Source organism: Trifolium pratense, linkage group LG4 (genome assembly GCF_020283565.1).
Source record: "Trifolium pratense cultivar HEN17-A07 linkage group LG4, ARS_RC_1.1, whole genome shotgun sequence".
In the NCBI taxonomy this organism is placed as follows: Eukaryota; Viridiplantae; Streptophyta; class Magnoliopsida; order Fabales; family Fabaceae; genus Trifolium; species Trifolium pratense.
In genome coordinates, this window is record NC_060062.1 from 45,673,485 (window position 1) to 45,744,932 (window position 71,448).

General features: G+C 30.9%; 5 protein-coding genes and 2 pseudogenes across 7 annotated transcripts; 3 read left to right on the forward strand and 4 right to left on the reverse strand.

Moving 5' to 3' along the window:
- Positions 1–3,325: 3,325 nt before the first annotated feature.
- Positions 3,326–4,214, reverse strand: LOC123923092 (basic leucine zipper 4-like). Its single transcript, XM_045975733.1, has one exon. It carries the CDS (start codon positions 4,138–4,140, stop codon positions 3,616–3,618), a length of 525 nt encoding a protein of 174 aa, XP_045831689.1. The 5' UTR covers positions 4,141–4,214; the 3' UTR covers positions 3,326–3,615.
- A 17,478-nt stretch (positions 4,215–21,692) lies between these two features.
- Positions 21,693–25,977, forward strand: LOC123923731 (ACT domain-containing protein ACR1-like). Of its 3 annotated transcripts, none has more exons than XM_045976452.1 (8): positions 21,693–21,776; positions 23,241–23,391; positions 23,651–23,696; positions 23,804–23,918; positions 24,100–24,167; positions 24,379–25,026; positions 25,179–25,283; positions 25,476–25,977. In XM_045976452.1, exons 2-8 carry the CDS (start codon positions 23,321–23,323, stop codon positions 25,836–25,838), a joined length of 1,416 nt encoding a protein of 471 aa, XP_045832408.1. In that variant the 5' UTR covers positions 21,693–21,776; positions 23,241–23,320; the 3' UTR covers positions 25,839–25,977. The 3 variants fall into 3 exon arrangements, with proteins under 3 accessions (XP_045832408.1, XP_045832407.1, XP_045832409.1); XM_045976451.1 differs by lacking the exon at positions 21,693–21,776 and adding an exon at positions 22,869–23,049; XM_045976453.1 differs by lacking the exon at positions 21,693–21,776 and adding an exon at positions 22,869–23,049 and having other exon boundaries at positions 23,651–23,690.
- Positions 25,978–26,013: 36 nt separating this feature from the next.
- On the reverse strand, positions 26,014–27,050 carry LOC123923732 (annotated as a pseudogene).
- Positions 27,051–32,419: 5,369 nt separating this feature from the next.
- LOC123924158 lies at positions 32,420–33,038 on the reverse strand (annotated as a pseudogene).
- A 6,430-nt stretch (positions 33,039–39,468) lies between these two features.
- LOC123923350 (VQ motif-containing protein 29-like) lies at positions 39,469–40,453 on the reverse strand. The gene has a single exon (XM_045976038.1). It carries the CDS (start codon positions 40,309–40,311, stop codon positions 39,769–39,771), a length of 543 nt encoding a protein of 180 aa, XP_045831994.1. The 5' UTR covers positions 40,312–40,453; the 3' UTR covers positions 39,469–39,768.
- A 23,450-nt stretch (positions 40,454–63,903) lies between these two features.
- LOC123919736 lies at positions 63,904–64,550 on the forward strand. The gene has a single exon (XM_045971724.1). It carries the CDS (start codon positions 63,940–63,942, stop codon positions 64,384–64,386), a length of 447 nt encoding a protein of 148 aa, XP_045827680.1. The 5' UTR covers positions 63,904–63,939; the 3' UTR covers positions 64,387–64,550.
- A 4,562-nt stretch (positions 64,551–69,112) lies between these two features.
- On the forward strand, positions 69,113–69,571 carry LOC123922757. Its single transcript, XM_045975448.1, has one exon. It carries the CDS (start codon positions 69,113–69,115, stop codon positions 69,569–69,571), a length of 459 nt encoding a protein of 152 aa, XP_045831404.1.
- The last annotated feature ends 1,877 nt before the right edge of the window (positions 69,572–71,448 follow it).

The following is a 71,448-nucleotide window of genomic DNA, read 5'->3' on the forward strand; positions in this document are numbered from 1 at the left end:
AAAAACATATTTGAGTTATGATACTCCACTCACACAAAATGTAGACGGTAAAACAGTGGATGATGTTCATACTCTCGAATTTTTTAACACAATTTCTACGTCAAGACTTCCAAATCACAAGTTGAGACTTAACATTGGAGTTTGAGTTATGCTATTAAGGAATTTGAATAAAAAATTAGGATTATGCAATGGAACAAGACTTATTATTACGAGATTGAGAAAACGTGCTCTTGAAGGAAAAATTATTTCATGAAGTAATATTGGTGATCAGATTTTCATACCTAGATTTTCTCTGACACCATCTGACGTGAGAATTCCTTTTAAATTTAAACGGAGACAATTTCCTATAATGATTTCTTTTGCGATGACTATTAATAAGAGTCAGAGACAATCTTTAAAGCATGTTGGGATATATCTTCCGTCGCCAGTGTTTTCACATGGTCAGTTGTATGTTGTAGTTTCAAGAGTTACTTCTAGAAAATGATTAAAAATATTGATCATCGATGACGACAGTGAAGATACAATTAAGACTTCGAATGTGGTCCATAAGGAAGTCTTCCGTAATATAACATAATTTTCTTTGTATGAATATTTATCCAAAATTATTGTTGAACTATCGTTTAATATTACTCAACTTTTTTCATATACCTTTCATTATTGGAATTATCATATCTTATTTAATCATTATATATTTTACGGCTAATCAGACCCGTGCACCGCACAGGTCGATGTTCTAGTTGGTGAAAAAAATGTATTTATAGTTGACTTTTTGTATTCCAATGCAAAGTAGAGGTTATATTTGGAATAATAATAATAAATGTCTCTAGAAAATCGAAAAATGACTTATATTTAGAAACAAAATATATGTTTGAAAGATTACTTATAATTAGGGACAAATAGAGTACCAGTAATGGTTTATGACTTTTTTTTTCTTTTCAAATGAAGTAATCAAAGTGTTTAATAAGATACATGTTAAATAAATGGTTAACAATAACAACATATATTTTTATGATTAATAAAGTAAAATTGATCAACCACACAATCAAATTTTTGAATTTCACAATCTTGCATGGTCTTAAGTTACATATTACTTTATTTTTTTGAAGAAGGTAAATTAATTCATCCAAATTAACATCAGAGAGAATCAAACTTTATATATTCCTTTGCTTGAAATAATCTTATAAGAAACATGTTAATCACTAAATATATGAATATTTGTTTTTGTTGAAATCCAAATTTTAATTTGCTACCTAATCTTTTTCATTAGACTCCACATTTATTTGTCTTAATATATATAATATTTTTTGACAATGTCTTAATATATATAATAACTTGTGTCTTAATATATATATAATACTCCCTCTAACTTTAATTATAAACAAATTTCATTTTTTTAGATTCATTGAATAACTAATATATTAACTTTAATTATATATCAGATATATTAAATATCCAATTAATCTAAACCTGGAAATTTACTTACAATCTAGTAAATGTCACAATATAAAATAGCTCCTATAAAATAATTGAATTTGGAGTGACGAATGTCCTCTTTATAGTCCATTGATTAGGCTACGTCTTTGATTATAACTTGTGGCCCCTCATTTAACCAAAAATCTTGAACATATATAAAGTCATCAATCACTTTATATTATGATATACGTTAAAGTGTCCATCCTAATTGCACTTAATCCAAAACCAATCAGCTGGATTCTCTTAAAGTAGAGGGATTAAGTTCATATACTTTGTTTGATTAAAGAAAGTGACGTAGTATTTGTTCCTCTTGTTTACATTTATTGTACTTCAAAAGTCATTATTGATTTCCAATGCATAGACACACAGTAGTTACTGATTTACGTTGAGTCTCAAAGTTCGCTGCAACGTAATTCTAAGAGATATAGACTAATTTGTCTTTTTGTTTGGTATGTAAAGTATAATTACTTAAAAACTATTTAAATTAATAATTATTAATTTATCGATAAATTAATAACTCTCTAAATTAATAAATTTTTGTGGTTCTGACATTATTAATTTAAAGAGTTTCTACTGTACTATATTATGACAAAGGAATACTATATATCAAAATGTTAATGTGTCACCATTTCAGTGAATTTAACTTCCAGAATTCGAAAAATTTATGGGAGATTATGGATGAACCAACATTTTTTTTTGTTTATAATGAAACTGATGATCGAACTCATAACATCTAACATACTATCCAAATTCATCATCACTATACCAAATCTAATTACTTTGAATTAACCAACGTCCAACAATAAATAAAAATATTTGTGTTAAATTTGCTATGCATCATGTCGCTAAAGACATAACAATTGACATTTATCTATAAAAAAAATATGCTATAACTCGATCACTTCTTATAAAAGAAAAAATAGGAAACGTCTACCAAAAAAGAAAAAAATAGGAAACTCTTAATTTTTTTTTATTTGGACAGACTAGATGGTTATAATGTGGTTATATTTTAATGTTCTTCTTCTCTAGTTCTCTTGCTATTACTACTTTTTCATCGGTTATCACATATTCCTTCACAATTTCAACTTTAATTTCTCTCTTTGTTCTCTTTATATACAGTATTTCTATAGGTGGAAGGATTCTTTTTTCATTGGCAATTGCATTTTGCAATTTGCATATATTTTGTCATGTGTTATCATTGATTCTTCTTTTATTCCTACACTACTATTTCCCCGGACAAGCAAGATATCATTTACTAACTATATACTACAATATTTAGTCAAAAAAACTATATACTACAATATGGTAGCTGCAGAAACATTTATTTATAGAGTTTTGAGTTTAAATTTTCTTATGTTTTTATTTGTGTGACTATAACTACTTAACTATTTAACAAAAAAGTCATTACATATTATATCAAATTATTTGACGGTTTAATCATCAAATATATGACTTGTTTTGACTTTGAAGTCTACATACAACACGAGTCACAAGACATAGACGAATGATGATTAATTTATATAAATAGTTGTTACTTATATGGTATATTTTTTGGTTACAATATTTTTTTTTGGTTACAATTACTTATACGGTATATGAAAACCAACATCGTATTCTAATATTGTATATAAAAAGTGTGAACATCAAATCTAAGAAAGAGTAAAAGAGAGAAAAAAAAATCAAGGTGAAAGGAAAAAATAATATAAAAGTCAAAAATTGTGTAGGTTAATTTACAGTTTAATTTTGTGTAAGAAAATAAAAAAAATTCTCAATTTGATAAACAACCAACTAGATAATCAAAACAATCCTTTGACAAAAAAAAAATAATCAAAACAATCAATACATAGAATTTAAACCGAAAAATGGCATATATTTATTCCAAAAAAGGACAAATATTATACATAAATATATAATTTTAATCAATATATTACCCTTATGGCTTTGAAAAAATCAACAATATTTTCCAAAACCAGTCCTAGCTTTTTCCCCCAAAAATAGCACGGAAAATCCCCAGAGTTTTCTTTTTAATCATTTTTATCTAATTTTAATAATTTACACAGACAAATTACTACTTTGTCTTAGAATTTTAATCAAGATTATATCATCAGTATTTTACTTGATTAATTGATTAATCAAGATGAATTATTCCACCGTAGTAGTATTACATGTCCACGCAGGGGTGAAAGGTTGAAATTGTTGGCAAACCAAAATTTGAGTATAATTGTTGATTCTTTGGTTCAGCACGGTTCGCTCAGACCGGAGCCAATCATTTTCGGTTCTTATCCGGTTCAAGTGAAACAAAATGAATTGCAACCGGTTTTTCATTTCCCGGTTTTCGAGTCTACACTTGTTCAACTGATTCCTTAGATTCTCAACATGTCTCTGTTTACGCATCCGTGATCTTCGGGCCGATTCCCGGTTCGATATCATTCGTCTCCTCTTTCGCTCGTCGATGACCCGGTGGTTCGGTTCGTCTGAGTCCGGTTTACGTTTCTCATGGGGTTGGTTCGGTTCATCTGAACCGGAACTTGAAGTTATGAGTAAGGGAGTAGTGGGTTTGATGTCGTCGGAAAAAAGGTCATGGAAATCCCATGGTGGGAAACTGCCGGAGAAGGCGGAGAATGGGTTGTCGAGAAATGGGTCGGAGGGAGGGAGGGTGGAGAGCATGGTGGCGGCAGAGGGACAGGGTTTTTGGTAATTAGAGAGTGGTGAGAGAGAGGAGGGAGAAAGGGAAGAAAGGTAGAGGAGGGTACCCTTATTTATGGAGGATTTGTGGGGTAAAATTGTGTAATTAAGGTGATTTAGTAAGGGTGTTTTAGTCTGAAAATTATTTACAGTGCATGGCTTTTGAGTCATTTGGCACTATGGTTGTGACTTGTGCCTTGTGGGGGCAATGGAGCAATGCGTCACATGTCTTTTTTAAAATTGGGACTATTTAATGGGTCCTGTTATGAATAATATGTAATGAATGTCCATTATTGTGTAGGTTTTCTTGTCCCCTAATTGTGTCCTATAAATAGGACCCCTTTGTTACAATGTAATACACACCTTGAATAGAACAATACAATAGTCTATTCTCTCTTCTCTTTCTCTCCTTCATCTCTTCTTCTCTATTCTTGTTATTCTCTAGGAATAGTTCATAACACGTTATCAGCACGATAGTCTCTCCCCTTTCAAGAAAGGTATAGCAACAAAGGAAAGTGACAATTTTATTTTATGTATGATTTTTTTTATTCTATTCTTTCAGATAATTTTTTGTCTTCTTGTTTTTTTATATTGATTCACAAACCTTCGATCCAGAAGTATCGTGGTGAAATTTTTGAAATATGAATCCTGAAGATTCATAGTGTGATAAAATTTTAAAATATGAATCCTGAAGATTCATATTATGATGAAATTTTAAAATATGAATCCTGAAGATTCATGGTGTGATAAATTTTAAAATATGAATCCTGAAGATTCATAGTATGATGAAATTTTAAAATATGAATCCTGAAGATTCATAGATATAAGTAAAATGAACATCAATCCCTGAAGGATTGGATAAATAACTGATTGAATATATATTTGATCCGTTATACAGTTCTTAAACAATTTTAAAATCAATTTGTATTACCCACGAATTCCTGAAGAATTCATTACGGATACATCTTTGAAGGATTGTACAATTAGATATATTATAATATAACGAAGAATATGGATTATTCTTATGAGGATTGCATAAAGGATTATTCTTACATTATAACAATATTATATAGTTCCTGAAGAACTTAAAAGAAAAATCAAATTATTTCCTAAGAATTCGAGAAGAATTCAATATACATATCCATGGGATAGCTTTATCGATTTTTATAAAAATTTTGCAATCTACAAATTTCATTGGATTTATTTATTTATTGTTATATTGTACAAAACATAAAAAAATTAAAAAAAAAAATGCATATCATACGCAAATTTTGCATGTATCATATTGAAAAGTATAAACAAATTATTTTTCATACTTTACCTATTCTATGCATATGCCAATTTTTTTTTCAATAACTTACTAATTAATATACGTTACATTATAATTATTATTATAGGTTACATTATAATTATTATTAATTTCATTATATTACTATTTAATTTGCATTATAAAATTTTATGTTACATTATATTAATATTAATAAAGATAATTGGAATTTTTTATTTGACTGTGTTTATTATGTTTATCTAATTATTTGCTTAATTTTATTTGATGATAGTATCAATGAGAAATGAATGAAAAATCATTCCCAGAAGTGAATGAAGTCCGACCCACTGATGTTATTCCATTCACATAAGTGAATGTAGCAACACACGATTATCATGGACAAAATTGTGGTTATGGTCGTGGTAATAGTCATGGCCCCGGAAAAAAGTGGGAAAATTAGCAAAACTATTGAAAATATATGTGACATTAGCTAGTTCCCGAAGAACAAGAAAAGAAAAAGGGAAAACCTTAATATTGAAGCATCTTTGAATGATTGCTCAAAGAATAAAATTTTCTTGAAGAAATTATGAAGATTATTGTGATCATTATATGAAGATCACTTGTGATATAGTTCTTGAAAAGCTAAAGCTTTAATATTAGCGCATCTTTGATGGATTGCTCAAAGAATGTGCATTTTCTTAACCAATATTATGAATATTATTGGTATAATTTTTGAAGAACAAATAATTTAACCATTCATGAAAGATTGTAAAATTGTGAATTTCTCTAGCCATTATGAATAGAGATTTGTTGTTGAGTTCCTGAAGAACTAATTTTTTTTTACAACATGATTAAAGTCCACATGATCTATTTGATCTTAGTATAAATTGGACCAAAATTAAAAGAACGATTATGTATGTCTCTTGAATATGCTCCTGAAGTAGCAAACTTATGAAAATAATTTCAAAAATATTTGGTTAATCATATTTTAGATTGGTACAATTTCAATAATTATCAATTGAAATGTGAAAGTTTTTACATGATAATTCGACTTTATTTCTCGATGCACAACTTAGTAAGATCTCTATCTATCTATTTTATATTTTACTATGAGGTAGACGATTATTATTCCCTATGAAATATATGCCTAAGAAAATAAGTTACATTTAGCTTTTTATAAATTAAACTTTGAATTTATTTTATGGTGATTATGTTTTCTTAAGCTTTGAATACAGTTATTTTCTTAATTACTTATAATTATAATTCGGTTACAGTTTGTAAATATAAACTGGTTTTTAATTCTTCTGTTACTTATTTAAATCAATTTATTGATTTTAAATTATTAGATAAAAAAAAAAATTAACTGTTACTGTTTTATAATTCTGCTGAAATCCACATAAACATAATTGTTAGCATGAAAATATTCATTGATATTACTATTTATGAAAAATTAAATTTTATATATTTTTTTTTGGAAGGAATTAACTTTTATATTTAGTAGTACAAAAATTATTGAAGGTTCCAGAAGAGCCAATGCATTGTTATATCGAGAAATAAAATTACGCTTTGCCAATATATTGTATATTTTTAAGTCTTAAAGATTTTTTTTATGTTTGAAGGATATTCGCATAAATGAATATCCTATTGAAACAAGAAATTGATGAGATCTTGTATCTCTATACATTACGAGACATATTATCAATATTTGCCTCTAGTTTGGGGTATATTTATATATATTTGTGCAATTGAAGCACATGTTTTTGTAAACCAGAAGTTTACAAATCATAATAAGTTTGTAATTGGCAAGATCAGTTGGGTCATCTCTGATCTATTATGATGCGAAAAGTTTCTATGGATATGTATTGAATGGCCAGAAGTTCATTCAATCTAATATTTTTTTTTTTTTTGTGTATTACTAGCTCGCAAAGAAAATTGATAAATTAAGAAAACGAGCGTCTCTTATTTTTTAGAATATATATAAGGTGATATTTGTAAATCAATACACCGATCATGTGGACCGATTAGATTTCTAAAATTTGAATTGATGCATCAACCAAATGGTCACATGTATGTTTGTTATAAACTCACAACCAGAAGTTTGTGAGATTATTTTTAAGAGATCATTTTATATATATTATTCTAGAAAGTATTTGATAAATATCATATGTTAATTGAAATTTATACCAAACATCTTATGAAATATGTTCATACAAACAAAAAAATAATGGACCTGAAGATCCATTCTAAGTTATAGTTTGGAACATTCAAACATGTATGTTGAGATATTGAATAGCATCATGCCAACAAATTATTATATACATAAGATCTCCCCTAATTTATTTGAATTTTAGTTTATAAACATATTTTCCCATATAAACATTTTTGGATGTGTTGGGTACGTTTCAATTGCTCCAATATAATGCATTTAAATGGGTAGTAAAAGAATATTGGGAAAATAATTTTTATATGAATCTCCAAAGTGAGCCAATAATTGGAGATTTTTTTACAGCTTTATGGGCTGATTATCAATTGGTGAATTAGTTTTCCCAATATTAGGGGGAGATAATAAGCAGCTAAAAATATGAACTAGAAGTTCAATTGAAATGTTTTGAAATAAATTAATAATTGTTATTTTGATCCTCTTAGAAATCAATATGAACCAGAAGTTCAAAAGATAACTCATTTGCAAAGTTTATGAAATCAATCAACAGCTGCTAATGCTCCAATAAAAATGAATGTCCCTGTTGGACAATCTAATATTGCAAATGATTCCTAACCACGCGTGAAGCATGGTAAGCAAATCGGTTCCAAAGATAAAAATCCTCAAATAAGAAAAGGAGCTAAAAACAAAGATGACCCGAGTGAGGATATGAAAATAGTATTTGACATAATTAATTTTCCAGTTCCAGAAGAACTTATCAGGTACCTGTAATTTACGAAAATATAGAGATCTCGACAAACTATGTCATGAATAGGAATACGATGGAACCGAGATGAAGTCAACGTTGACAATATTTTTGCACATAATAAAGCGCTATATATGTGATAAATGACAATGAGGATCATAAATCAAAGTCTATTAAGGATTATAGACAATGAAATGATTGACTAAATAAGATAGACGCAATTGATACAAAATTAAACTAGCTTTGCAAAGCGAAATGTTTTTGGACCAGTAGTCCATTTCATCTGCAGATGGAGATAAATCGATATGAATAAGTTTTCAAGGGAAAAATAATAAAAACAAAATGTTTAGAGTTTGAATTGTTTATCAAGTATATTGATAAATGTCAATCATTGATTTTCAAGAAGCATATTCACCTGAAGTGAATTCAAAAAAATTAATTAAGTTGAGTAGCATCTGAAATACTCAATTCATGTGAAATATGTGTTTTAACGTATTTTACTGGCTCACTTGATAATGATGATCCCTGAAGGATTTAGTTATATTTGACAATAAATTATTTATATCCGAGGCTTATATTAATGATAAAATATCATCTAGACTCCCGAAGAGCTTATGAGATATTCTCATTTAAATTTATAATTTAAATAAGATTATATAGCAAAAGTATTAAAACAGTTTGACATTGACAAATCTAATTTGTTGTATACTAAAAATGGTTGCAATGTCATTTGATGTGTCATGCCTCAAGAAAATGATGAACAATTTGAATTGGTCCTGAAGTACCATATCTTAATTCAATTAAGCTCACTAATATATTTGCTATAATTTCGTAGTATTTTATTTTTGCCTATTCATCCAACCCAAATATTGAAGTAAAGCAAAACATAGAATTATTTATACTTTAAAGAAACAACAATATCATCCAATCATGTGAAGATTTTAGCACTACATCAAGCAAGCTGAGAAGATGTTTTTGTTGAGGATTGTAATTCAACACATACAAGAAATTCGTTGTTTTATTACAAAATGATGGTTCCTGCAACAACTCAACATGAAGATAATATCAGACGCAGTGCTAATTTAGAGAAGAGTATAATAAAGAAGATATGACAGAATTTTCTACAGAGTCAACTTTTAGTAAAACTTTGGAGCAGCTAGTACAGAAGATTATTTGATTTTTCATCTCATGTATAATAATTGTCTTTATGAGGGGGAGATATAAATATGTTCTGCACTCTTTTTCCCTTCACCGTGGTTTTGTCCCACTGGGTTTTCCTGGTAAGGTTTTTAATGAGGCAGTTCACACACAAATGATGATGTACTCTTTTTCCTTCACTAGAGTTTTTTTTTTTAGAGAAAGAATATCCTTCATGGACATTCAAGGGGGAGTGTTATGAATAATATGTAATGAATGTCCATTATTGTGTAGGTTTTCTTGTCCCCTAATTGTGTCCTATAAATAGGACCCCTTTGTTACAATGTAATACACACCTTGAATAGAACAATACAATAGTCTATTCTCTCTTCTCTTTCTCTCCTTCATCTCTTCTTCTCTATTCTTGTTATTCTCTAGGAATAGTTCATAACAGGTCCTCTAATGTTTGATTTTTATTGTTTACAAATAAAAAATAAATAAAGTTTGATTTTTAAGCTCAGTCACAAAAGTTGATATCAACAATGACAAATGCTAACAAGTGTTTCGGACGCTTTTTAAGATCTTAAATGATATAGAAATTTTATGGGTATGTGTAAAGTCAACGTATTAAAAATTATAGTATTTAATTTTTTGAATTTTTTTTTTAAATAAAATGCTTAAAATGTGTTCCGAGACACTCGTTAGCAAAACCCCAATAACAATGTATTAATAATATAAAATGTAAAAAAATTAAGATTTGTATACATTAAAAACGTCACATACTATCACGCCACTTATCCAATTAATACCTATTCAGCATGCTCATGTCCCTCAAAAAATGACACCTCAATTTTTTTTTTGTTGCAAAATTAACGGTTATTTTTAACATTAGGAATTAAAATGACAAAGAGATTGTAGAGTCGGGGATTATTTTATATTTTTTCATGAGTCAGAGATCAGAATAACAATGAATTGCACATTGTGCGTTTGATTCGTAAAACAGCAAGAACTGGACAGAACAAGATAATACAGGACAGGACAAAACTGTACCGGAGAGATATATGATGATAATATTTTTATATTCGAAAATAAAATAGGTATTTTCGTATTTTTTATAGTTGTACTAGGGACAAAAAGTTGTCCCGTGGTTCAGTGAGGGACAAAAAATCTTGTTTTTGTCCTGTCCCTTGCTACCTAATTTGTTTAGTCCCATAACCAATTTCAAATCACACAGGGTATAACAAAAGTTGCTTTGTCCATTCCCCTGATTTTTAGCAGATCAAACGCACCCTCAAGGACTAAGATGAGCGTTTCACAATTTTTTTTCACATTAAAAATTCACATTTTAATACTATTTTTTTTAAAAGAATTAAGCAGTATTGATATAATATAAAGAAAAAATGCTAAAAATCCTGGTTATACATTTAGCATAAATCTAATTGAGCTCTAGTCAAAATATTTCAAAGGTTGATACTATTTTCTGTTTATATAAAGGTAAAAGCATATGATTTTTTTTCATGTTCCATCTTTTCTAAAATGTGAAAATTGTGATTTCTGGATTTTACCATTTTTGAAATTTATTTATAAAAATAATTTTTATTCCGAATATTAACTGTTAAAATTGTAGAAACAAAAATGAGATTAGAGAAAATGTGAGAGTATATGAGTGAGAGGTAACTAGAGCTACCAAACTATATTTTTCTAATATCTTTAAGATACCATATGTAGTTGCTTATTTGAAATAACTTTGAGCATTTGAGCATGCAATAATCGTGAAAATAAAGTCTCCATAGTTGTATCTAGAGAATCTATAGGTTACTAGAATTGTCATAGGAGTTGGGGTCTTGGAGAAGGAAATTGAGAAAGAATAATAAAGGTTGTATTGCTAAGAAAAAAGAAGGAAAACATAAAGTTTGCTTACCCTACTTTTTATTTTTGAGAAAGGGAGAGACACTATTAAAAGATTTTAAATAATAATTTATAAAAATATGTAGAGCAAAGGTATTCAAAATTAAAATATTTATTTTTTAAAATAAATAACAACTTTAAATAAAATCTTAAAAAAAATGCTTCGAAAAACTCGTCAGCAACATCCCTAAAAAAATACTCTACTTTAGAAATAAGTTATGCAAAGATATATTGGTACAAAATCAAGTTGTTTTCGTTATCACAAAATTAGTTTTTTTTTTCCGCAATGCTGAAATTGTTAGCGGTAAATTTTTTATGGTTATTTCGGTTCAAACTCAAAACTTTTATTTATATGTATAAATTTTCGGGTGATACGGACAAAAATATACTATAGTTCTCTTCTTTTTCATATATGGTACACAATCGAGTTAATAAATTAATAAAAAATAAAAAAAAAAGTTTCAAAAAAAGAAGAAGATAGATTTGCACTGTATGCAGTTAAGAGAGATCCGATAATCCAATCAAGAATCAATGATTTAAATTTAAATATAAATTACTTTAAATCTGAATCATCTGATATCATAAGGTTTTACAATCTGGATAAAATAAAAAGAACACGAACAAAAGATTGATGGTTTATTTCCTTTCCTTATCCATAGCCATACATCATTTATCACACTTGGGATCTACCTCTATTTTATCTACCCTTTGTTGTGCACGAAAGGTCGAAGCAATTTGTTCTTCACTTTTGGTAAGCAAATAGAGAGCAAATAATCTTTTTCATCACTAACACACGCTCTTTGATACTCATCCGTTTCAAAATATAAGCAAAATTGAGTCAAACAAACTTAATGTATTTGGTTAATGATTTGGACCAAATACATTCACTTTTGTTAATTAATTTTTGCTTATATTTTAGTACGGAGGGAGTATATATAATATTCTTACATTAAAGAAACACTTTATCTCTTTCTATAGAAATTACTTTAAAGTTTTTCTTTTGTACAAATCAAAATGTAATTTTAATTACTAACAAATCATATAGTTTTATCTTCATTTTTTTGGGTTTTGTACTTTAATCTTTTATTGATCCACTCACTTATTTACTTTAATTTCTCTTCCTTTACTAAATATTAAAAAATCAATACCAAACATATTGATGGAGAAACATTTGTTGGTCACAATGCCAAATAAACACTTTTTTGGACACACAGAAATGAAAAAAATAAAAGAGAAAAAAAAATTAAAGATATGTATTTTTAAAACAAATATATGCACATGTATTTTTGTGTGTGAGTGTCTAAATAATTTTTATTTGGAATCATAACTATACAAGTGTCTCAACATATTTTGATGTTACAAATTTAATTTAATTTTAGTGTTGAAGTTTAAAATCAAATGTGAATTCCTTCCAAGTACGTACACCCTATAGAGATCTCCATATTAAGCTACTAAAAATTATCTTTACTAAAAATTATAAAAGCTTCAACACCAAAATAATCTTTCCCGGCCATTCTTGTACTTGTACCCTATGGTTGGAGGTGAAACCTATTTTATGATGGAATCAATATGTCGTGGACTTGAGGTGTTGAATTTGGAACTGTACTATAAATACTCATATTAAGATACTTCATCCGATCTTATATATAAAAAAAAGTTTATTTTTTAGATTCATTGCAAAATTGATGTATCTAGACAACATTATAGTCTAGATACATCAACTTTACAATGAATCTAAAAAGTAAACTTCTTCTTATATATAGAACCAGAGAGAGTACTAAAAGTCATCTCTACTAAAAATTATTAAGTTTTTATGTTGAAGTATTAGTATATTTTTGCTGTTAACACTTAAGTTTATAAAGGGTGTTGGTAATATGAAATTCGGCCGCAAGATCAATAATGTTTGTGCGTATTGTTCTTCTTTGAAAATTGAACTCAAATTAACACATCAATGAGAAATTTAAAATAGCATATTAATAAAAATAGTAAAAAGTTCCGTGGTTGATTTTATTAATAAATCATTTATACGTATTTAAATTTTTGGTAGAGATTTTTACCTACTTTTAATTGTTGTGAAAGGCTGTCTATAAAAACTATACCTCAAATACGACAAGGTTTTAGGACCACACAATATTAATTTTAAGGACCATACAATATTAATATATGTAGATTTTAAAATTGTTGATTGGTAAGGTGACATCTGACAAATATTAATCTTAATTCAATCCCCTAAATCTTGAGAGTTAGGCTCTTGACCTTGTGCATGTATAATAAAGAAAAACAGGTTTAATTAGCCTCTTGTAGTTTTATTTTCATTTTTAATGTATATATTAACTTTTTGATATTCAAGGGAATGAAACTTATAATTTAGAGTTCGATCGCGAGACAAATAAAATTTACTCAATGATTTAGAATTAAGTTTAAGTTCTCTTAAATCATGCGTCTTAAAAGAAACCCATTAACCACTTAAACCTAATATATTAGTTAAACCTCTTGTAGTCTTGTTAACTCTTTAAGAGTGGCTCGGTTTATTTACAATAATTGCTGAAAAATGATAAAAAGACAAACATGCAAACCATGTGCAGTTGATTAGATAAAAGAAAGTATGTGAAAGGGAGGGGTGACATAAAGTGAACAACTACTTAATATATTGTGGATGTTAATTTGTTATTTATTTAAGTGTATATATAGTTCTGTGATGATAAAAATAAATTTTAATTGAATTGATGAGGAAAGATGTTGAGATATATCAACTATGAGTTAAGTCTCACATTGGTTAAAAGAGTTGATGTTGATCAACATGTAAGTGAGAAGAACCATAAACCTAATGCCTTAAGATTTTGCGTTAAAGTGTGATGTCAAAATCACTTGTATGATTGGTCTTAACCCAATATGTTGATCCAAACCATCGAGTAGAATAGATCTCACTATGAGTATTTTGTTTTCCGAGAATTTGAACATTAATCTTCCATTTTTTTTTCTCTTTCATACTGTTTGAACATTGAACTTCCAATTTCTTTAACCCACCTCCACTTTAGTCGGCTATATTTACTTTTGGCAGTGATAGTGCCTACCCCTCCAAATGCGTTGGAAGAACGGCATTAGGGGTGCAATGCCCTTACATTCCCCTTACCTCATGGAAAAACGAACAAAGCCGCTAAAGGCATTGCATTTTCGTGTAGGAGACACATGAAGTGTCTACATAAAATGGAAATGCACTATTGTTGGGAAAGCTCTTTATCAGTTGCCTAGCATACATGTATGGAGGAGCTGTTAGATTTTCTATCACGGTTATTATAGGTAGGAATTTATCAGATAAATAACTAGTTTGATATCTGAATGTATTAAGCTCAATCATCATATAATTTTCAGTATTCAATCAACTGCAACGCCTAATATATAAATTAAAGTGAAATTATATATATATTTTCAAATGACATATATAAATATAGAAGGCTAGCAAAGCCTAAAGAGTATAAGAAGTACTCAATATACCAAAAGAAAACACAAAACAACACAACAATAGAAAAAAACAAAGAACAAAAGCTAAGCAACAAATTTCTCAAATCAAAACACACCATCCTATCTCGTATGAACCAGACGAACTCCAAAAGCATTAAGAAGCTCCGAGCACAAAAAAGATAGTTGCAAAGGGCTAAATCGGGAGGGGCGACCGAGAGCAAACGATCAAACCAACCAAAATTGAGACGCTTGATGCCATCATCCCCACAAAACAATGTTTTTTTTTGAAGAAACAATGTTGATTTCAGCACAAAACAAGTTCCACCTTCTACTTGTAGTAGATTTTATGAATGACCAAAGTTCGCACCCAATAATATTTTGTTATTTTATGTAACTCTTAATATAGGACGAATTGAAATGATTACTTTATATCTCCTATATCTAAAAAAGTTGCCTTAAATTAAAAATGAGTTATACACCATATTAATTAATATAATTATACAAATTTACAACAATTAATTAATTATAAATATAATAACATTTTCGTGCATACTACTAATATACACACCTTGATAAGAGAGGAGAACAAACCATACTTTTCTATATGCTATATATCATTTCAACATTGATTTTAGTTATAAAGTTGTTCTTCAACAATTCAATCATGCTTCAAGATATGACTACTATTATAGTCCTCCTTTTCTGCATAAGGAATAAGATTGAGTTGCACAAAGGAATCATCTTCGGGACCATCTCTTGTTTCAATATTCACACAACAACACAATTCTAAGGAAGCAAAAAAAGTAGCTGCGACACTTTGACATAGCCACGCTGCCACTCCAACACCATCGTGCTTTTTGCATGTGTACAATGAATTCTTAACCTTTTTACCTTTGTAAAAGCATGTCTTGGTGCAGCTCATGTTGCACTAGGAATTATAGTACTTCTTTAATTTGACTGATTTATTTAGCGAGGTTGATTGTTTGAACAAAGAGGTTATGAGATTATAATAATAATTATCTGATTAATTTTCAATTGTAGGAAGTTAGTAACTAATAAGCTCCCTAATCCTATCCCACAAGTTTACTAGAGAAAGGTATTGATGCTGCTAGTAATTTAAAGGGGTTTGAAAAATGAAATTCCTTGCTTTGTCTCTAGTTTTGGCACGGAAAAGATGCTCATTATTGGTTAAGTTTTTTTTTTTTTTTTTTTTTTTTAAAAAAAAAAAAATATACAAAAATTTAGATGAGTTGGGTGTCGAGAGCACACTGTGGCTTGGGTAGACATCAAAATTTAGAGTCTTTGAGACTATGACAAATTGTTCATCAAAGATGTCTTCATGCCAACAGTGAGAGTTGAATCCATGCAATATGAACATACTCCTTTATCAACTGAATCAACATTTATTGACATTATTGGTTAAACTTTGACAAAAAGAAATGTGTATATATTAATTTTAAGAGTTTGATCTAATGATAGAAAAATGAATTTTAAATTTGGGAGGTCTGGGATTTGAGCCCTGCTAGTACTTGGGAGGTAAATATAAATATATTTATAAGTGTTTTTTGAGTTATAAGAAAATGAGAAATATAATGTTCGAACTTTGATCACTGCATAAATCTTGCAACTACCAACTAAGTTGTATTTACAAGATAAACATTTTTTTTGGTACAACAAGACACACAATTCTGATTCTACAAAAATAAACTTAGCGTGTGTTTGGTTCTGCGGCGGAGAGAATTGATTTTGGTAGAATTGATTCTGTAAAATTGATTCTGGCCAAAATTGATTTTAAGCTGAAGTGGTTTATGTTTGGATATATTCATGAAAAAGTGAGTTGAACAAAAAATTTGAGTGTAAAAATCAATTCTAGAATCAGAAGCTACGATTTCTAGCTTCAAGTAGAATCAATTCTGGAGGCAGAATCAATTCTACTTTTGAGAAACCAAATAAGTCAGAATCAATTCTACACGTCCAGAATCAATTCTGGATGCTCCAGAATTGAAACCAAACATACACTTAATACATTTTATTAATGTATTGGAAACGTACTGCAGAGTTGATACTTGATAGCACCAACTATAATTAATTAAAGGTATAAGGTGGAGATTCTGTCTTTGCTCATGGTACCTAGCTAAAAATCAAACTACAATTCTCTATTACTTTCAAGGAATGATTATTGACGGATTTTTTAAGGATTCATATCATAGATATGCCTTCCCTCTTTGGCGCGGTTGTGTTTGGCTGATTTGGGTCCGATTGGAAGTCTTATATCGGTAAGTTTATTATTGAAAAAAGGTAGTATTGATACTATATTAACTAAATACTTTTACAACTTAAAAAATCAGTAATGTAATTTTTAAAAAATATATTAGTAAATGATTCATTTTATTTATGAATTTAAAATAATTTTATTCTATTGAAGTTTAAAAGATGTTCTTTTGTGAAAACCGCTAGATTGGATCAGATTTCAGATTGATTTTTCAAAACCGATTCGAACCGAACCAAACCGCATACATATATTTTAATACTTACTTATCTTTTTATTAGTATGAGTATATATTGAGTTAACCTATTTTTTGTTCATTTTATATTTTGTTAATACTATTTGTTTGTTTAATTTAATTTATTTTTTATTTTTTGATATGTTTTAAGTATAATTGATAATTGTATTCCAAAATACTAATTTCTTAATATATTATATTTTATATTTTCATCAAACTTAATATTTATTTCGTCAAAAAAGTCAAACTATTATTTTATAATATTAAAATTTAATAAAAAATTTATAATTTAGATATCCAAAAAACCGATCCAAATTAAATCGCATAAAACTGGATCGAATCAAATTTTTTTTATTTGTTATCCAAACCAAACAGCGAGCACCCCTAATTCTCACATCGAACGAGTTTATTTCATAAGGGTAAACAAATATTCACTTCCATTTTAAAGCAACTTTTTTTTCTTCTTTCTTTTCAATACCTAATTATTTAATGCCTTCAAAGTTCGGAAATATTTTCCGTAGTTTTTATGCATGGGCAAAAAAATCTTTTCGGGAAAAAAGAGTCTTGGGGGAAGATAATTTTTCTTTGGTACTAAAGTTTCTATGGGCTGGGCCTAAAAGAATAGTCACAAATTCTCTTCCCACCTCCCATGAATCTTTTATACCCCCAATATTCCAATTTTGTCCTTACAAAAAAATTCGGTTCGCAGAAACCGAATTTTTACTAGTGCAAATTCAGAGTAAATTTCGGTTTTTAGAAACCGAAATTTGTTTTCAAGGCAAAAAAATCCTTCGGTTTCTACGAACCGGAGTTTTTTCAAGGGCAAAATTGAAAATTCAAGGGGATAAAAGATTCACCGGAGGTGGGAAGAGAAAACATCTTAACGGGCTTTGGTGCTAAAGTTTCTATGGGCTTCTGTGTCCAACAATTGTTATGGGTGGGTTAGAGAGAGAGAGAGAAGTGGCCTAGCGTAGTAGTATCTGTTTGGTGAAACACAACACAACACACCGGCGGAATCTGAGTGAAGAAGTTTTGAGCAAAGAAATTAAAAGTCGAAAATGTTTGGGGGGTTCGGGCGAAGAAAGTTTCTTTCCTTCCCACTCGTCATCGGTGCAGTCATGTAAGTTTTGATCTTCTCCTTCCCTATATCTATCTATCTCCAATTACAATTTCCTACATCAATTTTTTTTGTTATTATTATTATTGTACAAATCATCGGTTAATATTTACATTTTTCAATTAGCTTGGTCAAGTCGTTTTATGTATGATCATCATTATGATATGATTTTGTATGTGCTATGTAGTATTGGTGTTGTTTCTGGTAAATCAATATTTGGACCTCCACTTGATGAGTATTGGAAAAAGAAGCGTCTAGAAGAACAAGCTGCCGCCACCACTGCCGCCGCCGCCGCTAGTGCTAAGCAAAATGACTCAATCTCAACTTAATTGAATTGCAACATTGATTGCTTATTGAAGATGATTCAGTACTTCTAGTTCTAGAGGTTACAGTTACACTTCACATTATGGATTTGTTTACTTCACATTCCTTTTCTCTAGGACTAGATTTATCAAAATTAACTGTATAATTCCTTTTCTCCAGTAATATTATTGTGCTTGGGATCATTGTAAATTTTTTGTTATAAATTTATAATACAATAAAATACTACTAGTAGTTAGTTAGTATCTTTGATTAAATTTCTCAGACATATGCAGTTTAGCAGATTTAAATGCATACTGATATCTGCCACAGGTTTCGAGCCATGTAAATAGCTGGACCTAGTGGCATTATCCTTCTCCAGGTTTGTTTACGGTTCTTCTAGTTCTAGTTGTTTCTTTCTTACTAAATGATGAAAGAATAATTGGGGAAACTCATGGAATGTAGAGAGTTAGATCAATCAAATTTTATGGAAATATCATATTAGTTGCATAGGCTGAGGAAGTTATAAGCTTAACTTGGTGGTTAGATTGTGAGAGGTAAGGCGTGGAGTGATAATAAGATTGCGAACTCAAACCCACCCCCAACAAAATACTACTAACACTACTTATTAAACTAAAAATTGTACAGCCCGAGTCCTCAACCACAGTTCAGTGGATTATGTTCAACCCGAGTCCTCAGACAGAATGTGTTCACACCAGTGTTATATAAACAAGATGGTAGATATAAATAGCCAGTGTTCTATAAATAGGGAATAGTGAGTTATGTTGCCTAGCCCAAAACCCGCCATAAGAACACGTTTGTCCTATAGCAAAAACATGGTAGATATAATATGGTTTGTGTTTGTGCCTTGTGGTGCCTGGCACAAAATCCATTGTGCCGTGTCACCACTATGGTAGAAATTTGTCAACATTGCTCCACACCAAGTTGCAATGCTACGAACCCCTATGCACACATACGAGATTTAGTTACATTGGGAGCTGAAAAGGGGAAATTGATGGGAATGGAATTTGTTGTCAGATTTGTTCCTTCCAAAGTGAGGAATGTGCTTTAGTTAGAGAATGAACTACAAACTTTTAACTGTTCGATTAAGATTTTATTTCAATAACTTCACACTCATAATTTGTTATATATCTGTATAACTTTTAAGATAGTTAGAATCAATTGACATGTGTTTGGAATCACTAGCTACTACTTGGAGTTTCATGTTGACAAACTATTAGCTGCATGTAAGTTACCAGTTATAATATCTGGTTTTATCTTCAACTAGCTTGATTCATGTATGATCATGGTTTACATTAGAGCTGTCAATTTTGATCTGTCTCGGTGGATCGGGTTAGTCTCGCCAGTTACAACTTACAAATACAAAAAAAAAAAATCATTTTGACCCCGCTTTGTTTAGCTAGTTGTGCCATATATTATTGGCCCATATTTTTTGCAATTTTTAAAATGGTAGTTTCTTGTGTATGCAATTGCAAAGGCAAATTGGCTTCTTTCTTGGTTACAAATGCTTTGGTATAGAATGCAATAGTCATCCATTTAGGTTACACCTTGCCCACTATTTTCCATGCACATTCACCACTCATAAATTCAATCAGCACATGCTCATTTTCATAGTTTTATAAGGTTGTTTTTCTCTTGATAGAAATAGAAATATTATCTAACAAAATGTTTTCTGGCAAATGGATATTTAATACTATATTTTGTTCTGGTAATGAAAAACCTTTATGCACTCAAGTTACGTGCTCTATTATAATATGATGATCATCAACCATGCACATTAAGAGAATCAATTATTAACAACTTTATTAATAACATGGAGTTATGAATGTTTAGGTAAGCTCATGAAAAATTTCAGTTCCCTTCAACTTCCCTCTTCAACTCTATCCCTAAGGGTACACCAGCATTGGTTCGGTTCTGCTTCTGCAACAAACAGAAACGTAGCCATTTCATTTTAGGTAACACAGGTTTTTGGCTTTTTGTTATGTATTTAAATCTTTCATGGATTTTTTGTCCAAGCCAGAAGGCCAACATGAAGACGCATCTCTATGTTGAGATTTTTTTTTTATCCCCGCGATTCTTAAAAATCAGTTTCGTCTGGATTTATCCATTTCGACAGATGTTTTTTCTCGCATCTAGATGACTAAATCTGGAGAGTAGGGATTCTCTCAAAAAAAATTTCCACTTGAGATAATCCTCTCTCGTGTAAAAGCTACCGCTATGTTTAGTTGTGAAGCCCATCCGATTAAGGGCCCGTTTGTTTGAAATTTAAAAAAGATGAATTTTTTTTTTAAAAAAAATCATTTTCAAGAAAATCATTTTTTTGTAGAGATTTTAAAAAAAATCTAAAGTTATTTGCCGTTTGTTTACAATCATTAAAATCTATTTTTTTAAGACGGTGAGGAATGATGAATGATAAAAAAAAAAGATTTTGATAAAAGCTATTGAAAATAGATTCTCATTTTGATGAAAAAAAATGAATTTTTTACTAAAATGATTTTTGAAAAAATCCGAAACAAACACAAGTAAGATAAAAAAATAGATTTTTTTTTTTGGGAAAAATAGATTTTTTTTTTTGTGAAAAATCTGAAACAAACATACCCTAAGTATGATTATGGGTCAAAAAGTGTAATAAGCCTTACATTAAGAGAGTTTATCTTGGCATCCTATGTACTTCTCGCGTGTCTTTCTCATTTCCATTTTTACCCGCAACTTGACCATTCTTGCTTAATCGAATTTAAATCATTAATAAATTATATTTCCATGCTTAATTAGTTTTTTTTTTTCCTTCACAATTACATATAAGGAATGCTGTCAATAAATCTTATTTCAACTGATCTAAATGTCAAAATTGTTAAATCAAATGTTATGATTAGAGTTTGAATTTCGGTCCCTTCACTTTGTGTGAGTGTCCAATAACTTTTCATTTCGTCCATCTATAAAAGAACATATCAGGACTGCCACGTTCGCATCAATTGACGTGGCACAATATTGGTAAGGTAAAGTCACAGTTCTCACCCTACTCGATTAAAACCATGAATGAATACTCAATTTCAATACATACAAGTTGTCACTATTTTCATCTGGAAATTCTTCGATATTGAATGCCAACAAAGAAAAGGTGAGTGAGGACGTGCAGTTTGGGTTGTTGTTATTGTAAAAATTTGAAGAATAGTATATTTTATATTTATTATTACGCACATACTGGAGTTCATATAAATTCAATAACGCCAGTTGCCAAAGCTATACAGCAGTGAAAGTATTGGTTTTCAACATTGGCACACTTTGTTTTATTATGTGCAGTAGAACAGCTTATGCATGATCGATTCACTGCATCTGTTTTGGCTCCATGCTGTACTAATTACTACTATGTATATGTACACAGCTAGTATTTTCTTAATATATACGTAACTAAACGTAGAATATCACAAGATTTGCCACTCTTGCTACACCTCTACACGACTCCACTAGCAAAAGGAGTATTAATTAAATTGCTTTCTAAAATTTGGCGTCTTTTGTTAATAGTCCTACATTGACACGGTCTAAAAACATATTTATAAGTGGAGACGGTAATTAACTTGTGTCGAGAGTTTAACTCAGTTAATAGGAACATCACATTATATATGTAAAGGCATTGATTCGAATCTCATACACTCATTTATTTATCTTAAGGGTGAAATTTTTAGTCATTAAGCTACTTGACCAAAAATAAATTTACAAATCGGTTTTGTAAGGGTTGAATTAAATCCAACCCAAATTTGTAAGATGATATTAAAGTCTATTCAAAATTAGTGGAACACCTTATATTGGATTACCGTTATCAAATTACTCGGGTCACACTCCTGATGTCTAGCCCTGGACATGTGGGGGCGTGTTAAAATTCCAACATTAAATGATATATGACTTGTAAATGCGTTAAAACGGAGATAATTTTCATCTTACAAGTCTGTTTTGTAAAAGATGAATTAAATCGAAACCCAAATTGTAAGATCTAATAGTACTTAGTTTTGTTTTTGAACGGCAAAAGAAACTAATATAAATGAAAGAAAAAAGTACAATGAGTAGTAAACCCATCAAACTGAGAAAAATACAAGGGGTACTCAACCTAAGGCAAACCAACTCAAAAGGACGAATTTAGAGGCGGATTTTGTATTTTGTGTCTCTAAATTTTTGTCGCTATTTCAACTTTTTATAGTATTTATGCTTATGAAACCTACTATATTTATTTATAATCAAGTTCATCCTTCTCTGTACCATATCCTTGCCATTAAGGTTCCAATCATTATTAATTAATGGTTACCTTATCAATCATTATTATTAATATTTTTTCCTTTCATTATGTGCAATCACTATATTTCACTTTTTTTTTTTGAATCAATCACTATATTTCACTTAATTATTTTATTTTATATGTAGCTATTTTCTTTCCTCGTGTGTTTTGAAAATGTTTCTGAACTATGCAGCTAAGGAATCTCTGTAGATACATGCATGCACCAGTCACCAGGCAACAAAACTCAAATTCAACCATTGTTTCATAGTGGATATGGAGATTATTTACCAGCCTCACATCAACAGAGAGATTGAATCACACATAGAAAGAATCCATCCACCTAGGTACAATACTTATGTCTGTTATTTTCTTTGTCTAATACTCCTCTGATCCTAAGTATAAGAAAAAGTTACATCAACAAAAGTTATCGACAAAAGTTGATGTATGTGGTCCAAATTTTGAACCAAATACATAAACTTTTGTTGACTCAACTTTTTCTTATATTTAAGACCAGATGTAGTATATCTCTCATTATTTAGTTATCAGTTGGAGTTCAATATATCGATTAACGAATTCATTGTGTTTCTTGTTCGATATGTGCAGGGTTTGCATAGACAATGATTCCTGCAGATACTGCACTGTGGTGAAGGTTTATTATACAAGCAAATAAGTTGAATTTGAGTACTTTACTTAATATTATCTTTTAATTTGACTCATATTAAATCATTAATTTCTACTGTCTATTTGTGTTTGCAGATTGATAGAGCAAACAAGCATGGGATACTATTGGAGATGATCCAGGCGTTGATAGATCTTGACCTTATAATTTCCAAATCATACATTTCTTCGGATGGCGGATGGTTAATGGATGGTCAGTATACCTCCCTGATTTATTTGTAAATATTATTACTGTAAACAATAATTAAGAACAAATTAACAACTTAATAATAAGGATAAGAGTAGCAAATTAACAATAATTACTTTTGTATTTGATCTGGATAAATCAATTGCCCTCCCATTTGTTGGTCTAAGATTATTTTTCGACATGGCAGTGTTCCATGTGAAGGATCAGATTGGGAACAAGCTCACTGACAAAAACCTCGTGCATCACATTCAGCAGGTATATTTTGTCTCTCCCATCTGCGTCGCTTTTGGATCCTCTACACTACTATAGTTGTAGACACAGTTAAATTTAGACATGGATCATCTACTTCAGCCGTAGATGATCCATGTGTCTCTGTGTCATGTCACACATGTATGCACAAACACAACGACGTAATTCATAATTTCATTTTCATATGATAAAATCTAAAAAAATCTGTGATTTTCAGACACTTTGTGACTGCAAAACAAGAAGCAACACAGAAATTTTAAGTGAAACAGTGCAACACTGTTGCGAGGGACCACAACATGCAAATGTTGCTATAGAGGTGATAGGAACTGATCGACCAGGCTTGTTCTCAGAGATATCAGCGGTACTAATGAACTTGAGCTTCAACATCACCTCAGCAACGGTTTGGGTCCACAATTGCAAAGTAGCCTGCATTATCTATGTGGAGGATGCATCAAAACCTGGGCCCATCAACGACACAGAGCGATTGGCCCAAGTTGAGGATGATATCCAGAGAGTGATAGAGGCCCATGACGGGGGACGAGAGAAAGAGTGGAGGAGTGTGAGGTTGACGAGCTCCACCGTCGGGCACTGCCATACTGAACGACGGCTTCACCAGATGATGTATGATGGTGGTGATTATGAGAGTTGTCATGCCTGCCATGGGGATAATGGCGGAGAGCACAAAAGGCGGTGTGACGGGACCCATGTTTCGGTGGATCGATACGAGGGGCGAGGTTACTGGGTGGTGAATGTAAAAAGCAGGGATCGTCCTAAGTTGCTGTTTGATATTGTTTGCGTGCTCACAGACATGCAATATGAGGTGTTTCATGCAGCTGTTACCTCAAACAGCCCCATGGCAGAACAGGTACTCTATATTGTGCAATTTTTATGTGGTGTTTTTTCTGTTCTGCGATTACGATTCGACATATATATAAACCATGTTTCAATTAATACCAAATATATTAGTTTCCCCTATCTTGAATTGGAGGTATTGATGTCAATGTATTGGTTACGCAGGAGTACTTTATCAGGAACAAGGGTAGTTCTAATCTTGACAATGAAACCGAAAAGCAAAGGCTCACCCTATGTTTAATCGCTGCCATAGAGCGCAGAGCTTCACATGTATGTCCCATCTGTTTTCGGGTTTTTATTATCTGCATTTACAATGGTTGATATATCTTAATAAATATTTCAATTTTATATGGCCAACCTTAATATAATAATCAACGCTGCGCGATGTGGCATGAGTATTTTAATTTTTCTAGTGACAATGAAAGTAGTAAAGTTGGATCTTATTCCATGGTATTGTTGCAGGGATTAAAGATAGATATTCGCACTCAAGACAAAACGGGCCTATTATCAAATGCAACACGCGTAATTCGTGAGAATGGACTATCAATAACAAGAGTTGAGTTTGGAGTACAGGGTGAGACAGCAATAGGATCATTGTACGTTTCAGATTGTTCAGGTCAAGACGCGAACGAAAATATAGCAGAGTTGATGAAAAGAGAAATTGGTGAGTCAATTGTTTTGGTTCGCAATTCTCCCTATAGTGTCTCTGAATCCTCATCATCCAGTAACAATAGTAGAGATGTTATACCAAGATTTTCTATTGGGAGCATGATTTGGTCTCACCTTGAGCGTCTCTCCAACAATTTCATCCCAATTAGAAATTGAGAAGCTCAAATTACAAGCATTGTAGTTAAACTTCAAGAAATATCTGAATTGTAAAGATGTAATCATATTTTTAGACTCTTTTCTTTTTTTGTGTCATTTCATGATAATCATAATACAATAACAACTCAATTTTAGTCTAAAATAATTGCATCAAGTCTTAAGATAAGCTAATCAATTAGTACCAAACTAACTAATCCATATTATTTACTATATTTTTCAAAATCAAAGACTTCAATAATAACTAACTAACTCACAAATATAAAGACTATATAAATTCTCCACTAGGAACAGAGTTAACAAGTCTCAACTCTTTAGTATTGGGTTTGACATACATATATATGCAACAAGATCACAATTAAACCAGTAGTATAGCTATTATCAAACTCTTGGGGTCATGATGGGAGGAACAAAACACCAGTTACCAAAAGAAGTTGGTGAGAACAAATTCATTTCCAACAAACCAGGAGTCGTCATCATTACCTCTTCATGCTGATCAGAATTCTTTCCAAAATATTCATTTTGAAAGTACTGATACCAGCTGTTAGTAGTATTCACTGGCACTAGTGGAGGTTGAGGGGTCGACACTTCTACAGTGTCGACCCTGTTTGATAAATTTTTCACCGGGAAAGATGGAACAGTACTGTCACCGGCAGTGTTCTGGTTCTGGTCTGCGGTTTGAAGAAGTTGTTGATGAGACTGTGGAGGAAAGAACTCAGGTGCACAAGTAAGGGACTGAACAAGTTCTTTGAAGTTTAAACGATCCACTTTGTATACTTTAGGAGGTATTGGTGCCATTGGTGCTATTGGTGCCTTCTTATTCCATGTTTTTGTTGGTGATTTTCTTACTGAATGAAGCCAAGAATATTTATTTGATTGAAAAGGGTATTCATGTTTCATTGATCCATTTGCTTTCTTGGTGTTTTGGGATATGTATGAAGATCTATTAGATGAAGAATAAGATTCCATTGTCTTGCTTTAAGTTTCTGTTTTCTTAATGAATAGGTGATTCAATAGAATAGTATAAGAGTCTTATGTTGTTAGTTAATATCTCAACTTAGCAATTTATAGATATTGTTGTGAGTGTATGAGATGAGTAATAAATATGAAGGAAACAATAATTGGTGTTGAATTGAGAATTTCAATAAAGGCTGACGACCTTAAGTTAAGGGTTGTGAGTGAGGCAGCTGAGGAGGAATGAGAAGAAATTGGAAGCTTCATATTTTTGTCTTAACCGTCGGCTGATATATGCATCATGCAATGCAAATAGTGACATAACCAAACCAATCCATAAATAATGGTCGATATAATTTGATGGTTGCTCTTATGTCTCATATCGAAAGATATCTTTCAGTGATATAAATTTTACATAAAGATAATTTTTGGTAGCGTAAAATTTTATCAGAAGATATCTTTCGATAATATGTTTTTTAGTGTGAGTAATTTAAAGGGCGAAGAGCAACGATTGTATAATTTGATATATAGTAAAATTTGATTATAAGGAAGAATTAATGAAATTAATATGGCAAGATAATGTGGGCAGTTTGATGGATTGGGTCGTTAAGCTACTGGAAATATTGCCCTCCAAGTTTGTCTTGGTTGGAAGGGTCACTCGCAGCATTTATTAGATTCTGGACGGAGATTCAACTTGAAGATAAGTTGAGTCATGGTCATGATGATTCATAGATTATTGGAGGACTTGAGAATAGCAGCCTCTGTCCCATCCCACGTGGTTATTTTATTTGTCTTTTTCAGAGAGAATTAGTAATAAGAGTGTACGAGTATCACTGTACCATTGTATCCACAAATAGCCAAACAACTCTCAAGACCGAGTCAATTCTATAAATGGGTAGGATTTCGAATTTCGATCACATCCTTTTCATTATTTGATTATTATGATAACATCAAATTAACATGTTAAAACATGAACATAAACTCTATTTCATGTTCTTACTACCTATTTTCGGCGTTAATCGGATATCCTCTGCGTGCAACTGTAGAGACTATCCTTCGAGCTTTATGAGATTTAAATGGATGACAAATTTTCCCCAAGAGTTTAACACTAATGCATACCCAAGATAAAGATGAAACCCAAGACTTTAGTCAAACTAAAAGAAAAAAATAAAGAAAAAATGAAGGCATCGATCTTACTATCTATTTTCAATAATGAAGTAAACCTAATATCAATTCTATAATAATGGTGGATCACATATTAAGATGATGTAGGAGGGTTTTTTAGTATTTTTTATTTTAGTTAGATTTTCTTTTACCATCTCTTAGTTAGATTTGTTATTTTTATCTTTCAGCTAGATTGATTATTTTTATATTTTACCTAGATTTGTTAGTTTTATTTTTTCATACTATTTAAGCTCAACTATTATAGTCTTGAAGACAACCTTTTGATTCAATAAAATTATAGAGATTTCTCTCAAGTTTGGTGGATTCCAAATTAATTATTTTTTCTAATGGATTTCGGAAATCAGGTGAATTCCAGTGGTTTATTTGACAAGTTTGTCGCTTGCGAACCTGTGTTTTGTTACATGATTAGCGCTTGTTATTCCTTCCCGCTTCCGTACTGCGTCAGTTGGTATAAGAGCAGGTTTTCCCTGTTATTTCGTGAACGAGATTCGGCCATGGGAGATCAACCTATTACGAGGACATGATTTGGTGGTTTAACGACGATGATCAAAGCTCTGCCAAATTAGATAGCGGCGTTGACGACTAAGGTGGACGACATCGATAACAACAACCGCAACAACACAGGAGGAGAACCAATTTCGGTCATTAGGGTTCGTAATAACAATCATACGATAGCGGCGTTGACGACTAAGGTGGACGACATCGATAACAACAACAACCGAAATAACAACCGCAACAACAGGGGAGGAGAACCTATTCTGGTTATTAGGGTTCGTAATAACAATCATACTATTGTTACGTATAGAAAATCATAACATACCGTGAATCTGATTTGGAATACTATGAGCGTAGATATTACAAAAAGTTGAAGGATGATTACTATAAGTTTAAAATCTCTGATTCGATATATCGTTGTCCGTTTTGTTACAACAAAGATTACTCCTTGACCGACCTTTTGAGGCATGCTTCCAGAATGGCAGTTAACTCGCGTAAGACGATTAAATATATTGTTAAACACTCTGTTTTGATAACGTATATTAATAGGTACCTTAATGTTAAAGTCAGTGAAATATTTAGCATCATCAATAATGATACAACTGAAATAATCAATGCATATGTAGTTGGAAAGAATGAAATTATTGAGGATTTGAGTTCTTCAGAAGTGGTGGAGACTGATGAGTACTATTGAATGAAGCATTTACAAATCTCAAAAGGAGAGACTCATCAGTCTCCACCACTTCTGAACATTAGTCTCCACCACTTCTGAAGAACTCAAATCCTCGATAATTTGATTGTTTCCAACTACATATGCCTCAATTATTTCAGTTGTATCATTATTGATGAAGATAAATATTTCATCGACTTTAACATTAAGATACCTATTAATATATGTTATCAAAACATAATGTTTAGCAATATATTTAATCGTTTTACGCGAGTTAACTGCCATTCTGGAAGCATGCCTCAAAAGGTCGGTCAAGGAGTGTTGAGGTTTTTATGTTGGCTACATTTTGCAAAAACAAGTTATAGCCAGATGCTGGACAGAGATGATGTAGCATCATCGTACAGCATCCTGATGCTCTGTTTTCGTGCAGAATTTTTATTTCAAATCTCAGTCAAGATTTGCTTCAATTATATATGCAAGCACGTGCGCCTGGGCAAAATGAGCCTTGCTCAACAAGTTTTCATGAAGTCGGTTGAAGGAATATTATTTAAAACAAAAATATAATTATATTATATTTTTGCGTTTTTTTTTTGTTTGGTCATACATGAAACAAAACTTGGTTATATTTCTGAAAATAATATAGGGTTGGCCGCAATTCCTCCAGCTGTGTTTCTCTGAAGACCTAGCTTGCACATCAACACAATTCAAGGCTATAAATACATGAAGACTTGGACCAATTTGAGCACCGAAGCCATTGTTCATCAAGATGTAGCCTTTAAGGTTTCGTGTCTTTGAGCCACTCTCTAGGAGAGTTGGTGTAAGTGAACCACTCGGGTTGTGAGATGGTCACTATGTCCTCACTCAGAAACCTATAGGTAATGAGTTGAGTATTGTACTTGGAGGAAGCTTGTAAGCAACTCCAAATTGTGAACTTAGTCAAGTATTGGCTAGGTATTAGTTTCTTAGGAGGGTGTCTCCATCTATGATCGTTATAAAGTTGACAACAACATGGTACGTGTTGTTAGAGGAAATTTGGGACGGGGTCTCATTATCTAAGAGGTTCTTAGATAGGATTGCACGGGTAGTGTCTAGGCGAGAAGTCAAGTACCGGTTGTTGGTCGAGGGCTTTGAACTAGAGCTATTATAGTGAATTCATTCCTGGATTGGTAATCCTCCAGATTAGGTGACGTTGCACCGAACTGGGTTAACAAACAATCTGTTTTATTTATCTTCCTGCACTTAATTTATTTTTAACTTGTCTATTGTGTTTTGTACTGGTACAAGATGCTGTAGCATCTTTCGTAGCATCTTTCCACCAGTCTGCCAGAATTTCAAGGAGTAATCTTTGTTGTAACAAAATGGACAACGATATATCGAATCAAAGATTTTAAACTTGTAGTAATAATCCTTCAACTTTTTGTAATATCTACGCTCATAGTATTCCAAATCAGATTCACGGGTATGTTCTGATTTTCTATACGTAACAATAGTATGATTGTTATTACGAACCCTAATAACCGGTTTAGGTTCTCCTCCCCTATTGTTGCGGTTGTTGTTTCGGTTGTTGTTGTCATCGATGTCGTCCACCTTAGTCGTCAACGCTGCTATCGTATGATTGTTATTACGAACCCTAATAACCGAAATTGGTTCTCCTCCCCTGTTGTTGCGGTTGTTGTTCTGGTTGTTGTTGTTATCGATGTCGTCCACCTCAGTCGTCAATGCCGCTATCTAATTTGACAGAGCTTTGATCATCGTCGTTAAACCACCAAATCATGTCCTCGTAATAGGTTGATCTCCCATGGCTGAATCACGTTCACGAAAGAATGGGGAAACCTGCTCTGATACCAACTGACGCAGTACGGAAGCGGGAAGAAATATCAAACGTTAATCCTATAACAAAACACAGGTTCGCAAGTGACAAACCTGTCAAATAATTCACCGGATTTCCGAAATCCACTAGAAAAAATAATTAATTTGGAATCCACCAAACTTGAGAAAATTCTCTATACTTTATTGAATCAAAAGGTTGCCTTCATGACTACAATAGTTTATCTTAAATAGTAGTGAAAATAAAAATAGCAAATCTTCTAAAAGATGGTAAAAGAAAATAACACAAGTTAAAATAAAAATATAACAAATCTATCTAAAAGATAGTAAAATAAAATAACACTTCTAATTAAAATAAAAATACAACAAATCTAGCTAAAATATAAAATACTAATTAAAAAAGAATCTTCAGAGGATCAACTGCCTCGCCTGGGTGACCAATGAAACAAGCTAGAAATAAAATTTGACTTTTTGGAATGCAAAGGTTGCCTAGGTTACTAGTGAGGTGAGTTTGCCAGAAATTAGGGCTTTTTTAAAATGCCGAACTCGCATAGACAGCTTGACAACTTTCACCCACACTTTGAGCTCTTTTCACCACCAAGTTACATATCCATGAACACAAAAATCTTTAATTAGCGAGAAATTATAAACATAAACACCTACGAGCTATAAAAGCTCAAAGTCTAAATTATTAACTAATTAAAACCAAACAAAGGAAAACGATACTGAAATGTCCTGCAAAACTTATATTGATAAGGAGTTATCGATAGAGCTGTCAAAAATGGGTCAGACTGATGGATCAGCCCATTGATCTACGATATTGTTAAATTTTAATTACCATAACTTGGGCAATTTTTCTCTCATTATTTGTTGCATATTTTATCTTAAATTTAACCGTCAATTTTTTCTTATCTTAAATTTAATTTTCAACGTAAACTCAAAATGTCTATCTTTGTTACCATAACTTGTTACCTATTGTCTTGACTAATTAAAATTATAAATTTGAAATTACAAAATATGCTATAATAAATCATTGTGGAAACAATACCGTTGCACTTTATTACTCGTCATGATTGTGTATACTTGCATATTTGCATTTCATATTGCAATAGTCACATAATCATTTTCTCGGCCCATAGCTCGATCATTAAGCCAACCACAAATGCAGTTGATCCTTCATGTTTAATTTGTATTCACTCTGATATTCTAGACCAAAAAATTTGATACTGAACACATAGGGAAGGGGCGGAGAAAGGGTATGTACCCTTGTCTACAATCCCAGACTCAAACTACCTGTGCTGGTGATTTTTATTCCATTGTCCCCGTCCCCACGAATTCGCAGGGACCTCGTCAACATAAAAAAATAAGCAAACTTTTGTAATTTCCAATCAAGAGAAAAGGGAGTCGACATTTGTGACGTCCAATAAAATCTAGTTTAACAAAAGTCTGGAGTACAAAAACTTGAAATTTATTCATAAAACAAATAAAATAGTAGGACGTCAATGTGATTTTTGTGACAACAATATTACATGGCATAAAAATAAATTTAGCTATAAAGAACTGCAACTGCTTCCAAACATATCAAGCTCTTGGGGTCATGATGGGAGGAACATAACACCAGTTACCAAAAGAAGTTGGCGAGAACAAATTCATTTCCAACAAATCAGGAGTCATTACTTCCTCAACCTGATCTGAATTCTTTCCAAAATATTCATTTCGGAAGTAATGATACCAGCTATTAGTAATATTCACTGGCACTAGTGGAGGTTGAGGGGTCGACACTTCTACAGTGTCGAATCTGTTTGATAAATTTTTCACTGGGAGAGATGGAACATTGTTATGGTTCTGGTTTGTACTCTAAAGAAGTTGTTGATGAGACTGTGGAGGCAAGAAATCAGGTGCACAAGTAAGGGACTGAACAAGTTCTTTGAAGTTTATAGGATCCACTCTGTATACTTTGGGAGGTATTGGTGCCATTGGTGTTATTGGTGCTTTCTTATTCCATGACTTTGCTGGTGACTTTCTTACCGAGTGAAGCCAAGAATAATTCTTTGATTGAAAAGGGTATTCATCATGTTTCATTGATCCATTTGTTTTCTTAGTACTTTTGGATATGTATGAAGATTTATAATTAGACGAAGAATATGAGATAGAATAAGATTCCATGGTTCTGTTTTAACTTTTAAGTTTCTGTAGTTACTTTAATTACTTACTCTTATGTGGTGATATCATATGTTATGTTTAGGTATTTATATATGGTTGTGAGTGTATGTGCAATAAATATGAAGGAAATAATAATTAGTGTTGAATTTCAATAATAATGGCTAACGACCTAAGACCTTGCTTGGTGTGAGGTTGGCCGGCAGCTGATGAATGAGAAGAAATTGGAACTTTCATTTTTGTCTTGACACTCGGATTGTATCATGCAATGCAAGTAATGACATAAGCAAATTGTTTTGGACCGGGGCTAAGGCTGGCCCAGCGTCGAGCACGGCCCAATCCGCTAGAACGTTGAGGACGGCCCAAAGGAGCACACCCTAATCCATTCATGGCAAACACGCACATGCACCACATGCTCCATGATAAGTGGAGCAATTTGACCCAGGACGAAGAGCATGAACTGCTCATCCCTCTATTCAAGAACAAACCGTAACAGTCATCCATTATGGGTGGATAAACCCGGCCCATAATGGTGACATTTGGCCTAGCGCTGAGACTCTATATATACTCTCCTCTACAGGAGGGTCAGATATTCTATTTTTTACTATTTTTCTTCTTGTACCCTTGTTCTCTGAACTGACATAAGCATCGGAACGCCTGCATCCTGCAAGTAGGGGTGCTCGCGGTTCGGTTTGGATCGGTTTTGAGGCAAAAACTCATCCGATCCAAAAATAAATTAATTTGCGGTTTGGTTCGGGTTTGGATGACAAATAAAAAAAATCCGATCCAATCCGATCTAATATTATGCGGTTTAATTTGGATCGGTTTTTGGATATCCAAATTATAAATTGTAATTTTTTTTAATAAATATAAATATTATAAAAAACGCTACAAAATAATAGTTTGATATTTTTGACAAAATAAATATTAAGTTTGATGTAAAATATAACATATAATATATTGAAAATTAATATTTTGAAATGACAATTACCAATTATATTCGAAACATATAAAAAATAAAAAAAAATAGATTAAATTAAACTAACATATAGTATTATCAAAATTTCAAATAGATTAAATTAAACTAACATATAGTATTAAAAAAATTTAAAATGAAAAAAAAGGTTAATGCAATATATATATTTATACTAATAAAAAGATAAATAAATATTAAAATATATGTATGCGGTTTGGTTCGGTTTGAATCGGTTTTAAGAAATCAATCCGAAATCCGATCCGATCCGGCGGTTTTCACAAAAGAACATCCAAACACATCTAAAAAACTTCGGTTTTTTGCGGTTTTCGATTTTTTTGGATCGGTTTTCGGTTTTTATTTGGATTGATTTGGATTTGAGCACCTGCAAGTACAACCCCATTCGTGGATTGCTTAACTATGGACGTGCGCGACTGCTGGCCATCAGACTGTCTAATCAAACCATTCCAATTTTGTCATAAAAATACTCTTAAAGAGTAGTAATTTAGTAATTTTGTGAAACTTTATGTTTTAGAGTTATCCATACAAAAATTTGCGCTGACTTCAATTCCGACCGCTAGTGAATAGTGAGCTTAGTCCTATTTTGTCTTTAATAGAACTGTCACAATATTTATTTGAAGTCATATGTACTAGAATCAATTATGTTTATTATAATATGGTATTGATTCTGGATGCATGGAGATTCAACTTCAAGATGAATTGAGTGATGAATGAGATTTATTGATTGGAGCAGTTGATAATAGCGCAGCCTCTGCCCCATCCCACGTGTTTCTTGATCTGTCTTAATCAGAAAGAATTAGTAAGAGTACAAGCATGAGTATCATTGTTTGTATTATTTCACAAATATCAACGCAACGGGGACAGACCGCGAAATGTTGCTCCCCCGCCCGCCATATTTGCCTTCATTTTGATTGCATACACACTCAGTAATATATTTTTGGCAGAATTACACGGATAATCTTTTATCTTATTTATTTGTAACACTTTAATTTTTTATCTTTTTTTTATAACATACAGGTCCTTTATCTATCAAAATATGCACAAATTAGTCCTTTTGTCAATTTTTTCTATTAAAAAACACTAAAATAATACTTTTATTAATAATTTTAATTTTAAAATATATTTTAACTAAAAACCCAGAAATTCGTCACTAGCTCTTCATCTTCATCATCAACTTCATACAATCCCATAAATTTATCTTCATTTTCATATAATCCCAACACACACACAAAAATTAACATAAACCCAAAAAATGAAAAAAAAAAAAAAAATTCTGGAAACTTGGTTCCACTTGAAGATCTAAGTTAATAATATATATGATTGTAGTTTCCAGTTGCATATCTAACTTAACAATCATACAATGGTTTTGTTCGGAAACAATAATTTGAACTTTGAAGGATAGATGAAAATTTGCTAATTTCCTTTCACTATTAAGCCCTATTTCTTTCAATTGAATTTGGGGATTTTAAATTTTGATTTTAGAAGAAAATATGCAAGCAATTTGGATGAGCAGTTTCTTTTTTAATTTAAGGAATAGGGATGAACATGAGGATGAAGATGATGAACATCAGGAAGAAGATGTTCATAAAATTTATGGCTTTATGCATTTATGGGTTTTTAATTAAAATAGATTTTAAAAATTAAAGTTATTAATAAAAGTATTATTTTAGTGTTTTTTAATAGAAAAAACTGACAAAAGGACTAATTTGTGCATATTTTGATAGATAAAGGATCTATATGTTACGAAAAAAAGATAAAGGACTAAAGTGTTACAAATAAATAAGATAAATGATTATCAGTGTAATTCTGCCTATATTTTTTTTTTTTTGCGTAGTTTTTAGGGAAGGACCTATCAATAATTTAGAGTTCAATCGTAAAATTTGATAAAAAATTATTTTCTTCAAGAAATTGAACTTAGATTATCTCGAACAATTCATTTTGAGAGAAATTTATTAACCACTTGTGTCAAATATCTTATTTCATTAATGTAATAGTTTAGACACTCCTTTTGTACACCTATGAAACACAACATTGTTATGCATAACTTTAATTGAACTATTTTCAAAAGATCCACAACTTCTAGTGTTAATGAAGTCAAATGTGTCAAACATAAATGGTATAAAAATATTTTGATTGTCATAACACTCTTTTTCATGTTTGACTATTTTAAATGAAGCAAGTTTGAGGCTCGCATGTCCCATAGTAAAATCCCCATTTCTCAATCTTGTAAGTGGGGAAACTCCGATCAAGTTCACACATGCATGTTTTCCTCTTACCCTCCTGTACAGTAGGACATCTGCTTGCCTCAATGTTGATCTCCCCTCATGTGGATCGGTCAAGCAGTTCACAAGTGTCTCTTTCTTCACAAATTCTCTAGCACGCCAAAAAACACAAAAAATGATATTCCTTACAAAGTCATGTCTATATTTGAAGTCTGAAAACTCTACAATAAACTCCATGCGGGGAGTGGAGAGATAGAGATCACATTCTATCCAGACACGTCTTACGACAAAGAGAGTAAATCTCATCAATAAAAAATAATGGAATCATGAGGCGATATATTGGTCACATGTGCTAGCCGTATCCTTTTTTTTTTTTGAAAATTCGATAGCCGGTCCAAGGGCCGACGAATCCAATGGGACGAGTCACACCTCCCACTTATAGCGACCCTATTTAAAGCTATATTTTTTTTATCTGTATGAACTAACTTATCGAAATTAACATCAACATCAAGAAATAAGATAAACTCACTCTAAGGTTGCAAACCAACAAACCACTTGAATTGGCTTAACCCATCATAAATTGATTTTTCATTGTGAACTCAAAATGTCTATATTTGTTACCTATTACATAGGATTTTAACTAATTCAACTTATAAATTTAGAAATATTTAGAACTTAGCTATATCAATTCTCGTGGAAATGGTCTCTCCTTTCAATTGATTACTTGTCATGATTGTGTATGTTTTCACATTTACATTTCGGCTCTATTTGGGATAGTAAATAAACTAGCTTGTAGCTTATAATTTTTAGCTTATAAGTTAAAAGTTGTTTGGTAACAATTTTCAAAAAAGAACTTATATTTTATTTTACTATTTTTCAAACGCTATTTTAAGTAGCTTATAGTGTATAGCTTATCATTTTAATGTCATTTCATACTTAAGAACATGGACAAAGGTACGATCAAGAACATTTTGGATATCTTATTTTCCTATTTTTCAAACTCTGTTGATCATCTTACTCGAAAAAAATTTAATATTAATTAAACATATTTTTTTAATGTCATTTCATACTTATAAGCTAGTTCAACAACTGATTTTACCAAACACTACAAATTCAATCAACTTATTCGCTATAAGCTAAAAACTAGCTTATATTATCCGCTATTTTTTTACCAAACACAGGCCTTCATATCGCCACAATCACACAATCATCTTGTCGTCTCATAGCTCGACTATTTTAAACACAAATGTAGTTAGTCTCTTCTGTTTATATTTACTCAGATTTCCCTATGTATAATGAAATCCGTATAATGGACCAAAACATTTGATACTAAACATAACTAGTCAAATTAAACAGGGTAGGGGGTGGAGAGTAGTACTCCCCCAATCTTTGTTCAAGCTATCCAAAATGTTCTTGATCGTACCTTTGTCCCTGTTCTTCACCTCAGGGAGTTTGTTACTTTGTCCCTGTCAGTCACCACGAATTTGTACAGTTTCTACATAGAAAAGGGGACATGCATGCGATGTCCAATAAAAATTGAGTATTTGATAGTTTTATTTAAAAAACTGGTTCTAATCTATGCTTACATGTCAATATGATGAAAAAAGAATTGGGGAATAAAAAATAAATTAACATTTAATCATAAAATAAATTAAAACAGGGTTAAATAGTATTTTTTTTAAAGGGTTATAAATAGTATTTACCTCTGCAATATGAACGAGTTTTGGTTTATCCCCAATGATATTTCTTTTATTCCCCCTTCGTATTATCAAGATTCCATCATTTTAGTTCATGAGTGGACAAAAGTTAGACGCTAACCAAACAAGCTCTCATTTCTCTCTTCACGGAGTTACGCTCTCATGAACAACAACAACAAGCCATTGCTCACCTTCGTCTAAAAAACCCAAAAACATTAATGTTATTTTTGTGATAACAATAAACATCATTGATAAAATTTTACATATCTTGTACGAAAAGATAAATAATAAAACATAAAAAATATGGTAGTCTCAGACACTCATTTACTACCTTATTCTCTCTATTTTTTATTCTTTCAAGGTGTAGATAACATAAGGTATGAATCATGATTCCCATCTCCAGGGACGGAACTAGGCAGTGGAGAAAAGGGGCAGTCGCCATCCCTTCATGTATATAGTAGTAGTATATCATCCTATATAACATATATATTGCCACTCCTGTTTTTAAAATAAGTCCACTCAATCTTCTATAAAGATACTTACTAGTATATACTTATAAAATAATAATATTTGTTAACTATTTTAATTTAACCGGTAAATAAATAAGTAGTCAACTTGCAACACCATACTCTTTGTTGACTACAAGTTAGATTTATTTCCTTAATCAACTAATTTTTTCTTTCTTTTTATGTTTTTCACAAGGCTATACTTTAATCTATTATAATATTCTACTAATCTATTATGTGCAATGTTTGTAAATCTTGTTTTCTATGATTATTTATTTTAATATGTTATAATCTACGCAAAACAGACACTCTTTAGATCAGTCTTGTCCTGTTGATTTACTCATTCAAAGCAATTTACATGAAGGGCTGTCTTTAACAGAATATATATAATTTCTTGCTACGGAGCATCTAGCAAAACACTGACACTCTTTAGATCAGACTGTCCTAGTGTCCGACATCAATATGACACTTATAATCACATTAAATTATTTTATTTACTCAAATAATTATTTTCCATTAAACTAAGGTGTATGCAATTATTAAATAGTTGTAGTTAGTTATGGTTGATGTTATTTATTAAGTGTTATATTTTCGTCACCCGCGACGATTTTTTCTGATTCATGCCCATCTCATCCCTGAACTTGCTGTCTCGGGATAAATTTCTCTTCCTAAACACAATCCCCAAACGTCGAGTCGAAAGAAACTCACTCTGACTGACTAGATGGCCCAATAATTTAGTATTGAACAAATATAAATAATTCAAACCGAATTCCTCTAGGTTGAAGACAATGAAGAGTAAACATATGTATCACTATCATCTCTTCTTTAGTATTATTGGGTTTGACATAGTATGCAACAACATAAAAATTAAAACTGAGTACCATATTTTTTTTTTCAAATGAAAGGAAATCTTCATTAATGTTATAGAATAATTACGCATAAATGAAAAACAAATGAACAAAGTTATGCCGCTAATAGCATTCTGCAATATCACTTAATGAATTTACAATACTTTTGGCACTTGATGAACCCAAAATAATAGTAAAATTGAATTTGAATGTGATGGTAACAAAATTACATAAATACAGCATATATATAAAGAATTGTTTACACACAGCAGCTGAAAATTCCAAACGATGCATGATTAATCAAATGGAATATTGAGCTGAAAATTCTAGAAGTCTTAGCTATAAAGAATGCTTCCAAACATATATATCATTGTATCAAGCTCTTGGGGTCATTATGGGAGGAACATAACACCAGTTACCGAAAGAAGTTGGTGAAAACAAATTCATTTCCAACAAACCTGGAGTCATTACTTCCGCATGATCCTCATGAGAATTCTTTCCAAAATATTCATTTTGGAAGTACTGATACCAGCTATTAGTAGTTTTCACCGGGACTAGCGGAGGTTGAGGGGTCGACACTTCCACAGTGTTTGATAAATTTTTCACCGGGAGAGGCGGAACAGTGTTATGGTTGTGGTCTGTGGTTTGAAGTAGTTGTTGATGTGACTGTGGAGGCAAGAACTCAGGTGCACAAGTAAGTGACTGAACAAGTTCTTTGAAGTTTCTACAATCCACTTTGTATACTTTAGGAGGTGTTGGTGCCATTGGTGCTATTGGTGCTTTCTTATTCCATGACTTTGCTGGTGATTTTCTTACTGAGTGAAGCCAAGAATAATTCTTTGATTGAAAAGGGTATTGATTCTTAGTGTTTTGGGATATGTATGAAGATTTAGATGAAGAATATGAGCTTGAATACATTATGTTTCTGTTTAAGGAAAATGAATGTATAGTATAAAGTATTTATTTCTTTTTTTTATCAGTAGCTGACTTTGAAGAAGTTATTATGATTATGAAGAGAATACTTAATTTCTTATTCTTATGTTGTGATGTACTCCATCATTTGATATTTATAGATATCGTTGTGAGTGTATGTGTAATAAATATGAAGGAAATTAAATAGTAATAATTGAAGAGTGTGGAATTGAATTTCAATAATGGCTAACGACTTGGTGTGAGGATGGCAGCTGGGGAATCAATGAAATGAGAAGAAAATGAAACCTTGGTTTTGTCTTTACCGTCGGCGGATCCATCATGTAGTCATACAAAGAGTGATATAAGTGCGGAACCAACCATGAATTGGTTCAAGTGGTAAAAATTTTTGGTCTTTAATCAAGTGGTTAGAGATTTGATCTATGTATATGAAAAAAATTCAGTTTGGTTTTGTGTGTTTCAGAGGTTGGTTCACCAATATAATTAATGGAGATTTGTCACCGTTAAATAACGGTAAAACTTCTTACTTATAACATGTTATCCAAAAATAAAGATGTGAAATCTGTGAGAATAGATCAGATCGATTGACAAAATTTAGATCATATTGACTGACAATTTTTTTGTTAAATCGATTAACATAGTTTATTCTAAAATCCGCTCTAGACATTTATTAAAAATAAAAAATAAGGAGAATTTGAAACGTTTTAAAGTTTTAATGTCCTCTAAAATTTTATAAGGATCTATTTAGATTAAGCTTAATTTTGAGCTTATGAAAAAAGTTAATGTAAATAAATAAACTTCTATGTGTTAATTTATAAATTTTCACTAGCTTAAAAACTCGTGCATTCGCACGGGTCTATACCCATTCATTTTTGCGGGTAATTGCTCATATTTGTGCCCGTATCCAAAATACAGATTTTTACCCTACCCATTATGAGTATTTTTTACGGATATCCACTGGGTATGAATCTAATTGTCATCCCTAATAAACTAGCTTGAAAAACTTATAATAATACATAAAAATTTATTTGTTTGTATAAACTATTTCGCATAAGTTCAAAAATAAATAAATTCAAACACGACCTAAATATATAAAGTCGTCCAAATCCTATGGAAACCTCGTAATAAATCCTTTGAAATTCAAATTACAAATTTTAATAGTATTTTAAGATCTTAAAAGTCATTGAAATGCACACTCTTTTAAAATTCACATAAGACTTCTTATGCAAAAATTATCTTTCAAAATCCTAATCTAATACACCCAAGCTATATATCACTGAAAAAGTCTTTTAAGTCGACCTACTTAAATAAATATAAATAATATTTCTTTTAACTTTTTTTGTTGTATTTTTGTGTTAAATCATAAATGGACTAACCTTTTATCAATTTTAACTTATTTAAATGTATTATAGGATAGAGTGGAATTTAAATAGGATGTCATAAAAGTCACAGATTCTCTAAAAGATAATATTAGAGTCCGGTATGTTTTAGATTGTTTAAAAATTATTTTTAATGTATTCTTTTTTTATAAGCATACTATTTTTTGTATGAAATAGGACTTTAAGGAGTAACTAATCACATGACATATTTATCAAAGAAAAATTTCAAAAGGATCTTATATTTAATGACGGAGGTAGAATTTTATATTATAGTCACTCTGTTCCTTTCTATATTATAGTGAATTCTATATAAAATCAAATGTTAGAAAATAAGATATCGTTCAATTTGTGTTAACAAATATTTTCAAAATATAAACAAGGTCACTTTGTTTGGAAGGAGAAAAAAAAAACTGATATAGCCTACACGAGAAGAACCTATATATGAAGCATAATACAAAATATAATATTCCATTAATCATCAAACTAATGTGGCATAGCTAAAATCAATCTACAGTAGAAAAAACATGTTTCCCTTTTGTGAAGTGTATAGATTCATAAAAACCATTTTCTTGATAACAAGTGATTTTTATATTTCTTTTTCGATTCAATAAGTGATTTACACATAATTTTAGGTTTCATTTGAGTTTTTTTTGTGATTTCTTCATTTGTTCCGTCTTAGTGCGGAGTTGTTTGTTATCCCGTCTTTGTACGGTGTCCCGTCTTTGTACGGTGTTTGTTTTATTTAAATTTGCATATTTGTTTCAATCCAAATTCAGAGCAGATTCAATAATTTTAGAGTCGTCAATGTTGCAGATCCGGAGGCATGATTATTCCGGACACTTGGATTTTATTATATCAATTGTAGGCTTTGTAGACATTGAGTCGTTTTATGCTATTAACTCGGATGCTGTGAGCTTGTTCGCAGATTCATTCCTTTTTAGTTTTTAGCGAATTTGAATATATAATGATTTTGATTGATGTACTCTACCGATCTGAATGAATGAATATCGTTTTTTTCGTAAAAAAAATGATTTTTATATTAAAAATAAAATAGGTGTTTTGATTATCTTTTGAAGAAATACATTTTTAATATTGCAAGGGAGAGGAAATCATAATTTATAATTTTATATTGTCTATGCTTTTCCAACTTGAATATTTTTTTCAACTATGGTTTATTCTTGTTTTAAAGTCTAAACAATAATCTCCAAATTATTCATATTAAAAAATAGTTTTGTATAAAACAAGGGTCTAAATCTCAAAATAGAAAGTCACTAAATTTGGTATAGTGATGAGAGGTTTGGGTAGTATGCTATAAGCCTTGAGTTCGATCCCCACTCATTTGTAAACCAAAAAAAATATCTCAAAATAGAACTAACAACATCCACATATTAGTTTATTAATTAGTTTAGTTACAAAATCAATGTTGTAGGCTTACATAAAAAAAACAAAAAAAAAAATGAAGTGAAGTAGACTTTTTTAAACATATATGCATTCAAACATTGTTAAACTTTCATAAAAATCAAAACAAATTTAGAAATGAGCATATGCTACATAATATATTTGACTTAGATCTAATGTTTATAAAATATACCATCCAATTAACTATGAAAGATGTACATTCGACCATTACATACAAATTAAGAAAAGTATATAAGTATATAACTGATTGAGAAAGAAAAATGTTTTTGTCAAAGTACTCTTATCAACTATAGGTAGATTTCATATTATATATTGAATTGAGAGTGATGTAAGTTTTATTAATTAAAGAGTATAATTGAAAAAAAAAAAGGTAATATAATAATAATTGCATTAAAAAGAGTAATTCATTTTGAAACAAAACAATTTGTTTTACAATTAAATAACTCATTGTAGGAGGGAGAAAAGAGGTAAGACATAAGGCTTACGTGCTTTTGCTTTTGTCAAGTAGTTTAGTGACTAGAAATTTCATCTTAAAGGTGAATAAGTAAAATGTTCAAAGATCGAACCCTGATTCCTACATGTATAATGTGATGTTCCTATCAACTAAACACACGGGAACTGGGGCTTACAATACTATAGCCTCATATACTCCCATCCCACTCCTATACAATAAGCAAAACCAATTAATCCTCAATGGCCAATATATAATTTTATAACAAAAAAAGTATATTTTGGATGAATAAGAACTAGGGGAGTGTAAAGCAACTTAATAAAAAAATAATGTGGGAATAGAATCTCTAAAATTGTAATTTAGTTAGACGGATTGCCCCATTTAATAAGTTATTTAACTATTGTTGAATAAATATATTAAAATATTGCCTCCAAATTTGTATTTGTTCAAATGGTCAAAACATTTATTTAAAGTCATGGTGTTGAAGAGTGAGAGAGCTGGACTATCTGGATTGAGAGATTCAACTACAAGATGAGTTGAGTCATAGAATTAACAGAGGACTTTGTAATAGCCGCCTCATGTTGTTCTGTCTCATTCACTGTTGTCTATTCAGAGATAAGCATTATTAGTAGAGTCTTGCTAACGACTGCCCCCGGGGCACTCTTTAAACATTTTATTAAAAGAAATTTTTTATTTAAAAAATTAAACACTCCAATTTTTAATGCGTTGACTTTACGCATTTCCATAAAAAATTTATAAAAAACTTACTATTTAAGGACTTAAAGAGTGTCCCAGAAGCACTATTTAGCATTTGCTTATTGGTATTAGTACTAATACATGTTCAATGCAAAAAATAATATACATGTATTATTGAGGAATGGTATGCATCCCACTCTTGGGCCGCCATATTTGCATTTGCTTAAAGAAGCTAGAAGAACTAGAGATAATAAATTTAGATTATTTCTTTTCAGACACTATTTATTTACTCGCGCGCTTTACGAATTTACCAAAATATTTTTGTCCTTTATTAGGTAGCGGATAACTACAAAGAACTCTACAAATTTGTTTATAACGTATGTTACTTAAGTAGCGGACGACATTTGCAAAATTTCTCAAAAATTACTCATTTTGTACCGTTAGCTACTTAAGTAGTGGAAGGTTAAAAATGAAAAAACGTAGGGCGTGAGAAGATGGTAGAATGACAAAAGAAAATATCATAAATTTATCCTTTTAATATTGGTTGTCGTTCTATTGCTATCAATGTTTTAAAAACCGGACCGGACATCGAACCGGTACTGGTTTACTGGTTCATTGGTCGAACCACTGGATCACTGATCGAACCGCATATTAAACCGGATTAAACAGGTGAAATGAACCGATCTCTATAATATAAAACTATATAGTTATTAAACCGGATAACTTTTAAAAAAAATCATAAGACCTAAAAAGTTTGAAATTTGAAATCAAAGTCAATTTTAGTTGACTAAAAGAGATAAAAAAATCTTTTCTTTTACCATTTGTTTTTCTATATTATTATTTTTATTTTGTTTTTGTATTTGTTTACCATATTTATCCCCTTTTATTTCCTTTTTATATTTCATCCATTAATTATCATAATTATTATTATTCCCTTTTTATTTTTATGCCATTTTTAATTACTACCTACCACTATTATTATTATTATAAATATAAAAAAAAAACAAACAACAACAACATCAAAGCGTCCCCCACCCCCTTCTTTTTCTTTTTTATTTTATTATTATTGTAATTTATATTTAATTTCTATAAAAATCAATAAAGCACAACATAAAAAAAAATAGTATTAATGTAGTGCTAAACTTATCATATTTTCAAGGCTTTTATTAACTGTTTTTACTAAAAAACTAGCAGAACACCCGTGCGTCCGCACGGGAGTCGCGGCGTTGCCGCTCCTCACTTGGTAATATGAAATAATAATTTATTGGAAAGTAAATCAAAAGATAAAAATCAGAAAGGATATAATATTTGGTAAAAAATAGAAAAAAAAAACAATGGTAAAACCATCACCAAAAAACCTTAGGTATCCGTATTAATATAATATAAATTTTGTTCAAAAAAAATATAAATATAGATAATGTACGTAGAAATTATGAAAAAATAGGCTACCTTATTAATATATTAGTAAAAACATAGGTCTTGTAAAAATCACCAAAAATCTATGTCCATGTATTCAATATATGAGTATAAATATAGTCCCGTAAAAATTATTAGAAAATAGGCAACCTTATTAATATGTTAGTGAAAATATAGGTCTCACAAAAATCATCAAAATAATTAGGTCACCGTATTAAATATTAAATATGAGTATAACCCGTAAAATTGTAAAAAAAATTAGACAACATAAAAAATAGGTTTTCATGTTAATATATGAGTATAAATATAGGTTCCGCATATATTATAAAAGAACGTGCAAGCTTATTAATATGAGTAAAAAACATAGGTCCCACAGAAATTACACAAAATATTATGTCATTGTATTAACATATGAGTATAAATATAGGTCTCACAAAAAATAGTAAAAAACTGAAAACTTTATTAATAAGAGTAAAAGCATATAACCCAAGCAGAAATCACACAAAAGATTAGATCATTGTATTAATATATGAGTATAAATATATGTCATGTAGAAATTATGAAAGAATTGACAACCTTATTAATATATTAATAAAAAACATAGGTCACATGATCTACTATAACTCGTAAAATTATAAAAAATTAAACAGCTTTATTAAAATATGACTAAAAATATAATCTTGTAGAAATAAATGTAGGTCCTACATAAATTATTAAAGAACAGAAAACCTTATTAATAAGAAGAAAAACATAGGTTCCTCAGAATTCACACAAAAGATTATGTCCTTGTATTAATATATGAGTATAACTCGTGTAAAATTAATAAAAATATATACAACTTTATTAATATATGAGTAAAAATATAAGATGCGTAGATATAACCACAAAAATTAGGTTTCCATATTAATATGAATATAACCCGTAAATTATTAAAAAAAAAATAGACAACATAATATATTAGTAAACACAAGTTCCGTGCTACTAAATATAGATACTGCATAATGTATTGATGGTCAATCTATTCCAAAAGAATGACCAATGTATTGATGACAAGTGAATTTTTTGTTCCGATAAAATAAAAGGGAATTTATTTCTCAAAAAATTAATAATTAGTCTTTATATCAACCACAAAATATCTTCCCAAAAAAAAAATCTTCTAAAAAATGTGATTTATTTTTCAACTATTTACAACTTTGTATTTAATTCTTATATTTTTTTAAACTAAGGGTTTGTTTGGTTCAAAAGAGTAGAAGGGGAGGGGAGGGATTTTTATAGAGGGGAGGGGAGGGAAGGGGAGGGGAGGGAAAGCATTTAATTGCATATGTGTTTGGTTCAAAAGAGGGAAGGGGAGGGGGAGGAGAGAGATTTTAATTGCAAATATGTTTGGTTCACGAGGGGAGGGGAGGGATGATATAATTAAATTACTTTTTTATCCTTATAATTTATAAGAGTCTCATAATTTTAAAATTATTCACTTTATAAATATTTAAATATAAGAACTCAATAGACTCGAAACCCCACAAATGTAATTATTTGTTGATGTTAATTTTTTTTATCTTGATGGTTGATTGAATCTAATAAATAATTTATAAAAATTAAACTGCACACAAAAATTTAAAATTTAATCTTATAAAAAAAATTATATATATACATTTAACGTAATAGGCAAAGGCAAAAAGTTATATAAAACAAATTAATCACGTGTAACAAAATATAAACGTAGGCAAAACAATTATATGACAAAATTGTATATTCGATGCAACAGATTGAAAATTGTGTGGAAATAAGAAATATTAACGAATCCAAAAAAAAAATTGAAAACAAATTATATATGTCTGTGTGAGTGAATAATAATTAACGTAAGCAAAAACCTAAACAAATAGCAAGTTTTCTTTTTATAATAAAAAAGTAGCAAGTATTTTTTTTGACACAAAAAAATAGCAAGTTAGCAACATTAAAAATGCAAGTAAGGATGATTTTGGTATTTAAAAAATAAATATAAGGATAATTATGTCAACATAATTAAAATTGTAATAACATTTAATGCCTCCCCTCCCCTCCCCTCCAAATCCCCCCAATTTGGGGGGAAGCAAAAAGTGATATAAAATGTGTTTTGAATCCCTCCCCTTCTTTCACCTCCCCTCCTAAAAAATTGAACCAAACATAAAAAATTGAAAATATCACCTCACCTCCCCTCCCCTCCCCTCCAAAACCCCCGAACCAAACGGACCCTAAAAGTATCATCCGCGCAACCTTGTAGAGACCAATCCCCTCGAGATGACTGAGAATTCTTATTGTTTTAGTCTCATCATTTTTTCGGGAGTTTTTCAGTTTTTCTCCCACCATATTCTCATATTAAATTAATTAAATATAGGACAAAACTTAGAAACAGTTCCGTTTTTCTCCCACCATATTCTCATATTAAATTAATTAAATATAGGACAAAACTTAGAAACAGTGCATAGGTACTGTTGATATTGTTCACCAATTAAAACGCGACACCTGAATTAATTTATTCGTCATTAATAATTTATTAAACTCTGTCAGTTCACCGTTATCTAAAAATCTAAAAGTGAAACTCGGTTTTTAATTTCCGCCATTGTTATCAACATTGATTGTATCAATGAAAGTGAAATCAACAACAACAACAACAACAACAACAACAACAATATAAACATGACAATAACCCCCGACCATGGAGAATCTTGCAACTATATAACATGGAGAGACTTTGATGAAAGGCCAACGAACTGAAATCGTTTGAGTTCTCCCTTGATGAAGATATATATATATATATATATATATATATATATATATATATATATATATATATATATATATATATATATATGAGAATCTTGCAGCCATATGTTGTTAAGCCATAAGTTGAGATGGTGAAAAAGGAAGGGATGAATTGAAGGAAAGAGTAGTGGTGATCTCCATCGCTTTACTCTTCTCTTCCACTTGCTCGACGAATTTCGAATTGACAACATGAATTTTATTAAAATTGAAATTAGTGATATGGAATAAATTAATCCATGTGTCATGTTTTAATTGGTCACAATAAAAACCGTTTATATGGTTGTACAAAAAAAAAACAGTTTCTCTGGAACTGTTTCTAAGTTTTGTTCTTAAATATATTTAGTTGAATTAAAAATCAACTTAATTGAATATTGGCTTGAATTCCATAAATTAAGTTGATCTTAAAAAAAATTCAAAATAATATGTGTAGACAAATATAAAATAAACGGACAAATATAGCATTAGTATTTTATTTTTTTTAGGTAATTAGTATTGCTGGCTTATTGATGAAAAATTTTCATATAAAAATTTTAAGAAAATAAAAAAACGAAAACATAAAATAAAAGGACAACTATTTTTGTTTTAAGTAAGATTAAAAAAAAATTTGTGTAGACAAATATAGCATTAATATTTTATTTTTTTTAGGTATTTAAAAAAATGGATTTGTAGATTAAAAGAAAAAAAATGTGGGAGAAATAACAAATAAAGTGTGGTAATTTACAAACAAATAAAGTGAGGTAATTTGAATTTGGGTTACATATAAAAAATTGGATTTGTATATAAAAAGAAAAAAAAAAGAAATGTGTAATCTACCTATATTAAAAAAAACGTGGCAGATGGTCGATGCCCAATTAATAAATATGTATAGGATATATCGATGCCTAGTTAATAATTGATTTTTATTTAATAAATAAATTGAATTTGTATAAAGTGAGGTAATATGAATTTGGTTTTACATACAAAAAATTGGATTTGTAGGTAAAAAGAAAAAAAATTGTGGGAGTTTTTAGATAAAAAGAAGAAAAAAAAAGTGGGAGATGTGACAAATAAAGTGGGGTTTTGTGGTTGCAATTGGGCATTTAACTCATATTGATTATATGTTGGTTACAAAAATATATCAAATTAATTGATATGGCTTAATGGTCAATGTAATAAAAAGTGTAACTAAAGGTCAGGGGTTCGAATCTTGTTGAATTTTTTTTTTAACATTTTAATATTCTATTAACTTTTGAATAAAAACACAAAATAACCTTAATTGAATGATGTGGCAACAAATTAAAAAGGGGCAAACTTGGAATTTCTTATGTATATTCTTTTCTAAGATAGGTTTAACTCATATTGATTATATGTTGGTTACAAAAATATATCAAATTAATTGATATGGCTTAATGGTCAATGTAATAAAAAGTGTAACTAAAGGTCAGGGGTTCGAATCTTGTTGAATTTTTTTTTTTAACATTTTAATATTCTATTAACTTTTGAATAAAGACACAATGAATAAAAACACAAAATAACCTTAATTGAATGATGTGGCAACAAATTAAAAAGGGGCAAACTTGGAATTTCTTATGTATATTCTTTTCTAAGATAGGTTTAACTCATATTGATTATATGTTGGTTACAAAAATATATCAAATTAATTGATATGGCTTAATGGTCAATGTAATAAAAAGTGTAACTAAAGGTCAGGGGTTCGAATCTTGTTGAATTTTTTTTTTTAACATTTTAATATTCTATTAACTTTTGAATAAAGACACAAAATAACCTTAATTGAATGATGTGGCAACAAATTAAAAAGGGGCAAACTTGGAATTTCTTATGTATATTCTTTTCTAAGATAGATAGCACTCAATTTTTCATCTTTCAAGATGTTATTTTTACTTCACACCAAAATATTTCTGCCCTTCCCAATGCGACCTTTTTTTCTTCCATTCTTTCTCTTCAATAATGGTCTCTTCTTTTTTCTATGTTTATATTCAATGTACTGTATTCCATCTTTTTTAACTTCCTACTCAGTGAAAAATAATGAAAAATTCATTGTTCAAATCCTTCTCTGTTTCATATTTTACTTCAACAGTTCAACCCCTCAATTTCATGTGGTTATTTTTTTTTTATAACTCTTTTTTCCTGAACAATCTTCATCTTCCTCACAAAAATCACCATTTTCTCCCAAATACCACCACACAACACCATAAAAAACACACCATTTTAAGCCAACAAAAAACAGAATAGGAACCAAGAAACAAAACAGAACAAAGATGGAAGAAGAAAACATTTTGGGCGAAGAAAAAAAAAAGTGTAATCAAACCTCCGGTTCGGAAAAACCGCCGGTTCACCGGTTTTTCCGGTTTTTTCTGGTTCCCACCGGTCCAATAGCTTGTCCGATCCAACGTATGAACCAGACCGGACACCCTCCGGTTTCCTGTTCGACCAGTTCAACCGGCCGGTCCGGTCCGGTTTTTAAAACACTGATTGCTATACGCATCAAGTATTTCCTTGATGTGATATTTAACACCAATTCACAACAGATATCATACTAATTTATATTTATATTAAAGAGTGTGTTAGAGGGTGTGACCCTAGCACTGCTCTTATAGAAGATAAGCATTGGCACACATTAAGGGAAGAAGATGCTAATTAACAAATGGACCATTAAAAGATAAAATAATAAATCAAAGAGAAAAATAAATGAGAAGTATCATAACTACATTTTGCTTGGAAACTAGTAAGAGACATCTGATATTGCATGAGTCGCAACATTACACTGATATTTTTAGAATTTATACTTTGTTAATTAAAATTGAAAAAAAATTGTTATCTTAAGTTAGATATATTTGACCAGTTATATGAATCAGTAGCATAATTTGTCTCATGTAAGATTTATTTAGTATATATGATAGTTATTTTGAGATTGTTATGAGTTTCATGAATCAATAGCATGATTTGCTTAATGTATGATTTATTTAATATATATGATTGCTATTTTGATATTGTTATGAGTTCTATGAATCAGTAGCATAATTTGTCTCATGTAAATAACATTACCAATATCATATTTTATCCCGCATATTACTTATATAGTAATTGTAACATACACAAGAATACTCTAATTACACTACGAAATTTTTTAATATGCATTAAAAATATAAATAGATGCTTATAAAAATGATTTGGTTGATTTAAAGATGGACTCATATTTGGGCGATGATATCCGTTTGAGAAAAATATTTGAGCGCACATTGGCACGAAAGAAATAAAGTTTGATTTTTTTAATTGCACGAAGGTAAAAATTTGATTTTATGAGTTGAATTATTTTTTTAAGTTTTTTCATATGTTAAAAATAAGGATATCTTTATGGTTGAAAAATAAAATGTCAGGGGTGCAGAATAAAAAACAGGGGGTCAAAGATTAAAATGGGACAAAACCCAGCCCACAATGCCCATTTGCTTCCCAAAACAAACAAAAAAAATAAAGGGAACGATCAGGGCCGTCTGATGGATCAGACGTTTCTGATTTGATCACAGGGGACACACTAGTCTATTTTGATGGACCAGGCTGTTTCTGATAGGATTTTATTGGCCTTATAAAGGATATATTTTAAGATATTTACTTTTGTCACCCTATCAGTTTCTCGTGCGTCCTACGTCTTTTTCGTTTTATCCTTTTGCTACTTAAGTAGCGGACGTTGTAAAAATAAGATTTTTAGAATTATTAAGTCTGTTGTTTAAGTAGTGACCCTTATAAAGATAAGGTGTTTTTGGGGTTGTTCGCTATTTAAGTAGCGGACGATTGTATTTTCGAAAATTTGTAAGGCACGCCTAAAAATTGGTAGGATGATAAAAATAAAACTCATATTTTAAAAGTGATGTTATAATTAGAGTTATATTAATTATGAAATTTGGCCAAAATATATGTCATGGTTCAATGATAAAGGTTTACCACTACTAAATGGAAGGACACCTAAAACACTTTTATTTTACCCGCAACAAATAATTAAGATTCTATTCTTCAAAAAAAACTTAATATTCTTGTGTCAAAAAAAAATTTTAATATTCTATGAATTATTAGACCTAAATTTCTTTTCTGAAGAATAAACCTAAATTTCTTACATTCGCAAAAGGTGGATTAAAAAAAAAAAAGGTAATAATTGAATGTTGGATGAAGATCGAATGCCGTAAAATACAAATTAAACTTTGAGAAATGTGATCTTCACCCTACAAACAATCATAATTTAATTTTGGCAATGCCTTGTTGCAAGAAACTTTTGAAAATCAATGATTTGTTAAAAAATTATAGGTTTTGCTCAACCAAAACTTGAATTAGTTGGTGAAAGGTAAGATTGTTATGTGTGAAGGAAGTGAATGAGCTGTAGAGGTCTTTAAAGGGGGTGTTGCTAGTGTCTTAATAAGACATCATATATTTAAGTCTTAAATTAATTATCCCTTGCCTCTATTTAATTGTCGTCCAATCAAATGATGCCGCCAATATAGTTAAATATATACACTTTACAAGGAATCAATTGCATGTTCCATATACACTAACAATAATTTATAGAACTATACTTATCTAAAGTTTATTGTAACATGAGGACTTAATCAATCCAAGAGTAAATAATTGTGGTCCATTTTCGACCGATATTTTTATGAGTCTATTTTATACGGACCCTCAATCCATTGATGTCTATGTCCAACCATATTTTTGAGCAATGGGGTTCCAACACTGTGCTATAGTTAATATTCTCAGAAGTTCCTTTTCCATGAGTTTTTTTTTTTTCTTCTTCTTAAATGAGAATAGAGAGAAAATAAAAAGAGGAACCGGTTCTAGTCGAACAGAATGTTGTTTTACGGGTGGTTTAAAATCTAAATGGAAGCACAAGCCTACACATCAATAGATGTAGATACCAATGTTTTAAAAACTAGAAGGGAGATCGAATTGGTATGACATCCGGGTCATAATTCAACTTATTGATGGAAACACATGGTTCACTTCGAACACAGTTTGCATTTAAAAATTAGAATGCGATTGGTGGATATAATTTTGGTCAAATAGTAGATGCTGGTCAATATTTTTTGGCCACTGGAGAGGCTGTGCAATTTTTCGATTAATCGTACACCTTGCACGCCAGAATATTAGAGGGTGTGAGAAGATGCACTCAAAAATAAAAGGGACAGCAATCTTTAAGTTGGACTTTTCTTTACATACGAAGAAAGAGTAAAAGACGAAAGTAAAATGACTAATAGTAGCAAGATTAATAATATTTTGACAAAAAAAGAAGGAAGATAATATATAACTAGTATATACAACCTATCCAAAGAAAAGAATAATATATAATTCCCTCGTAAAAAAGAAAGAATGAGATATAATTTCCTAAAAGAACAAAATTTCGTAACCTATTTTTTTTTTTTTTTGACAACAAAATTTCTTGCTATATAATTCCATCAAATAAAATTCCCTAAAACAAAAACATAATTTAAAGTTAAAAAAAGATAAAAATCACATAAGAAATATTTTACTTAGATTATTATAACTATTTGTTATATACTATTCCCTCTTGTCATTATCCTTAATAAAAGAAAATTCTTTCGTGATGAACGGTTGCCACTAGTCTTACATTTTGTCGCAGTGGGCCAAGTAGCAAGAGTTCAATTTTATGTTTATTAAAAAAAGGAAAATGATTAATGGCACGATGTCGTCAAAATTGCACGACCGAGTCCATTAGGGTTGGGAATAGGTCAGGCGGTCTACAGGCGCCTTCGGCCTGACCTGTGTAAGCTTGGCCTGGCCTGTTTATTAAAAATATCAGGTTTAGGCTTTGAGAAAAGTTTGTTTACATAAATAGCTCAGGCTCATGCTTCTAAAAAAGCCTACAAAGTCTGATAGGCCGACATGTTTATATTTAATTATTATTATTTATATAATATTTTTATTTATATTTTTTTTTGCCAAAGAAAAAATATATTATTATTTAATCATATTTGTTATTTTATTAACTTTTAATTATTGTGCTAATCATTTTATTAGTTTTTTCTTAATGTTGAAGAAATTATAAAAATTTAAATGTAAAATAGGTTTTTAAGGCCTGTTTAACCTATTTAAAAAGACTATATAGAGACTTTTATATAACACAGGCTTTTAAATAGGCTACAAGGCCAGACCAGACTTTAAAAAGTCTCAGGCTAGACCAAAATAAATAACATTTGATAGGCCGTAGGCCAGACTCAGGCCTGAAGAAAAATCGTATGTCAGGCTCAGGCCTATCAAGGTCTGACCTGGTCTGACCTATTCCCAACCCTAGAGTCCATGATTTACAATTTAATTTTTCTCTCTTATTTTACATGAGTCAAAAAGGCTTGATTTAGTTTGTATTGCATTTTCAATTTTAATGAGAAATCAATGTCACAAACATGGCAAGTTCTAACATGCAATATGGTGCACAAGTTAACATTTTCATTATATCGAATACGAATTTTACAAAATTCACCGTTGAATTGAAAGTTTATATCATATAGATTATTCATAAAAAAATTTAAAAAATTTAAAAATCATTTGATATGTTATTGAGACTCGTAAAGATTAACAGTATTTAATAAAACTTTATAAACCGTTAGTTTTGACGGGTCTCAATAACATTGATGAATATTTCGCAAGTGCACGAAAATCACGCAGTAATACAATATCGATCCACAGGGATTGTGTGATCAAACTAGTCGAATCGTGTTCATAGACATTATACAGAAAATACACATAAATTGGGGGTATGTTGAGTAATGAATTGCTAGAAAATGTGCTTTGATAAATTGGAAAAGCGAGGTAGAATCATCGGAATCATCTAGTCTATGGCTAACTGCATGCAACCTACAATGTCACAAGATCTACTCAAGTGTTCACAACTAGATCGACAAATTAGTGAATCGCAATCTCTTGTCAAAATCCACTCTATTCGTTGTCGATACTCCCCCGATCTCTCGGGCGGAAGCTACCTACAACGAATGATGTTAACGTGCGTCAATCGTTCGCTACACTCTATGCCTCAATCTCTCGACCGGAGACACTCGAGTGCTCAATACAATTCAGTTCAGACATTAAATCAATACTCTCGCACGTGACTTAACTCAAAATCATTATAACACTAATGAAGGATTATAAAGCATTAGAAACAGACTTGAATTGAATGAACACTATAAAGAGAGTATGATCTTACACAATTGCAGGTTACATTCAATGAACTACATCCTAAATTATCCTAGATCCTACCTCCAAGGAGTTTAGCTCCTCATCGTTCTTCGTACGCTTCCTCGCTTCATCGCCATGGCTTGTGGATCCATGCTCTCGATGTGCTTGGAGCTCTCCGCTGGAGTGTTGAATCACGATCTTCAAGTTCCAAAACCAGAATGTAGTGAAAAGTTGCAGAATTTTCCAACCCAGATCCAGAAAACTGACTTTTCCATATATACTGACTGCCACCACGCTGCGCGTGAGATCTATCACGCCGCGCGTGGTTGCACTTTCTTCAACTACGCCGCGCGTGTAACGGTATCACGCGGCGCGTGATCCAATCTGAGGTCTCTGATCTTCAGCTCTGCCATCTTCACGCCGCGCGTGGTCAGTGCTACGCCGCGCGTGATCAAGTCAGAGAGCAATCTAATTCCTGAACAAAGCTTCACGCCGCGCGTGGTCAGGTATCACGCCGCGCGTGATGGGCTACGCCCCCAGCGTAGTGAAAATCAGCAATTTCCTGCAATTTTTCCTGTTTTCTTGCAAAACAAGTAATCAAGCTTATGGTTAGATTTCTCTCATATTTATTGCTAAAAACCTACTAAAATGTATCTAATGTTGCTAAAATAGGCATGGATTAGAGAGTGTGACGATTTGTCATCACAACCCCAAACTTAAACCTTTCCTTGTCCTCAAGGAAACAACTTTTACCTCAAGCTTTTGTGTCAAGACCTTGGCATTTTCCTTAAATTCACTCGAATCATACATACGTGAGACTCACCTGATGATCAATGATTCACCTGCAAACAATGCTTAATTGCACAACCGTTCCCGCAAGACATTTTCAAGTAGTTCACACTTTTCGACCAAGGCTCTATGATTTCATCACACTACTCACATGCACTCTTCAGTTTTTGGTAATTCGCTCAAATCAACACATCAATGCAAGTCAACAATAATTTTGCAAGTAGTCTAAGAATTCATTCGGTTCACCTTGTGCACACACATTAGAGGTCTTTTAGGGTTATAGCGTGGCATGGCTAGGGTGGATGGTGACATTTTTGGATAAGTAGTAGAAAAACTTGGAGTTAGATCCCCCTATGGTCAACATTTTCATAAACCAAACCCCTTTTTGAAATATAGTGGACTAGAGAACTGTTCCAAAACATCAAACAAAGTTTTGCAATTCTTTTGAATTCAAGGCTATCACTTCTTTTCTATATATTTTTTTCATTCCTTCATCTTTTTTTTTTTTTTTTTTTCATTTTCTAACTTTTTCTTCCTTCAAAATGACTAAAGCCTTGCAACTCTTGAAATTTTTCTCAATTTTTCAAATCAAAACTTTTTGTAAGTTCTCTAGTACCCTCACCCCAAACTTTATTTGTTGCTAATTCCAAAGAGCAACCCCAAACTTAGTAGTGAGCAATGCGCATCAACCACTAATTAGGTGCCTAACCTCCAAGAAAGTCATTCCTTTTTTCATCAAAAATTTCTTAAGGTTTGCAAAATAACATATTTTCTTTCGGCTCAAATTGGGTAAGCAAAGGATATATCAATATGTACGGGTGGATAGAAAAGGCTCAAGGTACCAATAAACATGCCTCGTGTGTGCTACAAAAGTACCAATCAAATACAAAGACGACAAGCAAAATCGAGAGACAATACATGAGTGGATATCACACATAGAAGAAAAAGGAGTGTTTGGCTCAATACCTCTCGGTTGGGTCGAATCAAAGAACCGGTCAAAAAGTGTGCGTTCCCTTCCTTTGCCTCTTGATCACATGAGTGCAACAAGCTATTGCACTGCAGGTTTCACATATCACACACGGAGAAAATCATGCAATTGATACTCAAGTAACTAGAAGGAACATGCCAAATTATTGAAACAAACTCTAAAAGTAAAAATCATTCCACAATCAAACAAGACAAAGTTCAAATTCAAAGTTATAATAGTACAATCCAGCCAAATCCAAGCAACATCAAATTATTATTCATAAAGTAGCATAAGAGTGAAAGGGAAGAAAGGACCGTAAACTCATGGGTTGCCTCCCATGCAGCGCTTCTTTCTCGTCATTAGCTTGACGTTTCATCATCACAAGTTAGGGAGGATACTTCAACTTTGATTCAACCCGGCTCCTCTTGTTCTCTTCATTCCACGGAGCAATATTAATATCAATAGGTAATGATTTCACACTTCCCGAATCGCTCTTGAGATCTTCCCCTTTGGTCTTCAAATTGGTTCTTTCCTTCTTACTAGACCGTGATGGAGATTTCTTAGAGCCTTTCCTCACCGAAGCTTTCAATGTTGAAGTGGAAGACTTTTGAGGATTTACAGCCGGATCGGGCTCTTCTTCTTTCTCATCTTTTACCACTTCCTCTAGCACTTCCACTTTGAAACATTCGGATACCACTCCACAAACTTCAAGGTCTTGGTTCTTGACCCTCTTCATCCTAGGATAAGGCATTCTAGCATATGGTGAAGGAACTTGACACTTGGGGTCCTTCACAAGAGGTTTCTTGCCTTTCTTGGCACTAGACTCATTCTCCACTCTCTTTTCAACTTCACCCTCATAAGCTTTTTCTTCCTTATTTTTTTCTTCTTTCTTATTTTCTTTTCTATCTTCAACTACACCATCCCTCATCTTTTCAACTACACCATTTTTACTCTCATCCTTCTTAGGATTCTCCACTACTTCCGGTGATGAAACTTCTATATTCCTCAAATTAATGGAATTACAACTTTCATTACGAGGATCCGTGGTGTTTCCACAAAAACCACTTTGAGTTTGTAGAGAAGAGACTTGCCTTACTAGTTGACCCATTTGGTTTTCGAGATGTTTGATGGAGGCTTCATGACGTTCGCTTGACACCTCTTGATTTGCCTTCATCACCTCAAAATTGCTTTGAGTCATCTTCATGGCCAAGATAAGAGTATCTTCAAAAGATTCAAGGTGACCTTCAGCATGTTGATCTTGAGGAAATGCTTGATTCGGATTAGCTCCATAAGAACAATTCATGTGATTCTTCACTCCAAGATTGAAGGTGTTGACATGAGGATTATTTTGAAAGGTTGCTTGCACCATACATTGAGCTTCTAGTTGTTTGGTAATGATTTGTAGAAACACATTATTGAACTTGCAACTAGTTAAAAGTGCCTCTTGATTGTATGATTCAAACATGTCTTCCTTCCACTTTACGATTTGCTCGTGCTGCTTTCTCAATCTTAGAATCGAATTCCAGCTCAATTGGACCTGTTCTCCACATGCACAATGAAGCACACAAGTAGAACGTTCCGATAGAAAAATATAAAACAGAAAAATAAAGAAAACACAGAAAATATGAACACTATCGCCTTGTCGAATCAATCACAATCCCCGGCAACGGCGCCAAAAACTTGATGAATATTTCGCAAGTGCACGAAAATCACGCAGTAATACAATATCGATCCACAGGGATTGTGTGATCAAACTAGTCGAATCGTGTTCATAGACATTATACAGAAAATACACATAAATTGGGGGTATGTTGAGTAATGAATTGCTAGAAAATGTGCTTTGATAAATTGGAAAAGCGAGGTAGAATCATCGGAATCATCTAGTCTATGGCTAACTGCATGCAACCTACAATGTCACAAGATCTACTCAAGTGTTCACAACTAGATCGACAAATTAGTGAATCGCAATCTCTTGTCAAAATCCACTCTATTCGTTGTCGATACTCCCCCGATCTCTCGGGCGGAAGCTACCTACAACGAATGATGTTAACGTGCGTCAATCGTTCGCTACACTCTATGCCTCAATCTCTCGACCGGAGACACTCGAGTGCTCAATACAATTCAGTTCAGACATTAAATCAATACTCTCGCACGTGACTTAACTCAAAATCATTATAACACTAATGAAGGATTATAAAGCATTAGAAACAGACTTGAATTGAATGAACACTATAAAGAGAGTATGATCTTACACAATTGCAGGTTACATTCAATGAACTACATCCTAAATTATCCTAGATCCTACCTCCAAGGAGTTTAGCTCCTCATCGTTCTTCGTACGCTTCCTCGCTTCATCGCCATGGCTTGTGGATCCATGCTCTCGATGTGCTTGGAGCTCTCCGCTGGAGTGTTGAATCACGATCTTCAAGTTCCAAAACCAGAATGTAGTGAAAAGTTGCAGAATTTTCCAACCCAGATCCAGAAAACTGACTTTTCCATATATACTGACTGCCACCACGCTGCGCGTGAGATCTATCACGCCGCGCGTGGTTGCACTTTCTTCAACTACGCCGCGCGTGTAACGGTATCACGCGGCGCGTGATCCAATCTGAGGTCTCTGATCTTCAGCTCTGCCATCTTCACGCCGCGCGTGGTCAGTGCTACGCCGCGCGTGATCAAGTCAGAGAGCAATCTAATTCCTGAACAAAGCTTCACGCCGCGCGTGGTCAGGTATCACGCCGCGCGTGATGGGCTACGCCCCCAGCGTAGTGAAAATCAGCAATTTCCTGCAATTTTTCCTGTTTTCTTGCAAAACAAGTAATCAAGCTTATGGTTAGATTTCTCTCATATTTATTGCTAAAAACCTACTAAAATGTATCTAATGTTGCTAAAATAGGCATGGATTAGAGAGTGTGACGATTTGTCATCAAACATATCAAATGATTTTCAATTTTTTCAAAAAATATTATGGAAGATCTATGTGATATAAACTTTTAATCCAACGATAAATTTTATAAAATTCGTATTCATTATAATAAAATCGCTAACTTGTGCACCATGCATCATATGGTGCACTTGTGTATTTTAGCCAATGCCCACAAACATATCTATCTTCTTCATATAGTGCGACTCCAAATCAATCCTACCAATGGTTAGAAAATTGAGATTTGGCTTTGAAAAGATATATACGTGTAAATTTTTTAGTTAAAGACTATGTGTAGTACTATTTAGTAGGGGTAATTATATTGAAACCAATCCAAAAGTAAAATCGTAAATTGAATCAATTCAAATCGAAATCGCAAAAAATCAGTTTTAACTGCACGGATCATTTTTCTTTTAAACTGCACGGTTTGGTTTGGTTTGCGGTTTTTATTTCAGAAAACCGATCAAAACAAACCAAACCGCAATAATTAACTTAACCCTATCAACTACTCTCTCCGGTTCTTTTTATAAGGAACACTTTGAAAAAATTACACAGACCAAGAAAACACATTGTAAATAATTATTTTTATTTAATATTCCTATAAATTTAAACTTATTCCATGTATACCCTTATTTAATTACTCTTAATTCAACTAACTTACTTATTTTTAATATTCTCTATCATAATAAATAAGGGCAAAAGTGAAATCAAACATTTAAACATTTGAAAATTTGTCAAAGTTTCTTATAAAAATGAGCAAATTTTTTCACGAAAGTGTTCCTTATAAAAAAGGACCGAAGGGAGTATTAACAATCAACTCAAATTAAGTCAATAAAACAGTAGGCTGTTAAAACATATAATTCCACACGATCCAGAACTATAATGTTGGTATTAAAAATAAGTTATTATGTATATGCATATTGTGTCATGTAAACAATAAAATAAATTAAAATTTTCTATGTTTATTTTGTAACAAGTTGAAAATATTGTCATATTTTTTATATCGTGATAAACCGGACAAACAGAACCAACCCTAATCGCATTGGTTTGAATGACTTTTTAAAAATCAACCGAACCAAATTGAAACGCATGCATTTTTATCTTGCGGTTAGGATGACTTTTATGCTCAAAACCGAACCAAATCGCACCGCGAACACCACTACTATTTAGTTACTTTGTGCATACTTTTTTGTTTAATTAGTTTGATTGGTTTTTATTATTTGAAACAGATAACTAGTATGAAGTTGAAATATGAGAAAATTAAATGTCGTGTATATTCGATGAGAAGCGTGTCGTGCCATGTAGCACGGCTGTTAAAAAAATTAATGTAAAGTTCTGTGAGCTTAACTTAGTTTGTAAACATTGTATATGTAGGGATTCGGGGTTCAGACCCCGATCATCTCATTTATCTATCTTAAGAATGAAATTTATAGCCATTAAACTACTTGACAAAAAAAATTAATGTAAAATAGATGTATTTGGTTAATGATATAGATTATACATCAATTGAAGGTGAAGCTTACATTGAAGGAAGCAATTTGTGAGCCGATGCAAAAAGGCTTTTTTCATGTTACTTTTGAACGTGACTCTAAAATTGTAGTTGATGTTATTTTCTCTACTAGGAATAAAACATTTTAATTTTTTATATTAGGTCATTGTTATTGTTAGGTTCCAACTTCGAGGTAAAGTTCATTAAACGCCAAATGAATATGGTTACTCACACCCTAGTCCGGGCGATCTATTCTAGCATTAGTAGTTGTCTTTTTGAGTCGATTTCTCTTTGTATTAATAGCCTTTTAATAAATAAACAAAATGCATTGAATTTGTTATTGTTTTTTTTTACACATAACCCACAAGTTCTAAAAGAAGAATAATTTTGAATTTGATTCAATGTATTCTTTTTTCTGTTTTTGACGATAAGTCAATGTATTCTTATCATTCGTTGATACATAATTATTTTTAATAGAATTAAATAGTAGGACATTAGAGTGACTTCTTCATATTTTTCTTATAAATTTAATTTATATCAGTATACAATTATTTTACACATACATCTAATAATATTCCAATATATTATGTATTGTGTTAAAAACAATGATGTGTCACATTTATTAAATAATATGACAACAAATAATTAGATATATGTAACTATGTATAAAAAAACTTTACGGTGAAAATGCATATAAATTAAACTCTTTTCTTTATTTATTTTTTTGGGTAGAGAAATTAAACTTTCTTATTTGCGAATAAATGATTATTAGTCTTAGTGTACTATTTTCTTTCATTTAAAATTTTATCAAAATTTAAACTTTAAATCAAATATAATTTAATATTTAAATCTAATTTAATAAATAAATAATAATATATAAGTGTCCGTTTTAGAGTTTTTTTTTACACTGCGTTTTGGAGATTTTATCAACGGTAAGTTATAACATTGAAGCACTTTAATGATAACGGGTTGTAACACTAAAAGTAAATGAAGGTGCCAAATAAACGTATGTCGTTACGAAAATGGTGACAAATGTCTAACTAAACTAACAAATATTAGGCCCCGTTTGACCCTACTTATTTTCAGGGACGGACATAAGGGGGCAAGTAGGGGCTGATGCCCCCTCTCTTGTCGTATTTTTTTTTTCATATACTTGTTCTTGATACATATGTACACATAAATTGATATTTGAAATATGTGTTTAAATATTAGTAACTACCGTTTGGTGCAAAACATGTACCCACAACATAGTAATTGTAACAATTTACGTTAAAATATTTTGATAATATATATTATACACTACTAAAGTCCAAATTCAATTAAGTTAGTTCTGATTGTTTGTTACAAGTGAGAGATTATTTTCTGCTATGAAGATTGTAAAAAATAGGTTGAAAAACAAGATAGAAAATGAATTTCAAACTAATTATGTGATTACTTACACCGAGAGAAGAATTGCTAAAAATTTAATACAAATTCAGTTGTTGTTTTACTTTTTATTGAGTATATTTAAATACTATTATAATTATTATTTATTTAATATTTATTATTTAGTTATTCCGGCCCCCGTTTTATAGATCCCTGGATTCGTCCCTGCTTATTTTCCACTTTTTTCTTCTCCTTAAAAGTAGTAAATAAGTAAAAAATTGTGTTTGACCAAACTTCTTCTTATTTTCTACTTTACTTTATTTCTCTAATTCTTTTAAGGAGAAATATGTCAAATACAATTTTTTATTTCTTTATTTCTTTTAAGGAGAAGTATAAAAGTAGAAAAATATTTATTAGTCTGAACATGTATGTTCATCCAGATTCGATTCTAAAACCTCATAGTTGTGTGTGAATAATCTTACTATTTTGCCGTTAATAAAAAAAAAAAAAAAACTTACCATTTCGCCTAAGACAGTATAGAAAAAACCAAAATAACTGATTGGAGTAAAATTAAGGAGATTAAATCATTTATCTTCTTTAATGGCCATTTTGACATCACATGTCACTTTCAAGCGTTAAAACGAGTGGTTACTTGTATAGAGGTGCATAACCTGTCTATTTTGGTTACTTGTATAAAGGGCCCTCTAGCTAGGCTCTAATTGCCATCATTTGAAGTAATCTTGCAACATGACAAAGAAAGATAGCAAAGGAAGCAAGCTCTCAAGGTACATGAAGGCACCATTAAGGATCCTAAAAAAGGTAAGGGACATGTATGTTCATGGCATGATCCAATGTTCTCATGACTTAGCTTATGTAGATCATGTAACCATGGGATGTCCTGTCCAGCTTTACTCCCTTCCTAGGAGCTATAGTGTTAACTCTACAACATCTACCACAAGTAATGATGATTTCAAGGAACTCGTAAGGGCTGCGTCGCTTAAGATAAGAGACTGTAATCGTGTTGAGTTGGGTGCGAAAGCGATGAAGATGCCTCAGAGTAGTAGTGTTGGAATTGGAAGGATTGAAGAAGACAAGATATGTGAGTTTGAAGACAATGATGATATCAAGGTCAAGCCCCTTCTTTATTCACAAAGTAGAAGTTGTGCTATTCGCAAGGGAGCAAGTATGTTTTAATTATTAATATACCATAAAATATTAGTATTGTTTAGTTTACAATTATTTAATATAAAATTGAATTTTGTCTCTTAAAATTATAATAAACTCAAACTCTTATTAGCATGGATGTTAGTAAGTGTTAGTATATGTTTTAATTGATTTGAAAGTTTATTGGTGTTGTATATTTTTTTTTTTTTGTAAATATTAATGCTATTATTATTGGTACGAAGTTTTCACCGTCTTTAGAGATAACTAACCTTCATTGGGGAACCTGTGGGACATACAAAGTGAATTCTTTCCTCCCAACAAAATTTTCTTTGTATGAGTTAGGAATTAAACTTCTAACTACATATTTAAAAAGATGATGTCTCTTAGTCTTATCACTTAGACTCATTCATTGTCGGTACTTGTATTCTTCATGGGGCCTTGATCTACTCAGCTTTAAACATAAGTTTACAAATAACAATGGTCGTGTGTGTCTTTTTGGAAATACATATTTTTTATTTTATTTTTTCTTACAATTGTTTTTTTTATTTTTTTATTTTTTGTTATATCTTGCATTTAAAGGATAACAATCTTATTTTTAAAATATATTTTCTTTATGATTTTTTTGAAAATTAAATTTAAAAAAGGAATAAATAAAGAAATAAAGATTTCAACCGTCAAAAGATAAAATCCTCGGCTCTTACATAATATAAGCGATGTCTTTACCAACTGAGCTAAGCTCGCGGAGACGAAAATCAATAATTTAAATATGAAAAAAAAAAGGATCCGGTAAATTAAATTTAATATCATAACACCACTTTTCAAAACTCAATTTTTTTATACAAAGATAAATTTTTATCAACAATTCATTTTTTTTTTATATAAGTTTTCTAACTAGAGGTTAGGACAAAAACAAGAATTTTTCTTCATTCACCATATGACAATTTTTTGTCCATAGTACAAATATATAAAAAATAAAAAAAATACCTACTTTATTTTCATATATAAAAATTATGTGTTTTGCTAATGAGTGTTCCCGGGGCCGGGCACTCTTTAAACATTTCATTTAAAGAAATAATTTATTCAAAACATGAAATATTGCAATTTTCAATGCGTTGACTTCACATATTTTCGTAAAAATTTCACAAAAATTTACTATTTAACATGCTTAAAGAGTATCCCAGAGACACTCGTTAGCATTTTCCAAAATATATTATCTCTTATTGTACTGTACTGTAGATGATGTTGTTCGTGTCTTTCTTCTCTTTAAGCTTCGTCTCATCCTCTGATCCAACAACAAGCTTCAGCTTCATTAGCGGATTTTGGGTTTAGATTGTTGGTGCCATGTTGATTATCAAAATTGAAAGATGAATGCAAAGAGAACAAGAAGAGTTTGTGTGCGTGTGAATTGAATTTAGGAATTTTTTGAGTTTGCATTGGATTTTATGGGTTTAAATTTGAAGTTGCTTCTTTGAATTTGTAGTTTTATATACTCCCTTCGTCATATTTTATAAGATTTATTTTGATTAAATGCACTATTTATATGTCTTAAAAGTGGAGAAACACCTTATGTATCCCTTGGATTTCCGACTGAGATCAGTTACTGTCAATTGGTTATACAAACTTCATTCCTATAATTATTTTAAGGGTCATGGTAAACTCGGTCTCCCAACACTTATTAAGTGTACAAAAAAATAAAATTAATGTCACTAAGATACTCCCTGCGTCTCATTTTATAAGATTTTTTTTACTAAATGCACTATTCATATATCTAGTTTTGACCGTATTTTACAAAAAGAATATAAATGTAAATATAATCATATAAGGGTTCATTTGATCTGCAAAATATAAATACTGGACAGAACAGTACAATACAGAACGGCACATGACAAACGTTTAAGGTATTGAACAAATTTTGTGTTGTACGATGTTTGGTGGATAAAAGGTTATTCTAGTATTTTAAACAACTTGTGCTGAACACAAAAAGTTGTCACGTGGTTCTGTGGGGGACAAGAATTTCAAGTTTTGTCATGTCCTTTGGCCCCCAATTTGTCAAGTATCAGGAACAATTTTAAAATCAAACACAGTACAGCAGAAGTTGTGTTGTTCAGACCCTTATTTTTTAGCAGATCAAACACACCCTAAGATCTTGTTTCATTTGTTTCGATGAGTATTTTTAAATTATCAAATTTCTATAATTTTTATTAATAGAGAACTAGAGATATTCGTAATCAAAATTATGTATTGGCATACGTGTAGTGGTCAATGAGTTCTTATATTTTGAGACGGAGGGAGTAACATTTTATGTTTTAAGCTATTAAATTCACAAATTTCAACACATATTTTCCCTATTATATGTTTAACTACTGTCCAGGAAACTATTTAACGTTTTGCTTATTCTTATAAAAATTCAAGTGTTCCATGGTGATTAGTCATGAATAACGTTATAACGAATATGAATTTCACAAAATTTATTGTTGGATTAAAAGTTTATATCATATATAGACCATCCATAAAAAATTAGAAAAATTGTAAATTATTTGATATGTTATTGAAACTCATTTAGATTAATAGTTTATGAGTTTTTCTTAAATATTGTTAATCTTGATATGTCTCAATAATATATCAAATAATTTTCAATTTTTCTAAATTTTTTAATAATTAATTTATACGATATAAACTTTTAATCCAACGATGAATTTTATAAAATTCATATTCATTATAATAATATTAATCATTTGTCTACGATAGAACAGTAGAATCTGCCTATAATAATAGATATATTAAACCAATATAATTCGGTTCAATGGAATTAGCTATACTCTCACAATATGGTCAACCGTTATTTAAATTTGGTTGAAAAAACTTATAAGAGAATGAATATTACTTCATTCGTTCCTTTTTAAGTGTTGTTTTAGATCACTACACACATGTCAATATACAACTTTAATCACTAATATTTTTAATTATATATTATAAAAAATATAAAAAATTAATATTTTGAAAATACTCACCGAGACAAATTGAACAATACTCTCCCCGGTCCTTTTTATAAGGAACACTTTGAAAAAATCACACAGACCAAGGAAACACATTTAACATAGTTATTTTCATTTAATACTCTTATAAATTTAAATTTATTCCATGTTTACCCTTATTTAATTACTTTTTATTCAACTAACTTACTTATTTTTAAATTCTCTTTCATAATAAATAAGGGCATAAGTGAAATTGAACATTTAGAACATTTGAAAATTGGTCAAAGTTTCTTATAAAAAGGACCAATTTTTTTTCCCAAAGTGTTCCTTATAATAAGGACCGGAGGGAGTATCTTATATGCTAATATTTGTTGTTATATATCAATATAAAAATATGGTTAAAGTATGTTATATGAATAGTACATGCGATTCTCAAGCTTAAAAATGAACAGAGGGAGTAACCAAGTCATTGGGCTCAAGTGGTTAATGAGCTTCACCAAAAAGGACGGATTTCAGGAGAACCTGAGTTCGATTGAACTCTGGACTACTAGGGTCATTTTCCCCTAGGAACTAGAGGGTTATAAACCAAAAAAATGAACGGAGGGAGTAATAAATATAATAATTAAAATATGCATGACTATATATTTTTTTGTCTGTATATACATTACTATTTTAGTAAACTAGTATTCAGACCCGTGCCAAACACGGGTAAAAATGCATTTATAGAATTATTGACTTATAAATAATATATTTTAATAAATTTTACTTTAAATTGAAAAATTAAAATTTTAATTGCTAATGGAAGATTGACAATTACATAAGCCACTATATTTGGTCTAGTGGTGAGAGAGTTGGGTAGTATGCATGAGGTCTTAGGTTCGATTTGTCAACATTGTAAACCAAAAAGAAGATTGACAATTACATAAATATTTATATTTATAATCTTATATAATATAATAATTAAAATAACACTGTAAAATTTATGTATAGTGTCATAGGCTTTCTTAGAGAAGATTCTTATAATTCGTATTTTTTTTTTATCAAATTAAAAATGTATCATAGTTGTTTTTCTATTATTCTCCACTAAAAGAATTATAAAATTGATGGAAAATAATTTCTCTATGGGATATATGGAAGAAACTTTAATGTTTCATAAAAAGACTTTGAGGGGTATATGAATTACAAATAAAAAGTATGTATCAATATATAAGTAGAAATATAGACTGCAATATAAATAACAAAAAAAAAAAAAATATTTATTCCCGTATTACTATTTAAGTAGAAAGAAATATAGGAATTAAAATGTATGACTAAAAATATAGATCCCGTAAAAATTATAAAATAAATAGATCTTCGTATTAATATATGAATAAAAATAGTAGATCTTAGTAGAAATTATAAATAAAAAAAGTCATCGGTATTAATGCATAAGTAGAAATATATGTTCCCGTAGTAATTACAATAAAAAATAGGCGTGTATGTATTGAAATATATGCCACATAGTAGAAATATAGATTTACTTTTTAGTAAAATTTACAATTATAATTTATAATACATAACGGTTGGTCACCCTCTTTATATGGTCAACCGTTATACATTACTTTTTTTTCTGAATTCTGTATATACATTATAATTTTCTTATTTGTAAAATCTTTACCTTTTTTTTTTGGTCAAGAGCTTTACTTTATATGTAATAATGATAATGATAATACTAATTGTGTGACCAAAAAAAAATATATAAAGAGGGTGTATAGGTGTGATGATTTGAAGTATTTTGCAACATGACAAAGAACCAGAACAGCAGAGGAAACAAGTTAGGCAGCTACATGAAGGCACCTTTAAGGTTGTTTGGAAAGGTAAGGGATGTCTATGTCCGTGGCATGATTCAATGTTCTCATGACTTGGCCTCTGTGGATCATGCAACCATGGTCACGGGATCATATCCTAGAAGCTTCAGCGCTAATGCTGCGACTTCTACGGTGAGTGACGATGATTTCAAGGAGCTAGTAAGGCTTGCGTCGCTTAGGATCAGATCAGGTGGAAATGGCGTTCAATTGGATGCGGAGAATGTGGTGAAAGTGCCTCTTCAGAGGAGTCGCAGTCTTGCAATGGAAAGGATCGAAGAAGGAGAAGATGAGGAACGTGAGTTTGGAGATGATCGTGATGATATCAACGTCAAGCCCCTTCTTTATACGCAAAGTAGAAGTTGTACCATTCCCGCAAGATCAACTATGTTTTAATTGATCATGTGTATATGGTATAACTTCAAAAAAGGTGTGATGAAATGAATTTGTGTTCTCTTTATTTGTATTTGGTGTTTACAAGATCTCTGGTTAGTGGTATGTGTTTGACTTAATACTTAATTAATTTAAGGACAGTTTAAATTTCATATGTTATGGTTTGTGAAATAGTCTTTAGTCTAATCGCTTTTAATAATAATTTTTTTTCTCCATTTAGAAAAAAAAAGTGAAAATTATGACATTGTTCTCTTTAGTTAGGGGTCTCGATCGTTCTTAGTCTCAAATAAGTCATTATTGTTAGAAGTTTTTCTGATATTTTATGAGCTTCAATCAATTATGAGTTTTGCTTTTATGATAATGGGTTGACATGTTGTGAATGTGATTTATTTGATGATGTTTACATCCGATAGATGTGATCAATAATAATAGGTTTTTGGATATTGGATATCTAATTCGTGTAGAATAAGTGTAAGCTATGATCCATGATGGTGGTATTGGGGATGTGATCTTATAAAAAGAGATGCAAGGTCTTTTTTGCTATCACTCTGACATAAGCTCGTTTGTAGTTTACGTCATTGAGAATCTCAAATCTCATAACACGTGATCATGTAAAGGAAGATTAAGTCCAACATATTAGATTATCGGTGATTCTGATATTGAAGATTCAGATAAACGTGATTGTTGCTTCAACAAAATAAATGATGTTATAATTTTGTATAACACTACTAGAAAAATGTTAAATACCGACGGGCAAAATCTGTCTCTAAAATGCCAATATTCCGTCACTAAGCATGTTAGAGACAGAATTAGAGACCGATTTGATTCTGTCTTTAATTTCCTCGTCTCTAAACTATCAGAGACGGATTTTATATTCCGTCTCTGATTGGAGACAGAATTTATCTGTCACTATCAAATAAACATCTGTCTCTAAACATTGAATTCAAAACATAATAAATCTGTCTCTAATGGAGACAGAATTGTCCGTCTCTAATGGAGGTTTCAAGGGTCTACATGGACTTTGTTTTCACATTCTGCATTTTTGTCATAATCTTTCTTATTGTATACCATCTAATACATGTCTTGTATATCTTAGTCAAAATTTCACTCTGAAAGTAAGACCTAAATTATACTAAACAGTTCAAGTATAAAAATTTTACATTCTGCATTTTTAGATTAGCAAATATCTTAGTCTTAACTCTTAAAATAAAACAATTTAAGAGAAATTGAAGACAACATCTCACAGAACAAGTGATGTTTAATATGTAATGGGAGAGTTGAGGTTCATGTGTTCTGTATGGTGGTACTAAATTCAATTGAACTCAAAAACCTAACTAAAAAGATTAACCAGAAAGAACCCATGAATCAAACCCTAAAATGAAGAATACATAAATTGAACACATAAACTCAAAATCCTAAATCATAGTAATCAAAATATCAAAAAATTAACATAAACCCAGAAATTGAAGACAAAAATCAATTAACAGTTGAAGATTCCACATCCAAATTGCGACTAACACACATACAGAGAGAGAGAGAGAGAGAGAGAGAGAGAGAGAGAGATGTAGAGGGAGAGAAAGAGCGAAAGAGAACAGCGAAACCTACGATGAAGAGCAGCAAGGGCGGCGATGAGAGTATCTACGGCGGCGATGATAGACATGGGGCTGCGAGAGATAGAAGTATGATAGTTTTTGTTTTTGACTGAAATAAAAAGGGGAAAATATTTGAGGGAGATAACAGAGGGAATGAAAATTTCGGTTCCCTCTCCTTTAAGACTTTCTTTGTTTTCAATTATCCCTCTCTTTTTTTTTTTAAAGAATTGTACCTCTGTTATTATTATTATTAATTAATTATTAATTATTTATTATTATATTAAGAGT

Excerpts from the sequence above, each read along its gene's own strand:
- LOC123919736 (XM_045971724.1), top strand. The coding sequence starts at position 63,940 with ATGACAAAGAAAGATAGCAAAGGAAGCAAGCTCTCAAGGTACATGAAG.
- LOC123923092 (XM_045975733.1), bottom strand. The coding sequence starts at position 4,140 with ATGCTCTCCACCCTCCCTCCCTCCGACCCATTTCTCGACAACCCATTC.
- LOC123923350 (XM_045976038.1), bottom strand. The coding sequence starts at position 40,311 with ATGTATTCAAGCTCATATTCTTCATCTAAATCTTCATACATATCCCAA.
- LOC123923731 (XM_045976452.1), top strand. The coding sequence starts at position 23,321 with ATGGAGATTATTTACCAGCCTCACATCAACAGAGAGATTGAATCACAC. Across the intron at positions 23,392-23,650 it reads GAAAGAATCCATCCACCTAG|GGTTTGCATAGACAATGATT; the intron begins GTACAATACTTA and ends CGATATGTGCAG. Across the intron at positions 23,697-23,803 it reads GATACTGCACTGTGGTGAAG|ATTGATAGAGCAAACAAGCA; the intron begins GTTTATTATACA and ends TTGTGTTTGCAG.
- LOC123922757 (XM_045975448.1), top strand. The coding sequence starts at position 69,113 with ATGACAAAGAACCAGAACAGCAGAGGAAACAAGTTAGGCAGCTACATG.